Genomic DNA, 72,089 nt, shown 5'->3' on the forward strand with positions numbered 1-72,089 from the left:
TAATGAAATGTAATCTGCAAAAATACTGAATCACTATGCTATACACCTGAAACTAACACAATATTGTAAATCAACTATACTTCAATAAAAATTAAAAAAATAAGATACAAGAATGTGTTGTACAACACAGGGAATATAGCCAATGTTTTATAATAACTTTAAATGGAGTATAATCTATAAAAATATTGAATCGTCCACACAAAAAAGAATATATCTGCCCCTCGATAAAGCAAATGCCATTTCCCCCCTATGTTTTAAAAGCCATTTGAAGACATACCTTATGGCAGCTTCTCTTAACAAGGAATGTAGTCACACATACTTTAAAAATTTTAGATTATTGTGCAGAACAACATTTAGTCCCAAACAAATTTGTGCAACAGAAAATACATATAAATTTGACATGTTTACTTCTTCTGCTTCCCTAAAGTTGTCTGATTAAAAAAAAAAAAGAAACATGCAAATCAGGAGGCATTCAGGGCCCTGGGAATGTGGGGACCCATAAGACCACTGTCTTGGGACCTTGGCCCCTTTTACTTCTAGCCTCAATGGGCCTGTGAAGACAGAAACTGAGCAGTACATTTGGAGGGAAAAGGAAGAGGGACTCGCACTTTCTGAGAACGGATTTGCCGAGAGAGTCAGGAATCTGGTGGAGCTTTACCCCACTAGTAGTGGAGGGGGCAAGAGAGTGTGAACCACAGATGTGACTGTATTTGAAGGGCAGAATGATCTGGAGAGCAAGTGGAGAGAAGAAGGAAAATACACACACATTTCTATCTTGACTATGATAGAATCAATGCCATTTCTATGTAGTGGAATGATGGGGCTGGGGAAGGGAAGAAGGTGATTATTACCATTTCCACTCAGTTGAGTCATGTAACCCATGAATAAAGTTTGGGGTAGGGAATGAAGTCACCACTTGCCCCATTCCCTGTGTTTTCCTGTGCTACATAGGACCAAAAGCTATTTCTGTGTATTTTGTACAAGATCCTACAGTACCAGCCAGGAGATCTCCCTGGGTCCCAGGGGCAGACCTCACCTCAAAACTCTAGGATGATCTTGGGTAAGTCACCGCCCAAAGAGGAGGTGGTCTCACCTGTCAAAGAAGATCATACCAGCCTCTTCTCCCAGCCAGCTAGGTCTGGGCCAGAGAATAAAGTCATTTCCATTCAGAAAAACACTTTGAGTTTCTAGAAGGGAGATATTTTTCCATGTAAGTCCAAGAAATTATTTTAAGAGTCATGCTGCAGGCTCACCAGAATTCTACATTCAGTCACTATATCTAAGTTCAATTCAGTTCAAAATTCACTGAGTTCCAGACCCTGGGTGAGGCTCTAGAGATATTTGTTGATGCATGGTAGGGTACCTTCGTGGTTAGTATCAATGGGCTTTAATACCATATAGTCCTGGGAAGGGCCATTCCTCTGTCTCCTACTAACCATGTGACCTAGACCAGTTCCTTAACCTCTCCATGCCTTGAACTTCTGATCCATAAATGGTGATAAAACCTTAAAGGGCTGTTTGAAGATCAAATATGTTAGTATCATTAAAATACTTAACATTGGTCTGGCACAGAAATGCAGGCTACACTGGACCTTCACTCTTCACCACCATCTTAATGTTGCGTTGTGGCTCTGGCTTTACCTGGTGGTAATATAACCCATTTCAACATGTTCTACCATTTCAAATACATTTCTTTTACACAGGGAAACAAAAGCTAAGCAATAAATGTTGGGTTGAAAATGCAGATTTTGATAAAGTTTATAAGAATGATCCTACTTCAGTTTGTAGAACTGGTATAAGGATAGAAAAAGACTTGATGACTCTCAATTTTATAAGCCATTTGCATTTATTTAACAAATATTTATGGGGCATCTGTTACATGCCAGGCCCCATAAGCCTACAAATCATGTCTTCGTCTCAGAACGTTTTTCCAGGCTCCAGACCCATGTATCCAACTACCTGTCAGAAATGTATATCTAGAGCAGTAGTTCTCAAATGGTGGTGATTTTGCTCCCCAGCTCCAGGAGACATGTGGAAATGTCTGAAAACATTTTTGGTAGTCACAACTGGGGGTGCTACTGAAATCTTGTGGGTGGAGGCTAAATATCCCACAGTACATAGAACAGCCTTCACAACAAGGAGTTCTCTGACCCAAAGTATCAACAGTGCTAAGGTTGAGAAAACCTGCTCGAGAGCAAGGTAAACGTTACTACCCATCCTATGTGCACAGATTCAGAGTAGAACCCAACTTTGGAATCCAACAACCCTGGATTAGGATACACTCTTACCACGTGTGTCCTTGGAAAATGTATTTAACCTCTCTGAGCCTTGGTAGAGTGTGCCTTGGGGGAGGAATGAGTTGTAACAGGGAATACTGATACTTAACTTACAGAACAGTTGTAAGAAGTTATAAAAACAGTATGTAGAGTTCCTAACACACTGGCCAGTAGTGGGCCCTTGAAGTGTTAGTTTCTTTCCCACCCTACTTTCTAACTTAGAAAAGCACATGTGAAATATACCATTTATATGGAAAAAGGGGAAAAAATGAAAAGTAATCTAACACTCCAACAATAGGGTTTCACATTAGCAAATATTAATAATGTTGTAAAACTCATTATTGCATAAATCTGGATAAACAAGTGCTGTCATCTTGTAGTTCGTTGAGGTATACATTAGTAAAGAGACTTTAAATTTCACCTAGACAGTATTTAAAATGTTAAATATTCGTGTTCTTTGACAAAGCAGTCCCACGTGTGTGAATTCAATTTCCAGATACACCCTAGGGAGCCCCCTATCATCAATACTCATCTGTCTACACTGCTCAGGGCTGAGCTGACCTTTGCCCTAGCTGGCTCTGTGCCTTCACGCCCCAACCTCACATGACTCATCCCTTGATCCAAATAGGATAATCTGTCTCATGGCTGGATGTGCAGCTTTTATGAGCCATCCAAGGAGCAACCCCAAGTGTTGATATGGACCCGTGCTCAGGTCCCTCCTCCTCCAGGAAGGGCCTATAGAACTCTTACCTCACCCCTGTCTGGGCGAAATTTCCCTTCCAGGCCTCCTCTGTGTCCTCAGATGTCCTCCCCTCCCTACCAGGTACAGGCAGCACATTCCATGGTGTAAAGTCAAGCTTTCACAAAGGACAGAAGAAACATTGGCTTCAGACAGCTTCTACTTCCAGCCCCATCATAAACCTCCCATGTGGCAGGGGGAGTGAGTACCAACCTGGCTTCCTGCTGCAGGGAGGGTAAATACAGAGAGAACAGAGATTAACCACCTCAGCAGTACATGTCCTGATACCTTTGCTAAAGCACTACCACCAGCAACTAAAGGTACCCAGGCTGCCAGGTCCCACCCCTGGCTCTAGCAGTTGGCATGGGAGCAACCTCTTTGCCATTTGTCTCTGTGCTTAGAAGCACGTGCTTTGGAGTCACACACATCCATGAAGAGACGATAGCAATACCTCACCACCAGGGTAGTTATAAGGATTAAATCCAGCCACTAACTTGAAGAATGTAGTGCTGGGCCCCTCTAAATGATCTGCTTCATAAATAGTAGCTGTCTTTCCTCCCCAGATCAGGCTACTCCTATTGCATTTTGACGTGTCTCCTCAGCCAGGGAGTCTTAACCAGGTGGCACATTAGAATCACCATGGTGATCCCTTTCTAAACTTTCACCTGAAACTCCCTTATTGGTGGAAATATCAATAGTACCTCTGTATCAAAGGCCATTAAGCCATTATAAAATGCCCGAACACCATCTGCTGCAGAATCCTTCTGCTTGTTAGAGGTCAATCTTTTGTTCTATTCAGGCCTTCATCTGCTTTACTCAATGTCCCCCTATTTAAATGTTAATATCATCCAAACATCACAGAAACAGCCGGAATAATGTTTGACCAGATATCTGGGCACCTTGGCCCAGTCTTGTTGACACATGAAATTAACCATCATCACACTTACACTAAAAATCATTTCTTGGTTGTCTGGAATCCAGATTTAACTAAGTGTCCTCTGTTTTATCTGGCAGCCCTACATGTGGAGAGCTCTGTGGAGAAGACCCAAAGCGCTCCAGTCAACAGCCCCAGTGAGCTCCCAACATATGCCAACATTAACCCTCATGCATGTGAATGGGCTTTCTTGGATGTTCCAGATGAGAGGTGCCTCCAGATGACTGCAGCCTCAGGTAACAGACACCAAACGGAGCAGAAAAACACCCAGTCAACCCACAGAATCCTGAGAAATAATACATGGTTATTATTTTGTTTATTGCTAAGCAGAAATGGATATTCAAAACATTGTGATCTTGGTGAATGTTTTTTCCTGTAGTCTGTTATCATTGGATAATATAGAGATTCTCTTATCCTTGAAGGCTTGGTAGGACTTCGTTATCATTTTGACTACAATTTGTGTGTTGGTTTATGAGAGGGAGAACATTTCTGAGCATTCCATCAACTCCTTCTTGAGGGGATTTCCTAGGGAAATTTTCACGATATATGATACATTAGTCTTGGAAATTGGAAAATAATTCCATAATAATTATGGAATCACACTATAATCACAAAATTAATGTACTAAGAAAGTGTTGCCACAATGGCTCCATGGGAGGAGCCTCAGAAGGTGGCTTGGTGAGTATTCATTCAGAACAAGGGGTATTTCTTCACTTTGAGAAGTGTTTCTCAAAGAAGGTGTCCTGAAACAGTTTTTCTCGCTACAGAGACTGCCTATGGCAAGAAAGTCACTTTCTTTGAGTACACATAGACGAGACTCTTCTACCAGACAGCAGATAGATATACATTGCAGTCTTTGGCCTTATAGACTGTCCCAATGCAGCACTACTGAGTGGACAAGTCTGTCCAATTCTGGACATCATTAATAGGAAGCCCATTTGCCAGCAAATCTAAGCCACTTTCTCCAATTTCACCTTTATAAGGAATCAAGTTGATGTATTGTTCTCCTTATTCTTTTTTTCATTTCTTGGTTGGTCTACATAAATCAGACATAGAGCAGAGGTGTATTTGAGGGGGCAGTAATGACACAAGCATTTTAAAGCAATAACATAAGAACAGCTGGTGAGCTAGAGAGACACAAAAAAGGGAGAAGAATTGTAAGCTAATCGTAAGACACACCCCTAAGGGCAGGGCAGAACACATGCTACCTATGGGCAGCTTGCTATAAGAGTTTTGAAGAGAGAGGGTCTGGGCTGTGAAACCCCTGTTTCTCCTTCCAACCTCATGAATCAGGTAAGTCATTCCTGCTTAGCATGGCCTGTAATTTTATATGCTCACCCTCTCATCTCCAAGAACCCTAGGATACCTCCCTGGGTCTCTGTATACTGACAATATTCTCCTACTGCCTCTTTAAAGCAAAAAATTTCTGACTGTAGGAACGTGCTTTGTTCCAACAACATGTGTAGAGTTCTGCCAACTACCCGGTCCCAGTCTAGTGCCTTTAATTATTATGCTTTCTCAGGTGGTAGCCTGAAGAGCAAAGGTGATTTTATTTCAACGAAAGACCATTGGTGTAGCAGGGTGAGGAGACATTTCCGGTGTGGAGGCCAAGCCTACGCATTGTGGTTGCCATAGAAACCGGACGTCACTATGGCGACCGTGATGACTTTTCTACCGAGGCAGACGTGGCCTGACGAGAAGATCCGGTCATGCCTTCAGGTGTTTGGGACTCAGCTGAGGGTGTGGGTCCCCGGTGGGGGCTGGACCACGCTGGGGTGTGGGGAGACAAAGGGATCCACATCCAAGTCACCTCTTTCCCGCTTTGGGGCTCGGTGCCTCCGCTGTCTCATAGGTAAAGCCATTGTGGTCCCTCCTGGCCCCAGTGAGTGCGGTGTCCTGCTCCAAGGGTGTCCTGGAGCCACTTTCCTTCTAAAGGCAGGGTTGCGGGAGGTGAGACAAGTAACGACTCTCTCTGAGCCTCAGCTTTCCCCTCTGTAAAGTGGAGATAAGAATGCCCTCCCCACAGGGTCGCTGTGAACATTCAGTGATAACACATGAATAAGCCAGCGGCCCTGTGGTTGTTGCGGGATCATGAGTGCCTGTATGAATTCAGGCCACTTCTTATTCCTTTTTAACATTTTTTGTTTTTCGTTTTTAAGTAGTAGATAGAGGAATAACTGAGAAAAAAAAGAAAAGCCCTGATGAGAAGCCCATTGTAACATTGGGTTGTTACAATCACTACCCAATTGTTTCAGTGTCATTGTCACTAACCCAGTGCCTACCACGGTGCGGGGCACATAGTTACACCAGTAAAGCATGGTGATTGCTGGATTTGTCTCTCCCTGTGCAGCTCCTCATGCTGGTGGCCTTGCTCATATCAGGTGTCTGAAAGAGGCAGGTTCTGAGCATCTGTGTCCTGATGGCTGCTGGAGCTTCTACTCCAGGTTCAAGGGCAGCAGTCCTCAGGAAACCACAACACTTCACATCTTTAGTTGGATATGACACCTGACTCAAGTGAGTTCATAGATCTGAACAAAACCATGTTGTGGAATAGCTCCTGTGAGGTTCACAAACTAGCCTAAAAGTAGGGAAGCTACTTTGATCTCATCTTGGAAGAAGAGGTTTAGCAGGTGGCATTTAATTCCATCAGCAGCTACATGCTTTGCAGTAGCCCTGATGCCCATCTTAGAGATGCTTTCTTTGAAAGCAATGAATTGTCTAGCTTGAGGAAGGATCTTTATGTTTAACATGCATGTGCATAAATTTATATATATTTTTCTGACTGTATAAATAATAATCAGTGATTCCTATATATCTCTCAGATGGTTGTTGAAATATGCCATTGGTTCAAAGGTCTTCCTAGCAATTTAATATTGTAATATGGATTCTTCCATGGACACCATGTTTTTATCCATTGTATAATGAAATTTTTAAGATGCCAGGAATTTTTCAACTGTTAGTTAAAATGTCAGTTACAAGAATGTTTGTATTTTCAAAAATATTAATTACCCTATGGTTTGCCCTATTATAATGATACCAAACCATGTCCCCTAAAATAACCAGATAGGTTTAAATGTCATTAGTATTATTTTTTCCAGCACATAACATTTTTAGTTCTGTACTACATGGCCTCCCTAGCCCTCCCACTGCCCTGTCCCTAGGCAAAAACAGTTATCTGCCACTATGGATTAGTTTTCATGTCCCAGAAATGTATTTAAATAGAACCAAAGAGGTTTTATTATTCTTTTTTGGTCTGGGTTTGTTCATTCATTGTAATTATTTTTAGATTTGTTCATTTTGTTGCATATATCAATAGTTCATTCTTTTGTATTGCTTAGTAGTATTCCAGTATATGAATATACCACAATTTCTTTTATCCATTTACCTGTTAATGGATGTTTGGGTGGTTTCCAATTTAGGGGTCTTTTAAATAAAGCTGTTATAAGCATTTGCATATTAGTCTTTGTAGAGACATAGACTTTCTTCTTCTAGAATAAATACTTAGGCATGCAATGGCTGGATCATGTGATAGATGTGAGATTAACATTACAATAAAGTGACAAACTGTTTTCCAAAGTGGTCACACCATTTTTCATTTCCACTAGCAGTTGTATGAGAGTTCCATCCCCTATAGTCTTGCCAAGACTTGGTGTGTTCAGTCTTTTTAATTTTCGTCATTCTCACAGGGATGTAGTAGTATTTCATTGAAGTTTTCGTTTGCATTTCCCTAATGATTAATGATGTTGAGCATTGTTCCATGTAGTACTTATTTGATATTTGATTTTTGGTGTGTGAACAATGTCTATTCATAATTTTTGCCCATTTATTTGAGTGTCTTTTTCCTTCTTATTGGCTTTTGTGAGATTTTCTATATTCTGGATACAAGTCCTTTATCAGTTATATGATTTTCAAACACTTTCCCAGTCATTGGCTTGTCTTTTCATTCTCTCAACGGTGTCTTTGGAAGAGCAGAAATTTTTACCTTTCAGGAAGTACAATTTATCAATTTGTTCATTTACAGATTGTGGTATTGATTTATCATCTATGAAATTTTTACCTAATCTAGTGTCACAAGGACCTTCTCTTGTGTTTTCTGGTACAATTTTACAGTTTTTGCTATTATATTTAGGTTTATGATGTATTTTGAGTTGAGTTTTGTATATGGTACTATATATGGATCACAGTTTATGTTTGTGCATGTGGATATCCACTTCTCCAAGCACCATTTGTTGAAAAGACTATTTTTTGTCCACCAAATTACCTTTGTAGCTTTGTTGTAAATCAGTTGTTCACATATGTGTGGGTCTATTTTTTGACTCTTCATTTTGTTCCTTTGATATACATTTTCACCTTCACCACAAACCACACTGTTTTTATTCTTGCAGAATTAAAATGAGTCTTGAAATCAGGTAGTGTTTATCTTCCCACCCTGTTATTGTCAGAGTGATTTTTCATGGTCTAGGTCCTTTTTATTTCCATATGAAATTAGAAATCATCCTGTCAGTTTCTTTAAAAAAGTGTCTGCTGGGATTTTTATTGTGATTTCATTAAATCTGTAAATCAGTTTGAGAATAGACATCTTAACAATACTGTGTCTTCCAAACCACGAAGATGGCATGTCTCTCTATTTATTCAGGTTTTGTTTAATTTTTATGAGCAATGTTTTGTAGTGCTGAAAGTATAGGCATTGCACATCTGTGGACAAATTATTCCTAAGTATCTCGTACTTCTTGTTACTATTATAAATGGCAGTATTTTTAATTAAAATGTTAAAATTTTCATGTACTTTATTTTTGTTGAATTGTCAGCAGCCAAATATTCAACAGAAAGTGTTGGGGAAGCTTTTTGAGTGAAAACACAGGCTACTGTAGAATGGAAAGGGTATTTGATGCATAACTTGCGTTTCCTGTATTTCCACATCAGCGTTTACCCATTATTGGCAATCTACTGAAATTATGGAGAAAAATGTCCCAGAGACATTTCTACAAGTCATCTCCAGAAAAATCCATCACTAAAATAGTCCAGTAGCTTTGAAATTTATGTGTGATCAGAAATGAATCTGTTGAATTGTGGGGATTTTCTTCTTTATACACCAGTGAATCCACTCAGTGAATTCCTGGGATATTGGGTGGTGAGAGAGAATGGGGGGTGGGGGAGGAGAAGGAGGGAGAGGGAAAGAGAGAGCATGTGTGTATGTGGGTATGTATGTATGTATGTATGTATGTATGTATACACTTATGTGTATATTGCTAAAGCTTCCAGGAATCTTTATTGTGCAGAATACGTGAGGTTAATTACTGTGTGTTATGTCAGTTCTATTTAATTCCTATCACATATTGGAATGTAATCAGGGTGGATATTGTTTGTTTTTTCCCAGTTTTACTAGGCCAGCATAGTTACCATGGTGACTCTGTGACTGCAGTGAGATTTGACACAGTCTGAGCATCTATTTATGATTCTTACCTGAATCACTTGTTGCTATGGTTTCTGTTAAGTATTGCTTTTCCAATTTTGTCATTTCTTCTAGAATTATTACTTAGCATTTGAGTGTAGGGTCAAGCTTTCCCTTTTCCCCATCATTAATTAATTATTAAATAATTGTTTTCATTTGTATAAGTATGACCCCTAAAGTCCTATTTTTCTCAAAGGGTTTATTATCATTAAGTATTTTGATGCTCAGATTGTCCCAGAATTGGCCAGTGTTAGCCCTTCAAGTTGACCTCTGTGTCCATTTGACACCTCCCTCTAATTCTTTGCGCATGTACGTTCTCCTCTGTGCCTATCTCCCATCTGTAGAAAGTTAAGTAATGATGCCCACAGAACATTGCTTTGAGAATTTGAAGATAAAAATAACAACCTATAGCATGTGGCATCTAGTAGGTCCTCAACAACGTTAGTTCTCATTCCAAATTTGTAACCTTCATTCTGTTTAGTTTGATGCCTCTGACATTAACATAATAGCATGACTACCAGAAGGAGTACTTGGACATGTAACACAAGCAGGGATAAGTGCACATGTCCATGACGTGTGAGCCTCAGTGTCACTGCTGTGTGTGCAGAGGGGGCTGTGTGATGGAGCTAGGGAATAGGAAGAGCACGACTGCACAGCTTCCAGTGAACTGAGAGGGGGCAGGCAGAACATCCTCACCTCTTCCCCGGTGTTTCATGTGCCTTCCCATCATCTCACTTTCCTCTCTATTCCATGTGCTGTCTTATCTCCTTACAGTGGAACATCAGAGAAGGGTGTGGACTCTGAGCCCCAGGAGCATGAGCTGATAGAGAAGAACCAAGTGTGTTGTCGAGTCTGCTAGACAGGTTCCTGGAGCAAGAGTGAGGAGATCGGGCCCCATCGTTGGGACACTTTAGGTAAGTCACTACCCTTTCACATGCCTCGTCTGTACAGCAGGCTAACAGTACACAATGCTCCTGACCACCCAGGAGTATTGTGGAATTTAAGTGTGATGCCATGTGGGAAAAGAATCTGTGCTCGTAGGTCGAGGGAAGGATCAGTGCACTTTGCAGTAATTACATTAACAGAGACACCCAGATATGCTAGAACTGTGCAGAGTAGTCATTAAATATTTTGTTTGTTTTTTTATAAATTTATTTATTTTATTATTTTTATTTAATTTATTTATTTACTATGGATGCATTTGGTCTTCGTTGCAGTGCATGGGCTTCTCATTGTGGTGGCTTCTCTTGTTGTGGAGCATGGGCTCTAGGCACACGGGCTTCAGTAGTTGTGGCACATGGGCTCAGTAGTTGTGGCTCGCGGGCTCTAGAGAGCAGGCTCAGTAGTTGTGGTGCACGGATATAGTTGCTCTGTGGCATGTGGGATCTTCCCAGACCAGGGCTCGAACCCATGTCCCCCGCATTGACAGGCAGATTCTTAACCACTCTACCACCAAGGAAGCCCCTATTCCTAGGTATTTTATTCTTTTTGTTGCAATGGTGAATGGGATTGTTTCCTTAATTTCTCTTTCTGATCTTCTGTTGTTAGTGTATAGGAATGCAAGAGATTTCTGTGCATTAATTTTGTATCCTGCTACTTTACCAAATTCATTGATTAGCCCTAGAAGTTTTCTGGTGGCATCTTTAGGATTCTGTATGTATAGTATCATGGCATCTGCAAACAGTGACAGTTTTACTTCTTCTTTTCCAATTTGTATTCATTTATTTCTTTTTCTTCTCTGATTGCCATGGCTAGGACTTCCAAAACTATGTTGAATAATACTGGCAAGAGTGGACATCCTTGTCTTGTTCCTGATCTTAGTGGAAATGCTTTCAGTTTTTCACCATTGAGAATAATGTTTGTGTGGGTTTGTCATATATGGCCTTTATTATGTTGAGGTAGGTTCCCTCTATGCCCACGTTGTGGAGAGTTTTTATCATAAATCGGTGTTGAATTTTGTCAAAAGCTTTCTCTGTATCTATTGAGATGATCATATAGTTTTTATTTTTCAATTTGTTAATATGGTGTATCACATTGATTGATTTGCGTATATTGAAGAATCCTTGCATCCCTGGGATAAATCCCACTTGATCATGGTGTATGATCCTTTAAATATGTTTTTGGATTCTGTTTGCTAGTATTTTGTTGAGGATTTTTGCATCTATGTTCACCAGTGATATTGGCCTGTAGTTTTCTTTCTTTTTTTTTTAACATCTTTATTGGAGTATAATTCCTTTACAATGGTGTGTTAGTTTCTGCTTTATAATAAAGTGAATCAGTTATACATATACACATGTTCCCATATCTCTTCCCTCTTGCATCTCCCTCCCTCCCACCCTCCCTATCCCACCCCTCTAGGTGGTCACAAAGCACAGAGCTGATCTCCCTGTGCTATGCGGTTGCTTCCCACTAGCTATCTATTTTACGTTTGGTAGTGTATATATGTCCATGCCACTCTCCCACTTTGTCACAACTTACGCTTCCCCCTCCCCATATCCTCAAGTCCATTCTCTAGTAGGTCTGTGTCTTTATTCCCGTCTTGCCACTAGGTTCTTCATGACCTTTTTTTTTTCCCCTTAGATTCCATATATATGTGTTAGCATACTGTATTTGTTTTTCTCTTTCTGACTTACTTCACTCTGTATGACAGACTCTAGGTCCATCCACCTCACTACAAATAACTCAATTTCGTTTCTTTTTATGGCTGAGGAATATTCCATTGTATATATGTGCCACATCTTCTTTATCCATTCATCCGATGATGGACATTTAGGTTGCTTCCATGTCCTGACTATTGTAAATAGAGCTGCAATGAACATTTTGGTACATGACTCTTTTTGAATTATGGTTTTCTCAGGGTATATGCCCAGCAGTGGGATTGCTGGGTCGTATGGTAGTTCTATTTTTAGTTTTTTAAGGAACCTCCATACTGTTCTCCATAGTGGCTGTATCAATTTACGTTCCCACCAGCAGTGCAAGAATGTTGCCTTTTCTCCACACCCTCTCCAGCATTTATTGTTTGCAGATTTTCTGATGATGGCCATTCTGACCGTTGTGAGGTGATACCTGAATGTAGTTTTGATTTGCATTTCTCTAATGATTAGTGATTTTGAGCATTCTTTCATGTGTTTGTTGGCAATCTGTATATCTTCTTTGGAGAAATGTCTATTTAGGTCTTCTGCCCATTGTTGGATTGGGTTGTTTGTTTTTTGTTATTGACCTGCATGAGCTGCTTGTAAATCTTAGAGATTAATCCTTTGTCAGTTGCTTCATTTGCAAATATTTTCTCCCATTCTGAGGGTTGTCTTTTGGTCTTGTTTATGGTTTCCTTTGCTGTGCAAAAGCTTTGAAGTTTCATTAGGTCCCATTTGTTTATTTTTGTTTTTATTTCCATTTCTCTAGGAGCTGGGTCAAAAAGGATCTTGCTGTGATTTATGTCATAGAGAGTTCTGCCTATGTTTTCCTCTAAGAGTTTGATAGTGTCTGGCCTTACATTTATGTCTTTAATCCATTTTGAGTTTATTTTTCTGTATGGTGTCAGGGAGTGTTCTAATTTCATACTTTTACATGTACCTGTCCAGTTTTCCCAGCACCACTTATTGAAGAGGCTGTCTTTTTCTCCACTGTATATGCTTGCCTCCTTTATCAAAGATAAGGTGACCATATGTGCGTGGGTTTATCTCTGGGCTTTCTATCCTGTTCCATTGATCTATGTTTCTGTTTTTGTGCCAGTACCATACTGTCTTGATTACTGTAGCTTTGTAGTATAGTCTGAAGTCAGGGAGCCTGATTCCTCCAGCTCCATTTTTCGTTCTCAAGATTGCTTTGGCTATTCGGGGTCTTTTGTGTTTCCATACAGATTGTGAAATTTTTTGTTCTAGTTCTGTGAAAAATGCCAATGGTACTTTGATAGGAATTGCATTGAATCTGTAGATTGCTTTAGGTAGTAGACTCATTTTCACAATGTTGGTTCTTCCATTCCAAGAACATGGTGTACCTCTCCATCTATTTGTATCATCTTTAATTTCTTTCATCAGTGTCTTGTAATTTTCTGCATACAGGTCTTTTGTCTCCTTAGGCAGGTTTATTTCTAGATATTTTCTTCTTTTTGTGGCAATGGTAAATGGGAGTGTCTCCTCAATTTCTCTTTCAGATTTTTCGTCATTAGTGTATAGGAATGCAAGAGATTTCTGTGCATTCATTTTGTATCTTGCTACTTTACCAAATTCATTGATTAGCTCTAGTAGTTTTCTGGTAGCATCTTTAGGATACTCTATGTATAGTATCATGTCATCTGCAAACAGTGACAGCTTTACTTCTTCTTTTCCAATTTGGATTCCTTTTATTTCTTTTTCTTCTCTGATTGCTGTGGCTAAAACTTCCAAAACTCTGTTGAATCATAGTGGTGAGAGTGGGCAACCTTGTCTTCTTCCCGATCTTAGTGGAAATGGTTTCAGCTTTTCACCATTGAGGACGACGTTGGCTGTGGGTTTGTCATATATGGCCCTTATTATGTTGAGGAAAGTTCCCTCTCTGCCTACTTTCTGCAGGGCTTTTATCATAAATGGGTGTTGAATTTTGTCGAAAGCTTTCTCTGCATCTATTGAGATGATCATATGGTTTTTCTCCTTCAGTTTGTTAATATGGTGTATCACGTTGATTGATTTGTGTATATTGAAGAATCCTTGCATTCCTGGAATGAACTCCACTTGATCATGGTGTATGATCCTTTTAATGTGCTGTTGGATTCTGTTTGCTAGTATTTTGTTGAGGATTTTTGCATCTCTGTTCATCAGTGATATTGGCCTGTAGTTTTCTTTCTCTGTGACATATTTGTCTGGTTTTGCTATCAGGGTGATGGTGGCCTCATAGAATGAGTTGGGGAGTGTTCCTCCCTCTGCAATATTTTGGAAGAGTTTGAGAAGGATAGGTATTAGCTCTTCTCTAAATGTTTGATAGAATTCGCCTGTGAAGCCATCTGGTCCTGGGCTTTTGTTTGTTGGAAGATTTTTAATCACAGTTTCAATTTCAGTGCTTGTTATTGGTCTGTTCATATTTTCTATTTCTTCCTGGTTCAGTCTCGGCAGGTTGTGCATTTCTAAGAATTTGTCCACTTCTTCCAGGTTCTCCATTTTATTGGCATAGAGTTGCTTGTAGTAATCTCTCATGATCGTTTGTATTTCTGCAGTGTCAGTTGTTACTTCTCCTTTTTCATTTCTGATTCTATTGATTTGAGTCTTCTCCCTTTTTTTCTTGATGAGTCTGGCTAATGGTTTATCAATTTTGTTCATCTTCTCAAAGAACCAGCTTTTAGTTTTATTGATCTTTGCTATCGTTTCCTTCATTTCTTTTTCATTTATTTCTGATCTGATCTTTATGATTTCTTTCCTTCTGCTAACTTTGGTGTTTTTTTGTTCTTCTTTCTCTAATTGCTTTAGGTGCAAGGTTAGGTTGTTTATTCGACATGTTTCCTGTTTCTTGAGGTAGGCTTGTATTGCTATAAACTTCCCTCTTAGAACTGCTTTTGCTGCATCCCATAGGTTTTGGGTCGTCGTGTTTCCATTGTCATTTGTTTCTAGGTATATTTTGATTTCCCCTTTGATTTCTTCAGTGATCACTTCGTTATTAATAGTGTATTGTGTAGCCTCCATGTGTTTGTATTTTTTAAAGATCTTTTCCTGTAATTGATATCTAGTCTCATAGCGTTGTGGTCGGAAAAGATACTTGAAATGATTTCAGTTTTCTTAAATTTACCAAGGCTTGATTTGTGACCCAAGATATGATCTAATCTGGAGAATGTTCCATGAGCACTTGAGAAAAATGTGTATTCCATTGTTTTTGGGTGGAATGTCCTATAAATATCAGTTAAGTCCATCTTGTTTAATGTATCATTTAAAGCTTGTGTTTCCTTATTTATTTTCATTTTGGATGCTCTGTCCATTGGTGAAAGTGGGGTGTTAAAGTCCCCTACTCTGATTGTGTTACTGTTGATTTCCCCTTTTATGGCTGTTAGTATTTGCCTTATGTATTGAGGTGCTCCTATGTTGGGTGCATAAATATTTACAATTGTTATATCTTCTTCTTGGATTGATCCCTTGATCATTATGTAGTGTCCTTCTTTGTCTCTTGTAATAGTCTTTATTTTAAAGTCTATTTTGTCTGATATGAGAATTGTTACTGCAGCTTTCTTTTGATTTCCATTTGCATGGAATATCTTTTTCCATCCCCTCACTTTCAGTCTGTGTGTGTCCCTAGGTCTGAAGTGGGTCTCTTGTAGACAGCATATATACGGGTCTTCTTTTTGTATCCATTCAGCCAGTCTGTGTCTTTTGGTGGGAACATTTAATCCATTTACATTTAAGGTAATTATCAATATGTATGTTCCTTTTCCCATTTTCTTAAATGTTTTGGGTTTGTTATTGTAGGTGTTTTCCTTCTCTTGTGTTTCTTGCCTAGAGAAGTTCCTTTAGCATTTGTTGTAAAGCTGGTTTGGTGGTGCTGAACTCTCTCAGCTTTTGCTTGTCTGTGAAGGTTTTAATTTCTCCATCAAATCTGAATGAGATCCTTGCTGGGTAGAGTAATCTTGGTTGTAGATTTTTCTCCTTCATCACTTTAAATATGTCCTTCCACTCCTTTCTTGCTTGCAGAGTTTCTGCTGGAAGATTAGCTGTTAACCTTATGGGGATTCCCTTGTGTGTTACTTGTTGTTTTTCCCTTGCTGCTTTTAATATTTGTTCTTTGTATTTAATTTTTGATAGTTTCATTAATATGTGTCTTGGTGTGTTTCTCCTTGGATTTATCCTGTATGGGACTCTCTGTGCTTCCAGGACTTGATTAACTATTTCCTTTCCCATATTAGGGAAGTTTTCAACTATAATCTCTTCAAATATTTTCTCAGTCCCTTTCTTTTACTCTTCTTCTTCTGGGACCCCTATAATTCAAATGTTTTTGTGATTAATGTTGTCCCAGAGGTCTCTGAGACTGTCCTCAGTTCTTTTCATTCTTTTTTCTTTATTCTGCTCTGCAGTAGTTATTTCCACTATTTTGTCTTCCAGGTCACTTTTCCGTTCTTCTGCCTCAGTTTTTCTGCTATTGATCCCTTCTAGAGTATTTTTAATTTCATTTTTTGTGTTTTTCATCGTTGCTTGGTTCCTCTTTAGTTCTTCTAGGTCCTTGTTAAATGTTTCTTGCATTTTGTCTATTCTATTTCCAAGATTTTGGATCATCTTTACTATCATTATTCTAAATTCTTTTTCAGGTAGACTGCCTATTTCCTCTTCATTTGTTAGGTCTGGTGTGTTTTTACCTTGCTCCTTCATCTGCTGTGTGTTTTTCTGTCTTCTCATTTTGCTTATCTTACTGTGTATTGGGTCTCCTTTTTGCAGGCTGCAGGTTCATAGTTCCTGTTGTTTTTGGTATCTGTCCCCAGTGGCTAAGGTTGGTTCAGTGAGTTGTGTAGGCTTCCTGGTGGAGGGGACTAGTGCCTGTGTTCTGGTGGATGAGGCTGAATCTTGTCTTTCTGGTGGGCAGGTCCACGTCTGGTGGTGTGTTTTGGGGTGTCTGTGGCCTTATTATGATTTTAGGCAGCCTGTCTGGTAATGGATGGGGCTGTGTTCCTCTCTTGCTAGTTGTTTGGCATAGGGTGTCCAGCACTATATCTTGCTGGTCGTTGAATGAAGCTGGGCCTTGGTGTTGAGATGGAGATCTCTGGGAGATTTTCGTCGTTTGGTATTACGTGGAGCTGGGAGGTCTCTTGTGGACCAGTGTCCTGAAGTTGGCTCTCCCACCTCAGAGGCACAGCCCTGATGCCTGGCTGGAATACCAAGAGCCGTTCATCCACACGGCTCAGAATAAAAGGGAGAAAAAATAGAGAGAAAAAAAGAACGAGGATATAATAAAATAAAGTAAGATAAAATAAAGTTATTAAAATAAAAAATAAAAAATAATTATTAAGAAATAAAGAAAAAAAATTTTAAGTAAAAAGAAAAAAAAACTAAAACGGACGGACAGTACCCTAGGACAAATGGTGAAAGCAAAGCTATACAGACAAAATCTCACACAGAAGCATACACATGCACACTCACAAAAAGAGGAAAAGGGGAAAAAATAATATATCTTGCTCCCAAAGTCCACCTCCTCAATTTGGGATGATTTGTTGTCTATTCAGGTATTCCACAGATGCAGGTACATCAAGTTGTTTGTGGAGCTTTAATCCGCTGCTTCTGAGGCTGCTGGGAGAAATTTCCCTTTCTCTTCTTTGTTCGCACAGCTCCCAGGTTTCAGCTTTGGATTTGGCCCCGCCTCTGCGTCTAGGTCGCCTGAGGACGTCTGTTCTTCGCTCAGACAGGATGGGGTTAAAGGAGCAGCTGATTCGGGGGCTCTGGCTCGCTCAGGCGGGGGGGAGGGAGGGGTACGGATGCGGGACGAGCCTGCGGCGGCAGAGGCCAGCGTGAAGTTGTAGCAGCCTGAGGCGTGCCGTGTGTTCTCCCGGCGAAGTTGTCCCTGGATCACAGGACCCTGGCAGTGGCGGGCTGCACAGGCTCCTGGGAGGGGATGTGTGGATAGTGACCTGTGCTTGCACACAGGCTTCTTGGTGGCGGCAGCAGCAGCCTTAGCGTTTCATGCCCGTCTCTGGGGTCCGCGCTGATAGCCGTGGCTCGCACCCGTCTCTGGAGCTCATTTAGGCAGCGCTCTGAATCCCCTCTCCTCGCGCACCAGGAAACAAACAGGCAAGAAAAAGTCTCTTGCCTGTTCGGCAGCTCCAGACCTTTTCCCGGACTCCCTCCCGGCTAGCTGTGGTGCGCTAACCCCTTCAGGCTGTGTTCACGCCGCCAACCCCAGTCCTCTCCCTGCAATCCGACCGAAGCCCGAGCCTCAGCTCCCAGCCCCCGCCCGCCAAGGCGGGTGAGCAGACAAGCCTCTCCGGCTGGTGAGTGCTGGTCAGCACCACTCCTCTGTGCGGGAATCTCTCCGCTTTGCCCTCCAGACCCCTGTTGCTGCGCTCTCCTCCGTGGCTCCGAAGCTTCCCCCGCTGCCACTCGCAGTCTCCGCCCGCGAAGGGGCTTCCTAGTGTGTGGAAACCTTTCCTCCTTCACAGCTCCCTCCCACTGGCGCAGGTCCTGTCCCTATTCTTTTGTCTCTGTTGTTTATTTTTTTCTTTTGCCCTACCCAGGTACGTGGGGAGTTTCTTGCCTTTTGGGAGGTCTGACGTCTTCTGCCAGCGTTCAGTGGGTGTTCTATAGGAGCAGTTCCACGTGTAGATGTATTTCTGATGTATCTGTGGGGAGGAAGGTGATCTCCGCGTCTTACTCTTCCGCCATCTTCAATAACACTGTCAGTTTTCTTTTTTTGTGACATCTTTGCTGGTTTTAGTATCAGGGTAATGGTGGCCTCATAGACTGAGTTTGGGATTGTTCCTTCCTCTGCAATTTTTTGGAAGAGTTTGAGAAGGATGGATGTTAGCTCTTCTCTAAATGTTTGATAGAATTCACCTTTGAAGCCATCTGTTCCTGGACTTTTGCTCTTTGGAAGATTTTTAATCACAGTTTCAATTTCATTACTTGTGATTGGTCTGTTCATATTTTCTATTTCTTCCTGCTTCAGTCGTGGAAGGTCATACTTTCTAAGAATTTGTCCATTTTTTCCAGGTTGTCCATTTTATTGGCATAGATTTGCTTATAGTAGTCTCTTATTATGCTTTGTATTTCTGCAGTGTCCATTGTAACTTCTTTTTCATTTCTAATTTTATTGATTTGAGACCTCTCCCTCTTTTTCTTAATGAGTCTGGCTAATGGTTTATCAATTTTGTTTATCTTCTCAAAGAACCAGCTTTTAGTTTTATTGATCTTTGCTATTGTTTTCTTTGTTACTATTTCATTTTTTTCTGCTGTGATCTTTATGATTTCTTTCCTTCTGCTAACTTTGGGTTTTGTTTGTTCTTCTTCCTCTAGTTCCTTTAGGTGTAAGGTTAGATTGTTTATTTGAGATTTTTCTTGTTTCTTGAGGTAGGCTTGTATTGCTATAAACTTGCCTCTTAGAACAGCTTTTGGTGCATCCCATAGGTTTTGGATCATCGTGTTTTTGTTGTAATTTGTCTCTAGGTATTTTTTGATTTCCTCTTTGATTTCTTCAGTGATCTCTTGGTTATTTAGTAGCGTATTGTTTAGCCTCCATGTGTTTGTATTTTTTACGTTTTTTTCCCTGTAATTGATTTCTAATCTCATAGTGTTGTGATCAGAAAAAAATGCTTGATATGGTTTCAATTTTCTTAAATTTATCGAGGCTTGATTTGTGACCCAAGATGTGATCTATCCTGGAGAATGTTCTGTGTGCACTTGAGAAGAAAGTGTAATCAGCTGTTTTGGGGTGGAATGTCCTATAAATATCAATTAAATCTGTCTGATCTATTGTGTCATTTAAAGCTTGTGTTTCCTTATTAATTTTCTGTCTGGATGATCTGTCCATTGGTGTAATGAGGTGTTAAAGTCCCCCACTATTATTGTGTTACTGTCGATTTCCTCTTTTATAGCTGTTAGCATTTGCCTTATGGATTGAGGTGCTCCTATGTTGGGTGCATATATATTTATAATTGTTATATCTTCTTCTTGGATTGATCCCTTGATAATTATGCAGTGTCCTTCCTCGTCTCTGGAAACATTCTTTATTTTATAGTCTATCTTATCTGATATGAGTATTGCTACTCCAGCTCTCTTTTGATTTCCATTTGCATGGAATATCTTTTTCCATCCCCTCACTTTCAGTCTGTATGTGTCCCTAGGTCTGAAGTGGGTCTCTTGTAGACAGCATATATATGGGTCTTGCTTTTCTATCCATTCAGCGAGCCTGTGCCTTTTGGTTGGAGCATTTAATCCATTCACATTTAAGGTAATTATCAATATGTATGTTCCTATTACCATTTTCTTAATTGTTATGCATTTGTTTTTGTAGGTCCTTTTCTTCTCTTGTGTTTCCCACTTAGAGAAGTTCCTTTAGCATTTGTTGTAGAGCTGTTTTGGTGGTGCTGAATTCTCTTAGCTTTTGCCTGTCTGTAAAGCTTTTGATTTCTCTGTCAAATCTGAATGAGATCCTTGCCAGGTAGAGTAATCTTGGTTGCAGGTTCTTCCCTTTCATCACTTTAAATATATTGTGCTACTCCCTTCTGGCATGTAGAGTTTCCGCTGAGAAATCAGCTGTTAACCTTATTGGAGTTCCCTTGTTTGTTATTTGTCATTTTTCCCTTGTTGCTTTCAATAATTTTTCTTTGTCTTTAATTTTTGTCAATTTCATTACTATGTGTCTTGGCATGTTTCTCCTTGGTTTTATCTTGCCTGGGACTCTCTGCACTTCCTGGACTTGGGTGGCTATTTCCTTTCCCATGTTAGGGAAGTTTTCGACTATAATCTCTTCAAATATTTTCTCAGGTCCATTCTCTTTCTCTTCTCCTTCTGGTACTCCTACAGTGTGAATGTTGTTGTGTTTAATGTTGTCCCAGAGGTCTCTTAGGCTGTCTTCATTTCTTTTCATTCTTTTTTCTTTATTCTGTTCCGTGGCAGTGAATTCCACCATTCTGTCTTCCAGGTCACTTATCCATTCTTCTGCCTCAGTTATTCTGCTATTGATTCCTTCTAGTGTATTTTTCATTTCAGTTATTGTATTGTTCATCTCTGTTTGTTTGTTCTTTAATTCTTCTAGGTCTTTGTTAAGTATTTCTTGCGTCTTCTTGATCTTTGCCTCCATTCTTTTTCCGAGGTCCTGAATCATCTTCACTATCACTATTCTGAATTCTTTTTCTGGAAGGTTGCCTATCTCCACTTCATTTAGTTGTTTTTCTGGGGTTTTATCTTGTTCCTTCATCTGGTACAAAGTCCTCTGCCTTTTCATTTTGTCTATCTTTCTGTGAATGTAGTTTTCCTTCCACGGGCTGCAGAATTGTAGTTCTTCTTGCTTCTGCTGTCTGTCTTCTGGTGGAGGAGGCTATCTAAGAGGCTTGTGCAAGTTTCCTGATGGGAGGGACTGGTGGTGGGTGGAGCTGGGTGTTGCTCTGGTTGGCAGAGCTCAGTAAAACTTTAATCTGCTTGTCTGCTGATGGGGCGGGGGGTGTTGTGTTCCCTCCCTGTTGGTTGTTTGCCCTGAGGCGACCCAGCACTGGAGCCTACCTGGCTCTTTGGTGGAGCTAATGGTGGACTCTGGGAGGGCTCACACCAAGGAGTACTTCCCAGAACTTCTGCTGCCAGTGTCCTTGTCCCCATGGTGAGCCACAGCCACCTCCCACCTCTGCAGGAGACCCTCCAACACTAGCAGGTAGGTCTAGTTCAGTCTCCTATGGGGTCACTGCTCCTTCCCCTGGGTCCTGATGCGCACACTACTTTGTGTGTGCCCTCCAAGAGTGGAGTCTCTGTTTCCCCCAGTCCTGTCAAAGTCCTGCAATCAAATCCCACTAGCCTTCAAAGTCTGATTCTCTAGGAATTCCTCCTCACATTGCCAGACCACCAGGTTGGGAGGCCTGACATGGGGCTCAGAACCTTCACTCCAGTGGGTGGACTTCTGTGGTATAAGTGTTCTCCAGTTTGTGAGTCACCCACCCAGCCATTATGGGATTTGATTTTATTGTGATTGCACCCCTCCTACCGTCTCATTGCGGCTTCTCCTTTGTCTTTGGATGTGGAGTATCTTTTTTGGTGAGTTCCAGTGTCTTCCTGTGGATGATTGTTCAGCAGTTAGTTGTGATTCCGGTGCTCTTGCAAGAGGGAGTGAGTGCACATCCTTCTACTCCGCCATCTTGAACCAATCCCTGTACATATCTTTTGGATGGACATTTATTTTCATTTCTGTTGGACATGTACATAAGAGTGGCATTTCTGAGTCATAGGGAACGTATATGTTCAGCTCCATAGACACTGCCATGCAGTTTGTCAAAGTGGTTTTTCCAGTCTTTATTTCACCGACAGTGCATGAGGTGTCTACTTGCTCCACATCCTTGCCAATACTTGGTAATTTCCATCTTTTTCCAACTTTTTGTTCTGGTGGGTGAGTAGTGGTATCTAATTATGGTTTTAATTTTAATTTCTGTGAAGTGTTAAGTCTCTTGTAATCTAAAGATGGTTCATTCCTTCTTATTTTTAAACTTCTAGTTTATTTGCTTAAGAAAATAGATCTTTTGACTGATAAAGTTGAATTCTTGATTTTGCTCCTTGTAATCCTCTTTTGAGGTTTATTATGTTCCACTGGACCCTATATTTCTTTAAATCTTTAAATTAGATTTAGAGGCTTGTTCAGCTGCAAGTTTTTTGGCAAGAGTACCACATATGTGATGTTGTCTATTCATATAGCATTACACCAGGAGGCTCACTGTGTCTGGTTGTCTGTCCTGTGACTTTAAGATGGATTACTGAGTTCAGATGTTGTCAACCTGATCCTTCCATTATAAAAATTTCCCATTTCTCTTCACCTTAGGTCTTTTGCAACCTCTGAAGATCTTTGCCTAGACCCGCATTTCATTAAAGGGTGCAAAAGGGTAATATTTTAATTTTATAATTCCTTCTGCACCTATTATCTGGAATTCTTTTCTAAAAGAAACTTCTCCTCATCAACTCTTAGGTTCACTGAGATATGCTACATCAGGTAGGGAAGAATGAATGTTCAATTCTTGTGCAGTATTTCTACTTTAAAATGAGTTGTGTCCTTAGTATTTACCAAAGGTGAGTAGTGAGTTGGTTTTGTTTCTTTGTTTTTGTTTTGTTTTGTTTTGTTTTAGTGTGTCCCCTATGAGTGTCACCATGTGCTCATAGATGTTTCTATATTTGATGTGTTTTAATCCATTGCAATCATTAATGTTTTTGACATTCAATTGTTCTCTGTCCAGTGGGAGCCCCTTCATGTTGGCTTCTGAGTCTTTGTGACATGCTTTCTGGTATGAGAGTTCAGACTCATCTGGTATAATCCCTATCCAGACCTGGAGTTAGCATTTCTCCAAGGAAGCCTGGTTCCTTCTAGTGGGAAATGTTTTCAGAGGACTCAATCTGGGTAGTTGAGTTGAGCATTGCTACTGGGTTGGTCATTGTTTCTTACCATTTTCCGTGTATGGAGCCTGTAAATCTGTACTATATTCTAAGAGGCTAGAGATCATCAGCTTCCATCCTGGGCTGCTCCTCTGTCCCTTTATTGGTAAGACTTTTTTTCATCTTTTGTTTTAACCTTCCAATTCTAAAAAAAAGCAAATATAAAAGCAAATATAATATGTATGTTAGCTTTCGCCCCCATTCACAGTTAGCAGGTGCCATATTCTACACCATCACCGTCCAGTGGAAATTTGTGCCGAAAAGGAAATGTGCACTGACCAACATGGTAGCCACTAGCTACCTGTGTGTGTTGAGCACCTGAAACGTAGTGCATGCCACTGAGGAATTGAATCTTAGTAGGCACATGTGGCTAGTGGCTTCTGTTTTCAACAGCAACAGCTCTAAACATTTTATGCACTTTGCTTTTTCCACTGAACAATATACATTGGAGTTAACCCATAGCAGTACAGAGAGGGAGTCATCACTACTTTTATAGCTGCATAGTCTTCTAGGATGCAGATGTTCCATAGGTTATCATTTAGCCCCCTGTTAGGGGACATCTGTCTTGTTTCTTGTCTTCTTCTGTTATGAATTGGTCTGCTAGAAATGGCCTTGTACTTATACATTTTTTTTCTTTTTAAATTGTTTCTTTGGAATGGATTTTTAGAAGTGAGCTTGCTAGTTCCAAGAGTAAACCAATAACATTTTACTAATATTATCAAATCTCCTCTACAGAGTTGTATCATTTTACGTTACCTCCAGCAATGTATGAAAATGCCTGTTCTCTTACAGACTATCTAAGAGGAATTCTGGGGGAGGTGAACATAATGTGAGAAATCAATGAGAACCATTCTACTAAATTAGGAGGATTAGGTGTTTGAACTGGGGTCCTAGTCATGTGCTTGTCTTTGTGAACTTGATCTCTACTCCTCTCTGTCTACTCTGGATTTGGGTCCAGGCCCCCCATAGTGGGAGAGGAGGTCTTACATGAAGCAGAAACTCCATGTCACTTCAGATGGACCACTAAGATGACTAAATGGGAGGGACCACACTCCTAGGGATAAGACAGACACAAAACCAGTTCCAAAATCTAGCATTATGACCTTGCAAAGAGCTAAAGGAAGAGTAAAACCTCCAGTTCCTGCCCATGAGAACCCAGACTGAAACCATACAAAGGTTGCCCAGTCTTTCCCTCTTTGAGTGAGGTCCTGCTAGGAGGAGATAGTATATCATTACTGCTATGCAAGAGGACAGAGGTGGGTTATAAGGTCCATCAGATTCCCAAGGTAGCACCTCTCTCTGCTCATCCACATCATTTGCTCTTTAGATCCTGTGTTTCCAGGACTCAAGAGGAAGCTTGGATTAACCTTTTTAGAATGGAGTCCATTTGAAGTCATACATCATGGGTGGGCACTAACATGCATGTTGCTCCCTGTGAGCATTTCCACTTCATGCAGGTCTGGAGATCAAGATGATGAAGGTGTGGGATGCAGATATGGAATTGGTCTGACAGTGCCTGGCACACAGTAGACACCCAACACACATTAATAAATTAATGACATGTAGATGCAGGAGTAAGCAAAAAGGATCTATGTATATGTCCTCTCAGTCTTTTTATTATAAACATATGAATTTTTCAAAGAGAGTTGTGATCACTCAGTACTCATTGTTTCATAATTTGCTTTGAGTAAAAAAAAAATTGTTTCTGTTTATAAAGAGTGCATTTTCAACTGGGAGAAAATAGTCTGTAGAAAGCAGAGAAAGAGGCCACCTGGTGATCAGAGTCAGAATTGCAGATGTGAAAGTCTCAATTAGGGGGCTAGTTTTGGGATAGGTTTCATGGAAGTGAGGGAGGTGGATGAATTCACTGTATAGGCAAAAGCTTTCAGGAATTTTCCAGACACTGATAGAGATCTTTCCATATTGATGTCCGTCCTGGGGTCTTCAACTCCTACAGCTGGAAGTCAAGCCCCTGTGTGAACTGAATAGAATGCTGCATGAGTCAGTGTGAATAATTGGTGTGAAGAAGTTTGAGACATAGAAACACATGCATGCACACACACAGAAGTATTGTCAGGCAAATTGTCTTGGTCTGCTTCTTTTACCCACAAAACAGTGTACTATTAACATGTTTCCAAAGCGATGAATATATAAGCATCATATTTGTAATCAGATTCAAGTATTTTAAGGTTTCAACATTTTATTCAATAAAGTTTCCATATTTAAAATAGTATACAAATGCAGATTTAGAAAAGGAAAGTTTCCACTCTCTCACCAATGGCTACAGACTGAATTATTATCAGAGAAATATCTTTAATGTGATATGTTTATACAATAGTGTATGAACATGTTTCCAAGTAAATAAATGTATTTCTACTGTTTTTTTGTGACATAGTTTACACATCTTCTGTTTTACAAAACTTTATCTCAATGACTGTTTCAGATTACCAGTTAATTCTTTTCTTTTCCAACAACTATCAAACCATATAGAAATGTATGTTTAGAAGATGAAATTATTCTGTCTTTCCCTTCTGCTCCCACCTTCTGACCACCATAATACAAAGCCCATCTCTGTTAATTTACTGGTGTTTCTTCTCCAGATTTTCCTCTGTATGTAACACACTAACTTGTAATCACACACATACATCATATACATGTGTATTCATGTTGGTATATATACTTTTGCAGAAAAGCCATCATATCCCTCATTATATTTTATGACTTCTCTGTTTCACTAATATGGTTCATTTTCATTTTATTTGTTTGGTATGTTAATACTTGTACAAAATATCTAGGCCTAGGACAAAAAGGTTGCTCTTGACCTTGGTGGGAGCATGTTCATTGCAATCATGGGGAAAGAATCGATAGTGCAGTGGAATAAGGAGTTAGTGGGAAGTGAAGAATGTTGACAGGGAATGTAGAAAACTCTTTCTGAAACTTACATTTTGAAGGAGAAGACAGGGAGGGAGGGAGAGAGAGAGAGAGAGAGAGACTCGCAGCATGGGGATGAAGGTTCCAAGGAGGGAATTGTTTATCTTCAATGCCTTGAAAGTTGGAAAAATTTAAAAGTTAATGTGAAGGAGCCATTCCAGTTCATTTTAACCCCTGAATTTGCCCATACATTCACTTCCCTTCTTACCATCTTATTTCCGCCATAGAGTTAATGAGACACCTTGAATGGAATAACGAATGAAAGTTCGTTTTAAGTTGTTAACGAATGAAAGAATGGACAATTGTACGTCAATGAAATGCTAGTAATTTGGGAGGTTTTACTCCATAGGGAGATGGTAGATGGCTAAATCTGTTGTGAAGTGACTGGATGATGTATGATCTGAGGACCCCTGCACTGTCGAATAGGAGACAGGCCTAGAATTTTCCTATAAATGTATTAACATATGGAGCAGTCCAGGAGCAGCAGTTAGGCAAACACCACAGCTTGCTGCCCTGGTGCCATCTCTCACTGAGCTCACCAGATGAGTCAAAGGCAAGCCTATCTTCCCAGAGTGGGGGACTGGATTAGGGTCTGCTCAGAGGCATGATGTTGGGCAGTTCTTAGGAGATTATGAATCATCCAAGAAACTAGAGATCCTTCTGTCTTTAAAAATTGAACTCCAGGCATTTTAGCGAGATATTTGCTTCCTTCATAAAGATATCTATATTCTCATTGGGGAAAGAATGAGAAAAAACTTTTCACGATACCTGCCTTAGCCCCGAGGCTCAGGCAGCCCCTACTGCTGTACCCCAACATTGAAAGGGCAATGAAGTCCCACCACGTGCCATATACTCTGGGCAGGTTTCCTCATTCACCCCTCAGGACAGCTCTGTGACACAGGTATTGTGAGTCCCATTTCAAAGATGACCAAGCAAGTTGTAGAGCCTATACGTATCACCTGTCCAGATAACTGGCATTTTGGAAATGAGGTTCCATCCCTCACCCTCTGTAATGGACAACAGAGCAGCCTCCCTTTTAGTCAGTGAGCTTCCAGGTCTGGAGAAATGGTCATTTTGCTCTCCCCTGATATTCTGGGCCCATGGATACTCATTCAAAAAGCCCCTCTTGATGATGAAGATCATAGTGTGCATACATGTGCACATACATTCATTAACTTGGAAAAGCATCATTGTGTTCAGTTTTGTGAGGAGATGAAGTAGAATCAAAATGGAATTGACAGCATATCTCTGTGTGTGTGTGTTTCTCTTTCTAGGTCTTGTCTAGCCCAATCACCCCCCTCTCGCTAGTGTAACTTTGTCTTCAGTTCAGACTCTGGCTGGATTCCAATCTCAGGATTCAATTACCCAGAAAATGATAGATACAGAGGGATTGCTGCCAGGTGGTGAAAAATTCCAGAAAACTCTGGTTGAAGCCATTATACCAAGATCCCAACCTCCATCCCTCCTTTCCCCTTGCTGAGCACCCTGGTCTGAAAGTCTCAGAGTTGACATTCTGATCTGGCTACCTGGTTGCAGCCATCTCCATTGTTCATTTTTAAGGAAAAGGAGTACATTTTGCAAAGAATAACAGATGTCTTGGAATGGTTTGTTTACTATGAATCCAGTTCTGTTTGGAAAATTCATATGTATATCAAAGCAGTTCCATCTGCTGTCGACCCCAAATCTACATCACGTTCATTGACGTATCTCTTCCCTCATCAGTGTATGTTGACATGTCCACACTGTAGAGGGTCCCTCCCAGGGATTAGGGTGTTTACCCCCCATCACCCACCCCTGTACAGGCTGCCCAGTTCTTCCCCAACATCCTGTCTGTCATCCCATGACCGGGACACTGGATACAGCTGTCCAGACCCCAGTCTGTGCCCCCATTCCTCTCAGTTACCTTCCCAAGGCCATGTGTTTCCCTATGCCGCTGACTGTCAATGCACTGCTGTTACCTGGTGAGTCGTTGTATTCATGCCATGGAGTATGTTTTTACAGCTTCTTTAACACCTAGCAATTTTTTCAGAATTAGAATTAGGTTAATACACTGGCTTTTAAGGGAGAACATTTTAGTTATTTATTTTTTTGCTCTTTCAATAAAGTTCTTTGTAGAGAACTCTGATACTGGAGGTACATTGGTGCCACCTCATGACAGAAGCCAGAATGCAGCTTGAACAGGCAGAGCAAGCAGGTTAGAGGGAGGGCCTGTGTGTGGCCAAAATTCACCAGACAGAGCTTTCTGAAAATGTGTTTGTAAAGAGAGAAACCCAGTTACCCAGGTACACTGAGGTATCTGGACAGAAAACACAACCTCTCTCCATGTGTTAGCACTCTCTCTACCCTTTGATTTACTTTCTCTGCATCCTCCCAGAAATTTTTCACCGAGGGCCTTCTCCTCTTTGGTTGATGAACTCCTTTCATCAGCTCAGTGAATTGTATCAAAACACAACACTGTTTTGCCAAGTTAACCCCAAATTTAACATTCATGCTCACTACCTTTTGTAAATTTTTATTTGTGGTTAAAAAAAAAGCATAACATATAATTTTCTATCTTAGTCACAACCATTTTTAACTGTATAGCTCAGGAGTATTAAGTATATTCACATTGCTCTGCAATGCATCTCAAGAATGTTTTCATCTTGCAAAACTGAAACTCTGTGCCCACCAAACCACAGCTCCCTATTCCCATCTCCCCCCAGCCCCTGACAACCACCCCCATCTATCTGTCTCTATGAGTTTGATTGCTTTAGATACTTCATATAATTGGAATCATACATCATTTGTCATTTCGTGACTGGCTTATTTCACTTAACATTGTATCATCAAGGTTCATCCATGTTGTAGCATGTGACAAGATTTCCTTCTTTTTTTTGAAAATTAATTAATTAATTATTTTTATTTTTGGCTGCGTTGGGTCTTCTTGCTGTGCGTGGGCTTTCTCTAGTTGCAGCGAGCAGGGGCTACTCTTCATTGCGGTGCACGGCCTTCTCATTGAGGTGGCTTCTCTTTGTTGCTGAGCACGGGCTCAAAGCGCGTGGGCTTCAGTAGTTGTGGCATGCGGGCTTAGTTGCTCCGCGGCATGTGGGATCTTCCTGGAGCAGGGGTCAAACCTGTGTCCCCTGCATTGGCAGGTGGATTCTTAACCACTGCGCCACCAGGGAAGACCCAAGATTTCCTCCTTTTTAAACGTAGGTACCAGAGTGAATATATCTGTACTCTTTTTGTGTCACTACCAGCATATCTTTATATTTATATGTAGACATATATGTATACATATATCCTTTATATATACTTTGTATATATATATATTATATATTTATATGTAAAAATATATATATACAGAGTTGTTTCTCATTGTTTGTGGGGGGCTGGTTCCAGGTCCAAAATCTGTAGGTGCTCAAGTCCCTTTTATAAAATGGTGTAGTATTTGCATATAAGCTATTTTTTTTAAGGAATTCCTTTATTCTTATTATTTATTTATTTATTTATTTAATTTTGGCTGTGTCGGGTCTTCGTTTCTGTGCAAGGGCTTTCTCTAGTTGAGGCAAGCGGGGGCCACTCTTCATCGCGGTGCGCAGGCCTCTCACTATCGCAGCCTCTCTTGTTGTGGAGCACAAGCTCCAGACGCGCAGGCTCAGTAGTTGTGGCTCACGGGCCTAGTTGCTCCGCGGCATGTGGGATCTTCCCAGACCAGGGCTCGAACCCGTGTCCCCTGCATTGGCAGGCAGATTCTCAACCACTACGCCACCAGGGAAGCCCATATAAGCTATTTTAAATCATCTCTAGATTACTTATAATACCTAGTACAATGTAAATACTGTGAAAATAGATGCTGGCACACAGCAAATTCAAGTTTCTGTTTTGGAACTTTCTGGAATTTTAAAAAAAATATTTGAATCCGCAGATGCAGAACCTGTGGATATGGAGGACAGACTGTATATATATATATATATATATACACACACACACACATATATATATACATATGTATGTCATATATATATATTTCTGGATGTGGGATTTCTGAGTCAGAGAGCAAGGGCATATATAATTTTGCTAGGTTTTATCAAATTACTCTCCATAGTGGTAGTATTAATTTCCTTTGGCTACTGTAACAACTTGCCACAAATGTGGTATCTTATAAGACATTTGTGATTGCATTTAGGACCCACCTGGATAATCCAGGATAACCTCCCCATTTCAAGATCCTTAATTTAATCACATTTACAAAGACCCTTTTCCCATATATGGTAATATTCAGAGGTTCCAAGGATTGGGGCCTGATATCTTTGGAAGCCAATGTTAAGCCTACTACAGTGATCATACCATTTTGCATCCCTGTGAGCAGTGTGGGAAAGGACATCGTTTTCACATCCTCTCCAACTGAGTGTGTTGACAGACCTTTGGATCTGCCAATCTAACAGCTTAGAAATGGTATCCTAGTGTGGTTGTATTTGCATCTCTCTTACTCAAATGAAGTTTGAGATTCTTTTCATGTGTTTAAGGACATCATGCATACTTTTTGTAAATTGTTTATATTTGTTACACATCTTTGATAAGGTCACTGTGTTTGATGCCTCTTATTATTTTTACCTAGTCATGTCTATCAATCTTTTTATCCTTGATATGCTTGGATTTTGAGTCATAGTTAGGAAAGTTACCTCCACTTCTAGATTATAGAGGGGTTCACCCATAGTTTCTTCTAATACTTGTATGGATTATTTTTTTCTTTTACATTTAAATCTCAACCCCTTGTCATTTCTCCTGATGTAAAATGGAGAAATAGATCTCTTTTTACCTTTTAAAACATGTGGTTATCAAAATACTAGTTCTTAAATCACCCATCATATCTCTACTCTTTTAAAATGCTGCCTTAATCATATTTAAGATCTCTGAATATAACTGGACCTGTATCAATATTTTCTATTGTGTTTCATTAGTCTTTCTGTTGATTCATGGGACAATATCACACTCTTTTATTCTACATTCTTTATTATATGTTTTAGTATCTGTTGGGACTAGCTGCCACCCTCTCTCATCATGCTTCTTTTTCAGGTTTTTTAGACTATTCTTGCTGTTTTTTTCTGTCAAGTAAATTTGATAATCAACTAATTATCAAATAAATTTTATAATCAACTATATTATATTGTCTAATATAATTGTCTAAATTCATACAAAAATGCTAATGATATTTAATTAGATGGACATTAAATTAATAGTTAACTTGGGAAAATTGGCATCTTTATGCTATTGACTCCCTTTACCTGAATATCATATCTTTTTCTATGTGTTCAAATCTAGTTTTGTGTTCTATGCAGGTTTTGAACATTGCTTCTTAAGTTTAATGTCCAGACATTTTCTTTTCTTTCATCATATTGTCTAATTTTTAAAGCAGTTGTATATGAGAACATATTGATTTTGGATGTTAATAGTGTAACTTTTCTAAATTCTCTTTTAGTTTGTGGTAAGTTTTTCCATTTTTTCTTTGGGTTTTCTAATATATAATCACATCAGCAGCAAAACTAGATATTACCACCTCCTTTTGCTTTTAATTTCTTGCTTTGTTCACTTGCATTGTAAAATAACTCCTGCAAAATGGCAAACATTAGAGGAGATGAGTTGGCATCTTGTCTTGTACTTGTCTTTAGCAGGAGCTGAAGGGTCCTCACTTTCTCCACTCATAGATATTGCCAAATGTCTCTGCAAAGAGATTGTACCAATTAGTCCTCCTCCAGCTGTGTATGAAGAACTCATGTTCCCCCCCATAACAGTTTTTATATAAAAAGGATGTAGCATAAACAGAAACACACTAAATAGATTTTGTTTCAAACTCTAGAATGATTCCAGGGCATATTCTGAGGCATAAAATGGAACAATTAGCAAGCATTTAGAAATGCACATATGAAACATGTCATTTTTGGGAAATACAATATGGAAAAATGAAAGGTGTCCTAATAATCTAACAACAGGACATCACTTTACCAAATATTAAAAATGTTGTGAAACCATTATTTCACAGACATAGGAAAACAGATGCTCTCATCTTGTAGTTGTTTGGGCATACATTAATCATGAAATTTTAAAGTTCACCTAGATGGTATGTATTAAAAATGTTAAATGCTCATGCCCTTTGGCAAAGCGGTCCCACTTGTGGGCAATAGCCTCCTGATGCAGCAGGGGAGGCTCTGCCCCCATCATCACTCAACTGTTCCCACTGCTTAGGGCTGAGCTGATAATTGCCCTGGTGACAGTGTCTTGAAGCCCCCTGACCCTGTGCCTTCTATCCCTCCATCCAAAGTGGAAAATTGTCTTACAACTGGATGCCCAGACTTAATTGACCATCCATGGAGTCACCCTAAACATTGATATGGAGCACTGCCCTGGTCCCTACTCCCAGAAGGACCTATGGACCTCCCACCTCACCCCTATCTGGGAGAAATCTCCCTTCATTTCTGCATTCTGTTCCTCAGAGGCCTTCCTTACCCTACCAGGTACAAGCAGCCCCAGCCTTTCCATAAGTTTAAGCTTTCACAAAGGACAGAAGAAACACTGGCTTCAGACAACTTCTGCTTCCAGCCCCATCATAAACATCCCATGCAGCAGGGGGAAGGAGCACCAGGCCTGGATTCCTGCTGCAGAGAGGGTAAACACAGGGAGAACAGAGATTAACCACCTCAGTAGTACATGTCCTGATACCTTTTCTAAAGTTCTGCCACCAGCAACTAAAGGTGCCCAGGCTGCCAGGTCCCACCCCCGGCTCTGGCATTTGCCATCCATCTCTGTGCGCCAGAGCATGTGCTTTGGCATCACATAATCCACCTCTAGGCTTGCATGTTCATGTAGAAATACCCTTCAACACGTTAATCTAAGAACACCTACAGAAGTAGACTGCTTGCATTTCATGTGGTAAAATTTACTGGGCATCTCCTAAGCAATAATAGAAATAAAAGAAAATCTAGTATGTCACTCTAAGAAGAGGCCAAATTCACACAATCAATTCCAGAGATATGAAAATGACGTAAGATAAAATCCAACTCCCATTCCCAGTTTACAAAACAGAAAACATAGCTTAATAACTTCCATCTTTAATATGACTGTAGGAATATTCGTTTTGTTTGGTAAGTGTCTCTTAAAGAAAGAAGCACACACTGGTACAATGAGGACCTTGACCATCAACTCTGGCTGAGTGAGATGCTGGCCTGAGGACTCTCAAGCACTTTTACATGTTTCATTAACTTGAACTAGAATGCAGGTCTGCTAAATCCCAGCTCTGTGCTCTCCTCATGAGTTACTGCAAAGCTGCCTTTCCTCTCAAAAAAAAAAATAAAAAAAAAAGGGAGAGTGACACCACTCCCTTACTGAATGGTCCTGAAGATATGACACCATCCTGTGTGTGTGAAAAACAAGCCCCATGCAAATATAACCTTTTCCAGTTAATGAGACACTGGGGTGATTGGGAATAGAGGGATCAGCCCATGGTGCAGTTTGCCCAGAGAACAGAGGGCTTGGCACACAGGGCTAGAAATACAGGCTGGGTCCATAGGATGTGGGGCCTTGGCAGGAAGAGGAGGTGGGCTGCCTTTGAGGGTGATTTGGAGGTATGATTGTCTTTATCCACTTTCCTAGTAGCTCTGGCATTACCTGGGACTGCTGTTCTTTCCAGGAACTGTATTTGGCTCTGAGTCTCTGCTGCTTTGGAACAGTCTGCCTCTGAGATTTGGCAGCACTCAGGGAAAATGCTGTGGGCGATCAGCAGTCGTGTCTATAGTGTCCTGGAGAGGGGATGACAGACAGGGAGCATGAGAAGGTCTTTACAGAGGTGGGGCCCTGGGGTCTAGAACAGCCTGCTCTCTCGGAGGGGCCTCTCTGCAGTGTGGACATGTCAATGGATACTGCTGAAGGAAGACAGAGAGTAAAAGACATGGATCAATGAGCAATGGACAGATATGGGGTCAACACCAAAGGAAGCGTATGTTTAGTCTTTTAATATACATAGCACTTTTCCAAACAGAATTGGCAACATACTCTCCATACTGTTTCATGATTTATTCCAAAGAATAACATCTGTTTTCTCATTTCAAATATTGGGGGTTTAATATTAAAGAAAAGAAAACAAAAGCAAAATGGAGACACATGCCCCTTTGCTGATCACATCCAGAATTGCAGCTCTAAAGATCTCCGAAGGGGATTCAGCCAGAGGGGTGGGAGGGAGGAAGGGACCTGGGCTTGATGGGACCAGACAGAGCCTTGTGGAAGTTTCCACCCACTGGCAGAAGTCCCCTGTATCCATCACTTTTTGGCATCTGTAAGCCCCAAGAGAGGAAGCCCAGCCCCTGTCTGAGATGGAGAGAAAGCTTCACATTTGAGTGTTTGTGTTTGGGAGGGGAAGTGATAGAGTTTCAGACATAAAAACACTAACACACACACACGTAAACACAAGTACACACACGTCTACTATGTCTAGGCAATTATTTTAACTTGCTTTTTCCTCCAGGAGCACTATATTTTGTACATATTTCAAAAGTAGTAAGTATATGTGTATGTCTTTGTCAATCTGTTTATAAACATCTTCTCTCAAAATTATTTCCTTAATGTTTTTCCTAATATAACATTTCAAACAATAAGTGAATATGTATTTATAAAATAAAGTTTTCTGGGATCTTTCCCCTTCCAAACCTCATCAAAAGGTACAAAAGAGTGCCTGTCAATAGATTGGTAGATATTCTCCAGATGTATTTATCCATAGGTGGAGTATTGTACTTGCAGATAAACAAATACGTGTTCACACTCACACATTCTTCAAAATTATAATCATGTTATACATACTCGCCTTTAGCCTGCTTTCCCATTTAATGTTATTCATCTTATTACATGCATTTCATTGGTTACTCTGGTTTTGGCATTTAAAAGTATTTTTGTGCATGTACATTTTTAAGCGAATTCTTCGTTGCTGTCCTCTGTCCATCTCTCTGTTGGTTAATATGTGTGCTTCCTATTTCAAGCCAGTCACTTTCAGCTTTCCTAGGTATTTGCTAGGTGTCACTCTGTTGCTCTCCAGAGTGTCTCTACACTCACCATGGCACCTGTTAGTTCTCCTTTCCCAAATCATGCATCCAAAGGGGAGATTGTGTTCTTGGTTCCAAACATAATTCTTGGAGTCAGGCAAACAGGCCAGATGATAGTGGCTCTGTCTCTTAGTAGTCTTGTGAACCTCGAAACATTCTTAACCTCCTTGAGCTTCACCTTCCTGATGTGTAAAAGGAAGTCTTGACTCCTGCCTCAGGGGAGCATTGTGAGGAGTTCAAGGGGAACCGCCCTCAAGATCCCAGCACTGTATTTCATATAACCCACATCACCAATGTTTGCTGCCTTCCCATCCCATCTATTTCGATCTTTGACAGGGATGAGGTTACTTACCTCAATAATATTACCATATTTTAGTGAGTATTTGCAATGTAAGAAGAAGAAGAAGGGAACCACACACTCCTCTATATAATGTAGGAATTTCAGGGCCGTCTCTGTGATATGCAGGGTAATGGAGCTGGGCTGGGGGGACAGTCCTCACCCTTCCTATGGAGTAATTGTGCTTTTCCTGTCCTCTGTTGGTACCCTCTATGTTCACGTCACGACTGCACTGACCTGAGGGTCTCGGACCTACTTGAAACTCCAGGAATAGGTGACTGTGGGTCTGCAGGGAGGGACAAGGTAGCAAGAGTCAGAGCTCCTGGGTCGCAGTGCCTGAGCCACCCAAAGGTGTGTTCCTTCCCCTGCTGTGACCTGCACTGTCACACTGGTGTTCACTGAGCATCTGTCTCCCTTCACACCTCACAGGACCCAGGGGCTGCACAGGTCATGGTAATCGTTTCACATTCCAGGTCCTTGTGGTGTTATGGACTAAGGTGCAGGTAGATTGTCCACTCACCTGGGAAAATCTGCATTGCCTCCCCTGGGGGGCCAACCAATTCAGGACCATTCTGCTGCCAGGGTTCTCTAGCCAAAAGACTACCAGGAACACATCTGTAGCCAAAGTTGAGCATTTTACTCATTACACTTTGACAGAATGCACCCTGTGGATTCTTTAAGAGGACATTAGGGACAATGAAGGGCTTCCCTGGTGGCGCAGTGGTTAAGAACCCGCCTGCCAATGCAGGGGACATGGGTTTGAGCCCTGGTCCAGGAAGATCCCACATGCCGCGGAGCAACTAAGCCCGCGAGCCACAACTACTGAGCCCATGTGCCACAACTACTGAAGCCCGCGCACCTAGAGCCCATGCTCCGCAACAAGAGAAGCCACCACAGTGAGAAGCCTGAGCACCACAACAAAGAGTAGCCCACGCTCGCCTCAACTAGAGAAAGCCTGTGCGCAGAAACGAAGACCCGACACAGCCATAAATAAATAAATAAAGTATTATAAGATTTGGACTTGTGTTAGGTGATTTTGAAAAGGGTTCATGTTGCTCCATGTTGAGTGCTGTCAGGAAGTGGGAGTAATTCTATGAATGGGTATATTAATAAATTTTGTCTGAAATGAGAGAACAATAGACCAATACTAAAGCTATAATTGGTAAAGAAGTATCAGTCACTCACATTCACCATCAGAAGAGGGTGTTTGGTCATTTTTGTAGTTTGCTTGGTGATCTTTTCTCCCCCAGCATTATTGAGATACAATTGACATAACATTGTGTAAGTTTAAGGTTCACAGCATGAAGATTTGATATATGAACATATTGTGAAATGATTACCACAGTAAGGTTAGTTAACACGTACATCAGTCTCACAGTTACCATTCTTTGTGTGTGGCAAGAATATTTAAAATCTACTCTCTTAACAACTTCCAAGTATAGAGCACAGTATTGTTAACTATAGTCACCATGCTGCACATCAGATCTCCAGAACTTATTAATCTTATAAACGAAGTTTGTAACCTTTGATCACCATCACCCATTTCCCCCACCTCCAGCCCCTGGCAACCACCAGTCTACTCTCTGTTTCTATAAATTTGGTTTTTTTAGATTTTACATATAAGTGAGATCATACAATATTTGTCTTTCTCTGAGTTATTTCACTTAGCATAATGCCCTCAAGGTTCATCCATGTTGTTGCAAATAGCAGGAATTCCTTCTTTCTCTTGGCTGAATAATATTACACTATATATATGTATATATGGCATTTTCTTTATCCATTCATTTGTTGATGGACACTTAGCTTCTCTGAATTACACGCTCCAATTGCTGTCTGTGGAAAAACTCTGCATTTCCATTGCTGAACTGACCTGTGTCCCCAGTATCACCCTCAAAAGTGGAAGAGTGAATTTTATGTGAGTATTCGGATAAGATATTTGAAAACTTCAGCATCTTAAGTCCACTGTGTGATGCTACAGCCTATGAAACATTGTGAGCTCACAGTCTTTGGTCCCCTTTCACATGAAAAATGTGTCGGAGATGGTAAAGGTGGTGCAGTTACTAGATGCCTAGTGATAATCACACCAGTAGGGTATGTCTGAGACTTCTCACGTGAAATGAAGTTTAAGCTGAGATCTGAGCCTAAGGAGACTTTAGCCAGCAGAAGAGGAGAGGGTGGAGACTAGCCAGATGTAACAGGAAGGAAATACCCTGTAACCTGGTTCATCCCTTTGGAAAATCCAGAGTGGCAATCCCTTACCCAGAAGTTTGTCACGCTGGGAAAAACTTTGTGAAACTTAACAGGACAGTTGTAGAAAGTACCTGAACCCCTTCTGCCCTCCTTGCTCCCACCTCAGGCCTTTACTGACCGCCAGCCCTCTAAGAGGAGTCCTATATTATTACTATGATTTCTATCTGTGAAACCATAGAGAAGAAGAAAGTCATTAGGTAAAGCAATTTGAGCATGATTTTATTTTACATGTTCTTCCACCACTCGCAATGCAAGGTAACTTTTAATAAATTTTTCTTTCTTTCTTTCTTTCTTTTTTTTTAACTGATAGTAAGATCAAGGTTTCATTTCTTTTTTTTTTAACATCTTTATTGGAGTATAATTGCTTTACAATGGTGTGTTAGTTTCTGCTTTATAACAAAGTGAATCAGCTATACATATACATATATCCCCATATCTCTTCCCTCTTGCATCTCCCTCCCTCCCACCCTCCCTATCCCACCCTTCTAGGTGGTCACAAAGCACCTAGAGAGATTTTTCTTTCCCTTTCCCAAATAACATTTTTCACTGGAGAAAATTCAGAAATTGGAGGTCTGTGCCACCTGGTGAGCATATCTGGAATGGCAGCTTGGATGTCACATAGCAAGAAGCCTTGGAAGGAGGAAGGGAGCAAGGTGCCCATCGGACGGAAATATCTGGAAGATATTGTGGCAAATGAAGCATTAAGGGTGAGTCAGATCCCAGGTACATTAAATCTATTGGCAATAATTTTTCTTCAGCCCCTTCCTCCCAATCGTGACAGGAAATATATATATGTGTGTGATTGAGAGACAAGGGTAATGTGAAAAAAATATATAGATTTCGATATATACAGTTAAGCCACATATATACATATTATTTTTGCAATGAAATTCCCAACCGGGTATATATCATAATGTTATAAAATTGTACATCAGCTATTTTTCTGATTTCAAATTAATATTTTTATTTCAAAAGCTAATGAAGTGCAGGAATGTGTATTTACTAGAAAAAATATTTTTCTATATTTTTTCATCTTGTTACATAGCAAGATGTACATCCTTGCTAATTTAGATTATATTCCCCAGATATATTTCTCTGTGAATAGTACTATATAAGTATGTTTACATGAACATATATATACTTTGAAATTTTGCTCAATACACACACACACATATATATATACACTGTTCTTCATATGTTACATATGTTTATGTATTTATATATGTATATGTAAATATATGTACACACATACATACATGCATATATAGTTGTTTAATCTTTATATGTTTGTAATGCATATTTCTTATTTAAATTATTTCAATAGACTTTGAATGACACACTTTTACTAATCAGATTTATTAATATAATAGAATATTAAACATTTGCTTTTAAAATATTTTTCCTATAATTCACATGCCTTTATATGTGAGATTTTTATTAGGGATAGACAAAAAATTTTTTCTAACTTCACCTAAATTTCTCTAATAAGTTTGTAACAGAGTTAAAAGCTTTTTTGGGTCACATATGTAGTTTTTTTTTTTAACATCTTTATTGTAGTATAATTGCTTTACAATGGTGTGTTAGTTTCTGCTGTGTAAAAAAGTGAATCAGCTATACGTATACATATATCCCCATATCCGCACCCTCTTGCGTCTCCCTCCGATCCTCCCTATCCCACCCTTCTAGGTGGTCACAAAGCACAGAGCTGATCTCCCTGTGCTATGCGGCTGCTTCCCACTAGCTATCTATTTTACATTTGGTAGTGTATAAATGTCCCTGCCACTCTCTCACTTCATCCCAGCTTCCCCTTCCCCTTCCCGTGTCCTCATGTCCATTCTCTCTGTCTGCGTCTTTATTCCTGTCCTGCCCGTAGGTTCTTCAGAACCTTTTTTCTTTTTTTTAGATTCCACATATATGTGTTAGCATATGGTTTTTGTTGTTCTCTTTCTGACTTACTTCACTCTGTATGACAGACTCTAGGTCCATCCACCTCATTACAAATAACTCAATTTCGTTTCTTATTATGGCTGAGTAATATTCCACTGTATATATGTGCCACATCTTCTTTATCCATTCATCTGTCGATGGACACTTAGGTTGCTTCCATGTCCTGGCTATTGTAAATAGAGCTGCAATGAACATTGTGGTACGTGACTCTTTTTGAATTATGGTTTTCTCAGGGTATATGCCCAGTAGTGGGATTGCTGCGGCACATGGTAGTTCTATTTTTAGTTTTTTAAGGAACCTCCATACTGTTCTCCATAGTGGCTGTATCAATTTACATTCCCACCAACAGTGCAAGAGGGTTCCCTTTCATCCACACACTCTCCAGCATTTATTGTTTGTAGATTTTTGATGATGGCCATTCTGATTGGTGTGAGGTGATACCACATTGTAGTTTTGATTTGCATTTCTCTAATGATTAATGATGTTGAGCATCCTTTCATGTGTTTGTTGGCAATCTGTCTATCTTCTTTGGAAAAATGCCTATTTAGGTTTTCTGCCCGTTTTTGGATTGGGTTGTTTGTTTGTTTGATATTGAGCTACATGAGCTGCTTGTAAATTTTGGAGATTAATCCTTTGTCAGTTGCTTCATTTGCAAATAATTTCTCCCATTCAGAGGATTGTCTTTTCATCTTGTTTATGGTTTCCTTTGCTGTGCAAAAGCTTTTAAGTTTCATTAGGTCCCATTTGTTTATTTCCATTTCTCTAGGAGATGGGTCAAAAAGGACCTTGCTGTGATTTACATCATAGAGTGTTCTGCCTATGTTTTCCTCTGAGAGCTTTATAGTGTCTGGCCTTACATTTCGGTCTTTAATCCATTTTGAGTTTATTTTTCTGTATGGTATTAGGGAGTGTTCTAATTTCATACTTTTACATGTAGCTGTCCAGTTTTCCCAGCACCACTTATTAAAGAGGCTGTCTTTTCTCCACTGTATATTCTTGCCCCCTTTATCAAAAATAAGGTGACCATATGTGCGTGGGTTTATCTCTGGGCTTTATATCCTGTTCCATTGATCAATATTTCTGTTTTTGTGCCATTACCATACTGTCTTGATTACTGTAGCTTTGTAGTATAGTCAGAAGTCAGGGAGCCGGATTCCTCCAGCTCCGTTTTTCTTTCTCAAGATTGCTTTGGCTATTCGGGGCCTTTTGTGTTTCCATACAGATTTTGAAATTTTTTGTTCTAGTTCTGTGAAAAATGCCATGAGTGGTTTGATAGGGATTGCATTGAATCTGTAGATTGCTTTGGGTAGTATAGTCATTTTCACAATGTTGATTCTTCCATCCAAGAACGTGGTATATCTCTCCATCTGTTTGTATCATCTTTAATTTCTTTCATCAGTGTCTTATAGTTTTCTGCATACAGGTCTTTTGTCTCCTTAGGTAGGTTTATTCCTAGGTATTTTATTCTTTTTGTTGCAATGGTAAATGGGAGTGTTTTCTTAATTTCACTTTCAGATTTTTCATCATTAGTGTATAGGAATGCAAGAGATTTCTGTGCATTAATTTTGTATCCTGCTACTTTACCAAATTCATTGATTAGCTCTAGTAGTTTTCTGGTAGCATCTTTAGGATTCTCTATGTGTAGCATCATGTCATCTGCAAACAGTGACAGCTTTACTTTTTCTTTTCCGATTTGGATTCCTTTTATTTCTTTTTCTTCTCTCATTGTTGTGGCTTAAACTTCCAAAATTATGTTGAATAATAGCGATGAGAGTGAACAACCTTGTCTTCTTCCTGATCTTAGAGGAGATGGTTTCAGTTTTTCACCATTGAGAACAATGTTGGCTGTGGATTTGTCATATATGGCCTTTATTATGTTGAGGTAAGTTCCCTCTATGCCTACTCTCTGGAGGGTTTTTATCATAAATGGGTGTTGGATTTTGTCGAAAGCTTTTTATGCATCTATTGAGATGATCATATGGTTTTTCTCCTTCAATTTGTTAATATGGTTTATCACATTGGTTGATTTGCGTATACTGAAGAATCCTTGCATTCCTGGGTTGATCATGGTGTATGATCCATTTAATGTGCTGTTGGATTCTTTTTGCTAGTATTTTGTTGAGGATTTTTGCATCTGTGTTCATTAGTTATACTGGCCTGTGGCATCTTTGTCTGGTTTTGGTATCAGGGTGATGGTGGCCTCATAGAATGAGTTTGGGAATGTTCCTCCCTCTGCTATATTTTGGAAGACTTTGAGAAGTATAGGTGTTAGTTCTTCTCTGAATGTTTGATAGAATTCACCTGTGAAGCCATCTGGTCCTGGGCTTTTGTTTGTTGGAAGATTTTTAACCACTGTCTCAATTTCAGTGCTTGTGATTGGTCTGTTTATACATTCTATTTCTTCCTGGTTCAGTCTCAGAAGGTTGTGCTTTTCTAAGAATTTGTCCATTTCTTCCAGGTTGTCCATTTTATTGGCATATAGTTGCTTGTAGTAATCTCTCATGATCCTTTGTATTTCTGCAGTGTCAGTTGTTACTTCTCCTTTTTCATTTCTAATTCTATTGACTTGAGTCTTCTCCCTTTTTCTCTTGATGAATCTGGCTAATGGTTTATCAATTATGTTTATCTTCTCAAAGAACCAGCTTTTAGTTTTATTGATCTTTGCTATTGTTTCCTTCATTTCTTTTTCATTTATTTCTGATCTGATCTTTATGATTTCTTTCCTTCTACTAACTTTGGTGTTTTTTTGTTCTTCTTTCTCTAATTGCTTTAGGTGTAAGGTTAGGTTATTTATTTGAGATGCTTCTTGTTTCTTGAAGTAGGATTGTATTCCTATAAACTTCCCTCCTAGAACTGCTTTTGCTGCATCCCATAGGTTTTGGGTCGTCGTGTTTTCATTTTCATTTGTTTGTAGGTATTTTTTGATTTCCTCTTTGATTTCTTCAGTGATCTGTTGGTTATTTAGTAGTGTATTGTTTAGCCTCCATGTGTTTGTATTTTTTACAAATCTTTTCCTGTAATTGATATCTAATGTCATAACGTTGTGTTTGGAAGATACTTGATACGATCTCAGTTTTCTTAAATTTACCAAGGCTTGCTTTGTGACCCAAGATATGATCTATCCTGGAGAATGTTCCATGAGCACTTGAGAAGAAAGTGTATTCTGTTGTTTTTGGATGGAATGTCCTATAAATATCAATTAAGTCCATCTTGCTTAATGTATCATTTAAAGCTTGTGTTTCCTTATTTATTTTCATTTTGGATGATCTGTCCATTGGTGAAAGTGGGGTGGTAAAGGCCCCTACTTTGATTGTGTTACTGTCAATTTCCCCTTTAATGGCTCTTAGCATTTGCCTTATGTATTGAGGTGCTCCTATGTTGGGTGCATAAATATTTACAATTGTTATATCTTCTTCTTGGATTGATCCCTTGATCGTTATGTAGTGTCCTTCTTTGTCTCTTGTAATAGTTTTTATTTTAAAGACCATTTTGTCTGATATGAGTATTCCTCCTCCATCTTTCTTTTGATCTCTATTTGCATGGAATATTTCTTTCCATCCCCTCACTTTCAGTCTGTATGTGTCCCTAGGTCTGAAGTGGGTCTCTTGTAGACAGCATATATACGGGTCTTGTTTTTGTATCCATTCAGCCAGTCTATGTCTTTTGCTTGGAGCATTTAATCCATTTACATTTTAGGTAATTATTGATATGTATTTTCCCATTACCATTATCTTAATTGTTTTGGGTTTGTTATTGTAGGTCTTTTCCTTCTCTTGTGTTTCCTCCCTAGAGAAGTTCCTTTAGCATTCATTGTAAAGCTGGTTTGGTGGTGCTGAATTCTCTTAGTTTTTGCTCGTCTGTAAAGGTTTTACTTTCTCCGTCTAATCTGAATGAGATCCTTGATGCGTAGATTAATCTTGTTTGTAGGTTTTTCCCTTTCATCACTTTAAATATGTCCTTCCACTCCTTTCTGGCTTGCAGAGTTTCTGCTGAATGATCAGCTGTAAACCATAGGGGATTCCCTTGTATGTTATTTTTTGTTTTTCCCTTGCTGCTTTTAGTATTTTTTCTTTGTATTTAATGTTTGATAGTTTGATTAATATGTGTCTTGGCGTGTTTCTCTTTGGATTTATCCTGTATGGGACTGTGCACTTCCTGGATCTGACTGACTATTTTCTTTCCCATATTAGGGAATTTTTAAACTATAATCTCTTCAAATATTTTCTCAGTCCCTTTCTTTTTCTCCTCTTCTTCTGGGACCCCTATAATTTGAATGTTGGTGTGTTTAATGTTGTCCCAGAGGTCTCTGAGACTGTCCTCAATTCTTTTCATTCTTTTTTCTTTATTCTGCTCTGCGGTAGTTATTTCCACTATTTTATCTTCCAGGTCACTTATCCATTCTTCAGCTTCCGTTATTGTGCTATTGATTCCTTCTAGAAAATTTTTAATTTCATTTTTTGTGTTGTTCATCATTGTTTGTTTGCTCTTTAGTTCTTCTAGGTCCTTGTTAAACATTTCTTGTGTTTTCTCCATTCTGTTTCCAAGATTTTGGATCATCTTTCCTATCATTACTCTGAATTCTTTTTCATGTAGACTGTCTATTTCCTCTTCATTTGTTAGATCTGGTGGGTTTTTACTTTGCTCCTTCATCTGCTGTGTGTTTCTGTGTCTTCTCATTTTGCTTAACTTACTGTACTTGGGGTCTCCTTTTTGCAGTCTGCATGTTCATAGTTCCCGTTGTGTTTGGTGTCTACCCCCAGTGGCTAAGGTTGGTTCAGTGGGTTGTGTAGGCTTCCTGGTGGAGGGGACTGGTGCCTGTGTTCTGGTGGATGAGGCTGGATCTTGTCTTTCTGGTGGGCAGTTCCACGTCTGGTGGTGAGTTTTGAGGTGTCTGTGACCTTATTATGATTTTAGGCAGCCTCTCTGCTAATGGGTGTGGTTGTGTTCCTATCTTGCTAGTTGTTTGTCATAGAGTGTCCAGCACTGTAGCTTTCTGGTCATTTAGTGGAGCTGGGTCTTAGCATTGAGGTCTCTGAGAGAGCTTTCACCATTTGATATTACATGCAGCTGGGAGGTCTCTGGTGAACCAATGTCCTGAACTCGGCTCTCCCACCTCAGAAGCACAGGCCTGACACCTGGCCGGAGCACCAAGACCCTGTCAGCCACACAGCTCAGAAGAAAAGGGAGAAAAAAAGAAAGAAAGAAAAATAAAATAAAATAAAAGTTATTAAAATAAAAAATTATTAAAAATTTAAAAAATTATAAAGTAATAAAAAAAAGAAAGGAAAATAATAGGACAGACAGAACCCTGGGACAAATGGTAAAAGCAAAGCTATACAGACAAAATCACACAAAGAAGCATCCACATACACACTCACAAAAAGAAAAAAAGGAAATATATATATATATCTATATTTTAAAAAAGGAAGAGAGCAACGAAATCAATAAACAAATCTACCAATGATAATAAACTGTAAATACTAAACTAAGATAAGCTTAAAACTAGAAACAAATTAGATGCAGAAAGCAAACCCCAAGTCTACAGTTGCTCCCAATGTCTACCGCCTCAATTTTGGGATGATTTGATATCTATTCAGGTATTCCACAGATGCAGGGTACATCAAGTTGATTGTGGAGATTTAATCCGCTGCTCCTGAGACTGCCTGGAGAAATTTCCCTTTCTCTTCTTTTTTCGCACAGCTCCTGGGGTTCACCTTTGGATTTGGCCCGCCTCTGCATGTAGGTCGCCTGAGGCCGTCTGTTCTTCCCTCAGACAAGACGGGGTTAAAGTAGCAGCTATTAGGGGGCTCTGGCCCACTCAGGCAGGGGCACGTGAAGGAGGGGCTCTGAATGCAGGGCGAGCCTGTGGCAGCAGAGGCCAGCATGACATTGCAACAGCCTGAGGCACGCCATGTGTTCTCCTGGGGAAGTTGTCCCTGGATCAAGGGACCATGGCAGTGGCGGGCTGCACAGGCTCCTGGGAAGGGAGGTGTGGATAGCGACCTGTGCTTGCAAACAGGCTTCTTGTTTGCTGCAGCAGCAGCCTTGGCGTCTCATGCCCATCTCTGGAGTCCGCGCTGTTAGCCACGGCTCACGCCCATCTCTGGAGCTCGTTTAGGTGGTGCTCTGAATCCCCTCTCATGCACCCCGAATCAATGGTCTCTTGCCTCTCAGGCAGGTTCAGACATTTTCTCGGACTCCCTCCCAGCTAGCTGTGGCACACTAGCCCCCTTCAGGCTGTGTTCACGCAGCCAACCCCAGTCCTCTCCCTGGGATCTAACCTCCGAAGCCCGAGCCTCAGCTCCCAGCACCCACCCACCCACCCTGGCAGGTGAGCAGACAAGCCTCTTGGGCTAGTGAGTGCGGGTCAGCACCGATCCTCTGTGCAGGAATCTCTCCACTTTGCCCTCTGCACCCCTGTTGCTGTGCCCTCCTCCGTGGCTCCCAAGCTTCTCCCCCCACCCCCGTCCCCGTCTCCACCAGTGAAGGGGCTTCCTAGTGTGTGGAAACTTTTCCTCCTTCACAGTTCCCTCCCAGAGGTGCAGGTTCTGTCCCTATTCTTTTGTCTCTGTTTTCTCTTTTTACTTTTGCCCTACTGAGGTACGTGGGGAGTTTCTTGCCTTTTGGGAAGTCTGAGGTCTTCTGCCAGCGTTCAGTAGGTGTTCTGTAGGAGCTGTTCCCCATGTAGATGTATTTCTGATGTATTTGTGGGGAGGAAGGTTATCTCTATGTCTTACTTCTCCGCCATCTTGAAGGTCTCCTCCACATATGTAGTTTTGAATTCCCCTGGTGTCAATGCCATGCTGATAGGGTACTCAAACAACCTTCTTCCCCATGTCTTGGTCTTGAAGATAATGGAGATGAAATCCACTCCCTTAAGCCTGGAGGCCTGGGTATAGGGCCACGGGGATTGAACTGTCCTGGGGGATTTGTGCGGGACTCAGGTAGAAGCAGCGAGAAATTAACCTCCATGGAGGGAAGGATCTGATCATTTATGGAATTATTTTAGGTCAGAGGCACTTTACATGGTATCTAGTATAAGCCAACACATATTCAAATATTTTCCCCATTATTCACAAATGTAGAATTTGGTCTAAAGCTTTTTTCCATTTTGTCCTGCAGCCCTCAAGGCTTTGAGTCTAGAATTCCCAGTGGACCAGTATTTGATGCAATTTTCTGTATTACTCATTTTTTTCTATCATAGGTGTATTATTTTTAAATTTAAAAATCCATAAAAACTAATGCAATTTCTGTAGTGTCAAAAGAAAAAAAAATTAAAAGATTGAAAAGCTGGAAGTCAGTATTTCAAACAGTATTACAAATTTTGTGCTCATGTGCAAGAACGGAAAAGACTTTTATTAATCAGTAGAGAAAAGGACAAAAGATGACCACAAACAATTCGCCTAAAAAGCAAAATGCTTTTCCAAAAACATCTGGAAAGATGACCAAACACATTAACTGAGGAAATGAAAAACTGGAGCTGTCATGGTAAGTGAAAAACTCAGATTACAGAAAACCATATGTGATTACAAATTTTAGAAGTATGTATCGATAATGACATAACTACACAAATATTTTAAGTTAGGTATACACATTACCTAAAGAGAAGCACATCTGGAGAATATGCACCAATCCTTTTACATTGGATATATTTGATATCTGTGAGTCATGGTGAGGGGATCATATATATATGGAAGGTACAGAATAAGTTCATTTTTAAGTATAGATTTTTTAATGTTTAATATCTTGTGATTAGGAAAATTTGTTGAGAGAAACAACTGAAAATAATAACCAACTGACAAAAAAAGTTCACATATATTTGCCATGTTATCAAAATGTTCCCATGTTTTATAAAAAATAAAAAATTCCAGTTTTTGGCTTCACAGTTTATCTGTGTGGAGTGTGATTTTCTGTCTTACGCTTCATTTACCCCAAATGTTCACACTCTCATGTGCAGAGTTTTCTTCATCTCTCTCAGTGGCTGAACTTCCTCCCTCAGGAAGGATAGAGATCCAAGAAGGGATTGTGGACAAGGAGTGGAAAATTCCAGAAAGTACTGGAAAATTACAGAATTTTCGGGCTGATTCACTGGAGCCCAGGCTCCTCCCTCCTTCACTCGGCCTTGAAAGGCCTCTGGTCTGGAACGTTCAGAGCTACAATTCTGGCTTTGACCACTAGGGGCATCTATCTACATTAAGATAGATTTTTTTTTTTTTTAAAGGAAAAGACATTTGTTTTCTTCTACTATCATTCAAGTGACCCATCAAACTCTGTTTACTATTTCCTTTATATGTTCTAGGTCTGTTTCTAGCTTTTTGGATTGTGTTTTTTTTTCATTATCTCTCTAGGATGAACTGGTGTTAATTCCAGCCATTTGACTATTTTCAGAAAATTCAGTTACTTTGCACTAACTTAAGACAATCTCCCACATTACAGCAAGAATTTAGTAAATCTGTGCTTGGAGAAGTCATCTTCCATTCCGTGGAGCTCAATTCCAGTCTCTGTTTCCCCAGGTAGCATCTGAATGACCCTAGACAAGCTCCAGCACCTCAGTAAGCCTCAGCAACCTTGGAAAGTTGGTGATTCTGATATCAGAGTCCCCTTGTGAGGAATTCATGAAAGAATAGAGGCAATGTAGCAAGTACAGAGCCTGGCCTACAGCTGGCACACAGAGTTCTCTGGGTTTGCCGAATGAAGGAACACAATGTAGTGTAGCTGATCCAGAGTCTGGCATACAGAGCTCCCTGTGTTTGTAACCAGAAGTACCAAGGTCCCCTAAGCCTCCTGATTCCAGATGGCCTCCTCTGCAAGGGTGATACAGTTGGAAAGAGTTCCCTGGGTGTTAGGCTGGTAGCAAACTCAGGGGGCAGTAATTACAGGAAGTTAAGTCTCCTCTGGCCCCCAGGGCTCTCCTACTCTATGCCCTTGGGGAAGGGACTTCCTGTTAGGACTCCATCTTGTTTGTGTGGCTCTGACAAAGTGGTTTGGGGCTTGCACTCTCCTTCTTCGGCAGCCCTTCCTGATATTCTCCAAACCTCCAGCTCCAGACCCACAGATTCTCTTCACGAGCAGCCTGTGAGGAGGGCGGTGATAGACCACTGCCTTCAGGCCACCCCATGGGTGAGTTGGTCAGCATGAGACCTTGTCCTCAGATCCCCACAGGGCAGGAGGGGTTCTGGGTTCCCTCCCTAACCCCAACCCACAGGACCCCCAACAAGCTGACCCTCCTTTAGAGGAGGCATGCAGAGGGCTCAGGCTCACTATTTCCCACTCTCTTGAGGAAATGGGCCAAGTGGGCTCTGACACACCCATCCTGATTCCATGTGGAAAACCTCCCCTCTTATGGAAATGGCCATGGCTGAGGTGAATTATTTCCCCTGGCTAAGGAAAAGGCACAAGTCATGTGATCTTCTCAGGTCTAGGGTTTGGAGAGTAGGGAGGGTCACCTAGGTGGGGCGTGGGATTGTGTAAACTAATACTCCTTGGATTTATACGAGGTGGGGGAGGGGCAGAAAACCCACCATTACCACTGAATATTACATTAACTAGTCAGGGTAAATTGTATTAGTCCATAGAAGCTTACTGAGGCTTGCTTTGTTGCCCAGCATATGATCTATTCTGGAATGTTCGATGAGTAGTTGTTATGTGAATTGTTCTATGTCAATTAAATACATTTGTTAATATATTTAAGTCACATTTTAAAATCTCCTCCCTGTAGCTGAGTTTTTCTCTGCCACTTTATTGGTCACTCAGTGAGCTGTGTTAAAATTTCCCACTGTGACTGTGGGTTTCTCCATTTGCTGTTTATTTCTGTCGGTATTTGCTTTGCATATTTTGGCTTTGTCTTAAGACATGCAAACAAATTCAGAATTTTGTATTAATATCTCCTTATTGCATTGAACCTGTTATCACAAAGAAATCTCCTTCTTTCTCTAGTGATGCTTTTTTCTTTAAAGTGTACCTTTTCTTTTACTAATAGGGTTATACCAGCTTTCTGTAGGTTACTGTGGAAAAGGTATACATTTTGCCATTTTTTTTATTTTCAAATTTTCTAGATGATTAAAATTTGCATGTGTCTCTTTTCAGGAGCATTTGATGGAAGGTTTCTTGTCCAGTCTGATAATAGCTGTCTTTCTATTTGGAATATTTAGCCTGAATCTTTTTATGTAAAAATAGATGTAATTCGCTTTATGTATATCATGTTACTGTATATTTATTTTTGCCTCTTCTAAGTTCCTTTTCCTTTCCTTTCCTTTGAAAGGGTTAATATTTTGTAACTCTTAAATTGTCACTTCATGTGGCTATCTAGTTAAACATTCTTTTGCCATTCTGGTAGTGCTTACCCTTAATATTACAATGTACATTTTTGCCTTGTCACTGTCTCATATTAGTTAATTAGCTCTTTAGAACTCCTCAGACAATCATGGGACCTTGAGATACTTTGATTCCATATACTCCCTCCAAATTTATTGTCATGCATTTTCATTCTCTATATATTTAAATCCCCAGAAGAAATTATTATCATTGTGTTATATAATCAACACTTATTTAAATTTGCCTACATATTCACAAATTTCATTAGTCTTTCTTTCCTGTATCTATGTGCCTCCACGTGGGATGATATTTCTTCTGCCCAAGAAAGAGCCTATAATATTTCTTTTAGTTTGAGTCTTCTGGTCACAAATTTTCCGAGTTTTTGTTACAGGATGATGAAATGAATGCCTTTTCTTTAAGAATGTTTTTCTTTAAAGCATACTTTTTCTCCTGTTACAATAATACTGTTACACTGAGTTGATATCTTGTTACTTTTGGAAACTTCTCAACCAAGATCTCTTCAAATACCACTTCTCTCCTGCTCCCTCCCCTTCTTTCCGGGACTCACATTAACCATGTGTTAGCTATGTTCACTGCATCGCCTTTAATTACCTGCCCCTCGCTTTTGGTATTCTCCATGTTATGTCTCTCCAGGCTCCATTCTGGATCTTTTCATCAGACTTATCTTTCATATCTCTAATTCTTCCGTCAGGCAGGGAGGTCACCTTTGACCCTTGAACCATCACACCAGGGTAGATTTCAGGGTAGGTTTTATTGTGCTCCTAGAGCCGAGCAGAGAAGAGAGAGTTAGAGATGAAAAGCCACTTGTCCCAGGTCACATAACCTGAACCAAGCAGAGCAGGGACTAACATCACAGACTAAACCCTGGGTCCAGACCCTTTCCTCTGTGCTTGTTTTCTTCTTGGCTGTGAATGCTCCCCACCTCTCATTTCCTGAGAAGCAGAAACACAATGAAGTCTCTCAGCCTTTTTTTTTCTTCCTAACTATGATAATTTCCTATTTAGATTATGAAGTTGGTGATATTTCTTCATTAGCCGGATATTTACCCAGGAATTTTTCTGGTACTGAGACCATTGATGTGATATTCTCAATTTCAGGGTACAATAAGCAAGTTACCTCCTTACAAAGAAGAGCAAGACGCTGGCGTATTTACCAAAGAAGGTATAACAATTGGTCTGAACAAGTCAGGTCTGGTATTCATCCTTCATCCCAGCAACAACAAGATGGAGATCAAGCAACAAGTGATGTTCACAAGGATACTGGAGTAAGATAGTAAGTGACGAGGCAGCATGGCTGACAAGTATCAACCAGTGAAAAACAAAACCTTGTAGTTAAATATGTCATTCTTCTCTCTAACCTGGAAGAGTGAGGAATGATGGGATCAGGTTAATGGTTGAGCAATCTTTATTGTAGCTCTGCTATCATTGGGGAAAATGTAGAGAAGACTTCCCAAGACTATACGGACCACTTTCTTCTCTCCACTTCCCCACAGTGCTCCCTATGCCATTCCATCCTGTCATCGGAGAGGCAATTTTCAGAAACAAGACGAAACCCATGTTAACAAGGAGACAGAGCAAAAGCCTCCAGAGAGACGAATGGAGAGAAACAGGCAGGATGAGACCTTGGGGAGCTGGTTCAAGACCACAGTGAGTGTGCTGGCTAAATGGACCTAACATGTAGAAGAAGATGACAGAGGGAGTCATGTCGGGCGCGTGTAGAGATGCTGGGAACTTTTCTCTCGTGGCAGTGGAATTGGTAATCTGTCTTGTTATTACTAGGAGTTAACTTCCTAGATCATGTGAGGGCAGGTTCAGAGAAGCAACATAAAGGGAGCAGACTGACTGCAGGGAGCATGGGAGAGGCTGTCTAAAAGCACAGGAGGAAACTACTGCCAAGGAGATGGAGCGACTTCACACCAGAAGACGCAGTTTGGCTCAAGCTGAGTGGGGGAGGAGGTTGAGTCTCTGGGGTCCTTGTCAGAGGGGCAGGCCAGGTCTGCCTTAGGTAGGATCTCTTAGAACTTTATAAAAGTAAGTACATGTGAAAGATATGAAGTCGATTATTTCAGGAAAAGTATTTAAATGGAAAGAAAGGGTATTTAGGAAGTCCATGTCTGGTGTAAAAGTTAGCGATAACAGATATTGTCCTATCTTAAGAAATTACCTGAAGCCTGAAAAAAGGTCCTAAAGCAAGACACAGCTGGGTCTTATCTTAACCTTGGATTCCATTGTATCAGTTTTCTTTCCCCAATTATTTCTTTGGCTCCTAGATTCCCTTCGGTATTCAATATGATGAGAAGTGGCTGCTGAATTTGATTCAGAAGCAATGCAGTGTCCCCTTCACCCCAGTCGAAGTAAGAGAGGACATGGAGGCCCATGAGAGGAAACGGGGTAGATGGCAGGCCCAGGTGAGAAAAGGCTCTGGTCTCATATTATGCTTCTCTTGTCACTCTCCCTACAGTTTCACTATGAGAAAATGCAGGCCCAGTTCTTCGTTGAGAATGCCAACATTGCCTTCGCACTGAAGAATGTCAACGGCAAGATTTACAATGAGGCTAATGAAAGGGTGTGTGTCAAGGGCATGAGCAGGGCTAGCTGGGGGCAAGAGGGCAGGACAGGGGCATGGTCTTGCTTGATCCCAGGGCTCAGATTTCCTGGAGCTTACCCAGCCCCTCTTGTGTTCTCAACAGATATCTATCTTTGTTGATCCCTGTGATGCACCCCACTCTGTGCTGAAGGAGCTGAGGTCAGAAAAGGTGGAGCAGATAAAGGTAATGCAGACTCAACACAACCTGTGCACTCACAGCCAGACCCACCTATTGCCCCCGATCACCACCTCAGACTCAGAGCCCCTGAACCCCATCCCTAACTCTGCAGCTGCCCGTGAAGGAACAACATGATGCCTCCCAGCAATCTCTTGACATCCAGAGGCTCTGCTCTGACCCTGGTATGGCTACAGCAGTAATTGTAGAGCAGGTGAGGGCAGAGGGGTCTAGCTGGGAAGGATACTCAGGAATGGTAACTCGGGGAGGGGTTGGTGCTGGAGCTGTACCAGCCAGGAGCCTCTCAGCCTCTGTTTCCCTCCTCCTGGCTTCCTGGAGACTTGATGACCCGTGATACTGGAATGGCGCGAAACCCTAGAAATGGCATGGCCGCCTCCCTGCAGATCCATCCAGGGAATATGCCCAAGGTGAGGACCTTAGACCCAATGTTGGGGCTGGTGGTGATGGTGGGAGAGATTAGGTAGAAGAGGCAGATTGGTCTCAGGTATCCCCTGCTGGGGTCCTCACTCTAACTCTTTCCTCATCATAGCTTTTGCCCTTGGACCTGAGCAATAAGAAACCCTACCAGCTGCATGGCCTGTCCAACACTATGCCGAATGCTTCCAACACCAAGAACTTGAACCTCTCCAACACTGAGGTGAGGTGTGGTACCCAGATCCATCTTTGAAGGGAAGGTGGGAAGGCTCATGTGATGGTGACAGAGGAAGGGAAATGGATTTGTAGGAAAAGGAAGGGACTAGGGGTGCACGGCCATCTTGGCTCTGTTTCTCTGGCCCATGTGGTTCCTCCTCATAATCACAGGTGAAGTCTGCAGGGGAGATGGACAAGGGTGAGCGGCTGGAGCCAGAAGGGATGTGTGCAGACAGAAACCCCCTGTGCACCACCTTCCCTGACAAGTCAACCAACATAAGGTCAGATGTACCCTCTGTAACCCACTGGGAGCCTGAGCTACTCCCGAAAGTGCCTGTTTGCAAGGGGCAGCTGACATGGACCTCAGGGAGGACTACAGGCCCTATGCTCTCCTCTCTGCATCACAAAGTTGACAAAGTTTCAACCAACATCCAATGGGCCCCCAGCCCAATATCTGCATATTTTACATTCTTACCTGCTGTGTCTGAGCCATTCTGGGGCAGGTGAAGAGCTGCAAAAGGGGCACCGTTTCCCCTTTCTTCTCTCTTCTTCCCTTACCCCCACCACGGGAGAGCTTCTTTCCCTTCCCTTTGTTTTCTCACTCTCCCTTGCCTCTAGGCCCGAATGTCTCTGTCATCTCTCCCCTCGTACCTTCACTCCCTTTCTGTCTTCATCCCCCTTCATCTCCCTCCCTGCCTCCTGAGCCCCACCTCACTCACCTCCCTGCCCCAGCATCCTGGGCCATCCATGGGGGGAGTCCAGGTCTTGGTCCAGGTCTTGGCAGAGTGCTGGACCCCCAGTGAGGTAGCAGAGCCTCGGGCACACACCCCATTCCCTCTTCTCTCCACAGCCTTCAGTGGGGCCCTGGAGGAAGGAGGGGAGGGGAAGGAAGCCCTGCAGCATGGGTTTGAAATGCTGGTCCTTGTGGCACTGGAGAAGAGAGTCCGGGCAGTCTGTGGGGGAGCTACCCAGGGGAAGGAGAGGAAGGGAGGGAGGGAGGCGGGGAGGGAGGTAGGGCATGCTCTCCCTCTGTGTCAGTCGATGGGGGACGTGTTCAGGGCCCTGGAAGCCTGGGACACTGGGGTGTGGGTGTACTTGCTCCCATGAGGAGGAGGGTCACCACCATAGTTTCACTGACTTTTCTGTTTTGTCTTGATTTTGGCAGCTCCATCCTGGAATTGTTCCCCAAGTTACTAACCTTGGTAAGTGTATACCTTGTTCACTGACTCCTCTAACTGGCACTGACAGCACCCACAAACTACTCTGAACCCCGTTGGGTCTTGCTCCAGTTACAGTTTTGAAACTGACCCTTAAAAGTCCTGGGCGGAGGGGGATGGTACAGCCCCTGTGGGAACCTGACAAAGGCTCTGGATCTTCTTCAACCACGTTCTTCACAGGCTTTGGGGAACCCACGGTGATGATCCAAACTGTAGTCCTGCCCATGGAATTTCCAGGGCCCTTTCACCCCTGACCTCTGACCCTCACCCTCTCTTGGGCCCATCCTTTTCCCTGATCATCCGGTACCACTTCCTGGTCTGCACTGCTGACTTCCTCTTCTCTTCCCCAGGGTGGCCAGGAGACATCCCCACTGGCTAAGTGTGGTATTGAAGCCTGCAAGCGCTTACCAACCTGCAAGGTGAGGATGGACGATCAAGCCGGGTTGTAAGTGGTGCATGAGAAGGGGGTGTCAGCCCTGGTCCTGAGGACTGTTTTGATTCCAGGGCAGCTACTTTGGATCTGATGAGCTGAAGAGCCTAGTCCTGCAATTCCTGCAGCAGTAAGTACCTCTGGGAAGCTGAGCAAGGGGGGGAGGGCGAGGACAGGTGAGGCCACCTAAGCACAGGTCTGCTCAGGGGAGTTTCCAAGTCTCATTTGAGGTCCAGACCACAGAGATAGACTGTCCTCATTGCTCCCCCTCAGGTACTACTTGATCCATGACTATGGAGACCGACAGGGTCTCGTGGGCGCTTATCACGAGGAGGCCTGCTTCTCCCTGACCATTCCCTTCCACCCCGAGGACCCAGCCCCGTGAGTATCACAGCACAGGCTCTGCTCCTGGGCCGTGTGGCTCCCCAGCAGACACAGGCCAGCTCCTGCAAACACCCGCCACCCACTGTTGCTCTTTGTCTCCTAGAAGCAGCTTGTGCGAGTACTTCAAGGACAGCAGGAATATGAAAAAGCTCAAGGACCCCCGTGAGTGTGTGATGGGAAGACTGGGTGGGAAAGGGCGGTGAAGGGGTCAATCATAGGGCCCAGGGCGTGGCAGCCCCTGACCTTCGCTCGCTTCCCCTCCCCTCACAGACCTGCGGGTCCAGCTGGTGAAGCACACAAAACGTGACATTGTGCACACCCTCTGTGTGTTGCCCAAGACTCAGCATGACTTCAGCTCCTTCATGGTGGACATGTGGTTCCAGACGGTGAGCGCCTGCTTCCTCCCTCGGGTGGGCCCAGGAAGCCACAGGTGGGTAGGAGGTGCAGGTGGTGACTGAGCGCCTGGGCTCTTCCCTTTCAGGAAACGATGCTCTGCTTCTCTGTCAGCGGGGTGTTCAAGGAAAGTGAGTGTGTGTACACCCCCTCCGCAGATGTCCCACTGCTGCCTCCCCCTGGCCAGGCTCACTCCCAGAACCACCTAGCTTCCCTGACCCCTTCCCTTCCTTTCCGTTCCCTTCCCTTTCCTTCCCCTTCTCTTCCCTTCCCTTCCCTTTCTTTCCCCTTCTTTTCCCTTCCCTTCCCTTCCCTTTCTTTCCCCTTCCCTTCCTTCCCTCCCCTCCCCTCCTCCCCTCCCCTCCTCCCTTCCCCTCCCCTCCCTCCCCTCCCCTCCCCTCCACCTCCCCTCCCCTCCCCTCCCCTCCCCTTCCCCACTGTGTTCTCCAGCCCTCAGTCTTCCCACAGACACCCCAGGTCTGAGCTGTGTCCACGCCTGTCTGCCCTGCACACCCTGGGCGTTGGGGACACAGGCTGTGGAGTTTGGTGGCTCTCATCCCAGATCCTTACTCTGAGAACTTGGGCCGTTACTTAACCTCTCAGTTTCCTCATTTGCAAAATGGGGTAGTAGTATCCACCTCTTGGGCGGCTGTGAAAAACGCATCCCGTGAACTTGTGTAGTGGTCAGGGCCCTGTCACTGGGCGCAGACTGCTCCTATAGTTGCCCTCCCCATTGCCGACACCCTGGCCCCCGTGAACAACTGCCCTCTCAGCATGAGTGTCCAGTCACAGCCTGACTGGGGACCGCCGTGTGAGCGTGTACAGCACGTGCGGCTCTAAGGGGTACTGTTGTTTGTTTGCTGTTGAGGTGGAAGGAAGTTCTCAGGGCTGTGTGCGTGCCTTCACCCGGACCTTCATCGCTACCCCTGCCAGCTACTCCAGGTGAGAGCCCTGTTGTGGGCGGGAATGCCCATCCCCGCCTGGGCTCAGGGGCGTGGGAATGTGGTGGTGCAGACCTTAGGTTTACTCGGTATTGTGGAAAGCCAGCAGGGAGATCCCAGGAGCAGTCTAGCCTAGTGGTTAAGAAGAGCATGGGCTCTGGAATCGGCCTATGCGTTCTCTCCTTGACCCAACACTCACTCGCTGTGTGACCTTGGTCCAGTCACATGACCTCTGTGTGACTCAGTGTCTTCTTCCGAGAATGGGGATCAGAGCATCCACCCCTTGGGCTGTGGTAAAGGGTAAATGCGAAATTGCCCGTGGGTTGGGGATAAACTTATGAATCGAGTGAAGGTGGTAGACAGTCTCTCCAAAGGTGGGCTCTGTGGGGAGGGGCAGAGGTACCAGTCAAGGAACCTGGGGGACACACACAGGATGGGCGTGGGAGGAATCTGGTTGCTGAGTGCCAGTGGGAGCAGAGTCAATATTGGGGGTGTGGATGTCCATCCAGGCGTTGTCTGAGGGCCCACTTTTCCTTCAATCTGTGCATCGTGAATGACGAGCTGTTTGTGAGGGACGCCAGCCCCAGTGAGACCCAGAGTGTGTTCTCCATCCCAGTGCCTACACCCACCTCCAGCTCCATGCACACCCTCTCCCAGGAGCAGCAGGACATCATGCAGGCATCCTCCACCCGACCTGAGGTGAACCTCTAGTGGTCTCAGAAGTGAGTGCTGGGTTTGCGTGGGCATAGGAGGGAGCTGGGAGGAGTAGAGGAGTGATTAATGGGAACTTGAAGGTAATTATTTTAAATCTGTTTTTTTCTTACAAACGTTTAGTTGTGAGAAATTCCCTAATTTCATACTAATACATTTCCATGTATTATAAAATACAGGTTTCCCATCTTATATACTGTTTTGAAACTTCTTTTGTTTATTATTAGTACCAGCATTGTTTCCTCTCAGTATATGTGAAGCTACATTATTCTTTCTAAGATCAATATATTAAACAATTGAATTCCAGGAAGCCATAAGCTATTATTGATAGGCATTTATCTTCTCACTACATCTTCAGCATTACATGCAGTGGCGTTTGCTCATTCTGGTACATACATGTTGGGAAACTTGAAGGCTTGCTCTTGTAGCATAGATTTAGCTGTGACGTTGTGTGGTCAAGTGTCTCCAGTTTGGTCCTAAGGGAGGTCATCTATCCTCCCCCACTACAGGTGCTTTCAGTACAATGACTAGACTATACCAGAACTAAAAAATTCTTTACTCATCAAAAAGTCAATTCTGAGAATTCAGAGATAAGAAGAAATAGACCTCTAGGGTTTCAGGAAGGTGAAGGCGGACAGAAGTCAGGTGCCCTAGGGTTGAAACTCACGGCTGCTGGCTCTGCTGACATCCCAATTCTTTCTCTTTACTTTCTTTAGCCCGAGGGCAAGATTCCAGATGAATTTTGAGATGAGACCCTCATCCACTGACCTGGGATCTTGAGAACAAAACTCTGCAAATGAGCCTTTAGATGTCATTTTCATCCTCCTCATATTTGTTACCTCTCTTCTCTTAACTGAAGCCATATCCATGACTAAGCTTGCAGTCCAGCTAATCAGGAAACCAAAGTTTACCGTGTAGGCCTGCCATTTGTTCTATATTTTTCCCACGCATGATCCTTGTTTATCTTTATATTAAAGAGTAACATTGCACATTGTATGTTGAGTGTCTTGGATTGCTCTTCCCCTGACCCAACCATGAGTTAGTGGGGCCAGGACCAAAAGGTCCCATCTCCGACATCATCCCTGGCAGTCTCTAGCATTTATATCCAACCTACACAGTGCTTGAAAATTATAGAGTAAGGACTCCATTCCTGGACCACCCTAAAATCCAAGCTTTGCCTCCTGATAACCTTCTCTCCACCACTTCAGTACTCACAAGTTGTGAGCGTTCTGATGTTCACTTCTATAAACAAATATAACGTATTTAGCAAGTAAAGTACCATATTTACTCTAATAATTATGGTTTTCTTAATCATTTAACAGATCTAAAACAGTGCTAACATTTTTATTAGGTTCTTAGGTTGTGTAACTAACACTATTTTCCCCACAACCCCTGTGTTGTTTTTTTAACTTATTTACTTTGAAATAATTATTGATTTACCAAAAGTTGCAAAAAACTGTGTAGACAGGTCATGTATACCCGTCACTCACCTTCTCCTAATGATAACACCTTGTATTACTTTAGTACAGTATCGAAACTAAGAAATGGACATTGGTACAGTCCACTGAGCTTACTACAATTTCGCCATTTCACATGCACTCATTTGTGTGTTAGAACACCTGTGTATAATACTTATATATATAATTCCATGCACTTTTACCAGCTATGTAGGTGTTCTAACTATCACCGCAAACAAGATCAAAAACTGTTTCATCACCACACGTTTCCCTCATGTTAGCCTTTATAGCCACACCCACCTTCTTCCTGATCCCACATCCCTAAACTCTGTCAAACACTATTATAATTTCCTAAATGTCATAGAAATGGAATCATATAGTATATTACCTTTAGGAACGGATTTCTTTCACTCAGCGTAACTCTCCTGAGATCCATCCAAGTTGTAAAGTGGGTCTATAGTCTGTTCCTTTTTATTGCTGAATAGGATTCCATGGTGTGAATGTACCACCGTTTGTTCAGCCATTCCCCCGTTGAAAGACATCTGGGCTATTTCCACTTTTTAACTATTGTGAGTAAAACTGTGATGAACTTCATGTAAAGGTTTCTGTGTAAACATAAATTTTCATTTCTCTGGGTAAATTGCCCAGAGTGCAACTGCTGTATCATATGGTAATTGCATGTTTCGTTTTGAAAAACCTGCCAAATTGTTTTCCAGACGGCCTGTACCATTTTGCATTCCCATTGGCAATGTATGAGTGACTCAGTTTATCCAGTGTTGCCTGCATTTGGTTTTCTCACTGTTTTTTTCAGCCATTCTGATAGGTGGGTTTAATATTTCATTGTGCTTTTAATTTGCATTTCCATGATGGCTAAAGATGTTGAATAGCTTTTCCTAAGCCTATTTGCCCTCTGTTCATGTCTTTCATCCATTTCATAATTGGATTAAGAGGCAAGAAGTTATCTCTAGAGAGCTGCCCTGGCTCTGGCTAACAGGCAGAGTAAGAGAATATGAGGCCCCTCGAGACTCACTTTTCTTGACAGGGAGGGCAGAAGTGGGGCTGAAGCTATTAAATGTTCCTCAAATTAGGACGGAACTTGGATATGGAACAGGATTAAGAGGTGGGGGCATCTCTGGGTCCATCTGTGGAGATCTGGATAGGGCAGAAAAAGAAGGGGGATGTGGGGTAGAGGAAAAACAGTGGAAGGAGGGAGATACGGGGGGATGCCTTCTAAATGATGCTAGATTCATCACTCTCAGCCTGCTCAATGGAGTGCAAAAAACTATTCTAGACATGTGGTTTTCAACTCTGGATATCCATTAGGATCCCCTCTAATGCTCAGATTCAACCAACTGAATCAGAGCCTCTAGGGATAAGCCCAGTCATCAGTATCTTTAAGGTTCACCTCAGTTGATTCTAATGAGCTGTCAAAATTGAAAACCTTATCTGATGGTGTATTAGTTTGCTATGGCCGCCATAACAAGATACCACAGGCTGAGTAGCTTAAACAACAGAAATTTATTTCTCACAGTTTCAAAGGTTGGAAGTCCAAGATCCAGGTGTCCACAGGTTTGGTTTCTTCTGAGGCCTCTCTCCTTGGCTTGCAAATGGCCTCCTTCTTACTCCTTCTTCACATGGCTGTCCCTCTGTGCATACACACCCTGGTATCTCTTTATGTGTCCTAAGCTCCTCTTATAAGGAAACCAATCATATTGGATTAGTGTCTACCCTAACGGCCTCATTTTAATTTAATCACCTCTTTAAAGGCCCTATCTTCAAACACAGTCACATTCTGAGGTACTGGGGGTTAAAGCGTCAACATATGAATTTGGGTAGGACACAGTTCAGTCCACAACAGATGGTATGAGAAATACCTTGGTCTGAGAAATTCATCTCCCTTTTAGCTACCTTCCTGGAACTACTATACAACACTTCAGCCATCACCTCATTAGGTAGAAGTTGGTCATGTGACCATTGTTGGCTGCAAAGCAGGCTATAAATGTGGTCTTTTACTGGAAACATTACTGTACCAAATAAATTTGGGATTCTTTTATTAAGAAAGAAGGAGAATTGGTATAGAACATATGCTACACTTTCATACCCAAGGCAGCTAGAAGCACTACCTCAATTATCATGTCCTTTCTACCCAGTTTTCCAACCATAGTTTTCATGGGTTCAAACAAAACTGCTGCTTCAGAGACACCTGAGCTCACTCTCCCATCCTCCCAAATCCCATGTCCCAGACTATGCCTGAGTCCTCACAACTTAGCATGTTTAATCTACGTCATTCACTCACTCATTCATTCATTCAACAAATATTTATTGGTTACCAGTGATATGTGAGGCACTGTGATAGGCACTGGAGATAAATCAGAGAACCTGACAGACAGGGTCATGGTTCTCATGGAGCTCACATTCTACAGGGGTTGATACACTCAAGATTTAAGAGCCATTAAGAAAATAATATGGGAAAATGTGACAGAGAATGACTAGGGTGGGGAAGGCAAGGAAGGATGTTCTGAAGACGTAACTTAGATTTAATATTCAAATAACAACAAGTACACAGTCAGCAGTGGGAAGATATAGGAGCTGAGCCCTCGAGACAGAGGGAAGAGCAAGACGAAAGGCCCTAAGATATGGGCAAGCTTGGCAGTTTTAGGGAACAGCTTGTATGCCAGTGTGTATTGGGAGGACAGTGTTAGAAAATGAGGTGAGAATGGTAGGAGGGGCCCAATAACAGAAGGTCCTGTGGGCCATGGTAAGGACTCTGGGTTTTGTTCTTATTATGATGGAGCCATTGGGTGCTTTCTGAAAGGAAGGGAAGTTATTATTATCATCTACTTTATTAAAGCTCATTCTAAATGTTCTTTGGAGGACAGACTGAAATAGAGCAACTGTAAGATCAAGAGACAAGATTAGGAGGCTACTACACACATGACAGTGAGAGGTGACAGTCTCGTAGACCACAGTCATAGCAATGGAAGGGGTGAGATGGGGTTTGAAATGAGATGTATCTCGGAAGTACTGAACTTGTTGATGAAGTCCACGTTTGTGGTAAGGGATAGAGAGGGATTAAGTGTGTCTCTTGGAATGTGGATTTTTGCAGCTGGGTTAGGGCGGTTTTCTTCGATGGGGAAATGAATGGAGGACCAGCTTCGGTGCAATGCCAGGAAACTGACAGTTCTGTTTTGACCATGTCGTTTGTGGAGCCTATGAAAAATCTGGGTGGGGAGCATGTGGTTGGATGTATAAGTCAGGAGATCCTGAGAATATTCTTGGCTGTGGCAAAAAAAAAACCCAAAACAAAACAAAAAAACAAGCATGCAAGCAAAGAAATGAAAAACCCAACTGTACAGTTCAATCTGAAAATACAGGTTGATTCCACATATGAGCATGACACAGCTCTAGATTCTGGAAGGGATACAAAGACATACTAAAAACCAACTTCACTGAACTATAATTTATGTTCAACATAATGCATCCATCTTTTTTTTTTTTTTTTTTGGTTGTGCTGCGCAGCTTGCAGGATCTTAGTTCCCCAACCGGGAATCGAACCTGGGCCCCTTGCAGTGAGAGCGCCGAGTCCTAACCACTGGACTTAGCTATAGGGCTAAGGCTCTGGGCTGCCAGGGGCTACTAACTGTCAGAGAAGAAAGATATATGTCTGGAATGTAACTATCATTCATCCACTTATTTATTCATTCATGCAACTAGTGCATGTCAAGATTAGTGCTAAGAAGGGAACATAGGACCATGAAAAAATTCAGACAATGTCTCTGTCTTCCTGAAGATTAGGAGTCGAAATAGAGAACTGCAAGTGGCTCTGGTTGCTAAATAGTAAGGGAGGTATTTGGTGAGATAATTGGGCCCCCAAAAGGTCTAACCCCAGTGCACAGACGCAACTCTTCCCCTTCTGCATGTCTCATAGACAATGCTGTGGCATGACCTAGAATATAGAGCTGTTAGAATAGAATGAACCTGAACATTCTGTGCATAAATGGCTGAGGAAACAGCTTTCCAAACCTTCCACCCAGCAAACAGCCCTGATTATGTGCCGAAGTATATCTCAATTTCATTTAATTCTCACAGTTGGAGTTGTATGACTAATTATTTTGTCTCTGTATCTAATTAAGAAGCTGAGGTTAAGAAGGGTCAAGTATCTTGGAAGAAAACAGCAGATCTATTGATGATAGGAAAGTGTTAGATTTTAAGCTGTGAGCTATTAACTAGTGTGGAATACTAGTTCCCATGCTTTAGGTCCAGGCTGAGGTAGTAGCAATGAAAATTTCTCAGTCAAATGCCTGGGATTCATTGGCCATTAGAGAATTTTAGGAACTGGAGAAGCTATAGGAAAATGAAAGCCTAACCTACCATCCTCCTGCCTGCTCCGCATCATTGTTCCTGCCTCTGCTCTCTTGTTTCCTATGATAACATCATCTTAACATTAGGTTTTGTTATTGACTGAACTGTGTTCTCCCAAAATTCATATACTGAAGCCCTAATTACCAGTGCCTCAGAATGTGACTGGATTTGGAGATAGGGCCTTTAAAAGGTGATTAAGTTAATTTAAGGCTGTTAGGGGATACGTTAATCCCATCTGACTGGTGTGCTTATAGGAAGAGGAGTTTAGGACACACAGAGAGACAGCAGAAGTGTGTACACACAGAGGGACATCCATGTGAAAAAGCAGCAAGAAGATGGCCATCTTCAAGCCAAGGAGAGAGGCCTTAGAAGAAATCACCCCTGCTCACACCTTGATCTTGTACTTCCAGCCTCCAGAACTGTGAGAAACAAATTTCTGTTGTTAAGCCACTTAGTCTGTGGTATTTTTGTTCTGGCAGTCTGAACAGTCTAATACAGGCATTATGAATGTGTTTCAGTAGGTCATGAAGCAGGTAGAGTAGACTGTCAGAAAGGATGAAAATAAAGTGATGGTAAAAAATACCAAAGATCAGTAAAACTGAAAGAAACATGGTTAATTTGTATTACTATCAGGCAAAATAGACATCAAGCAATTGCAACAAAGAAGGCTACTATCAAATCATAAAAGAAAATGTATTAAGAAGATTAAAAATTTTGAACTTACATTCACCTGATAACATATCTTCAAAAACATATATAGCAGTAAGTAACGAAGTTACAAGTAACAGAAAGTAAAATCCACTTTTGTGTATACGATATGGAAATATATTTGCTTATATAACTGAGAGCCCAGAGGTAGAGGAGACTTTAGGTTAGTTGATCCAGTGACTCAAAGATATAAAGACTCAGGCCCAATCTTGAACCAATGACTGTGGCTAGGGACATAGGATTATTGCGTGAGATCTAGAGTAACTCTGGTCTCACCCTTGGAACCAGCAGTCAAATTCCCCCCAAACGTGACTGTATGAGGGAGGAAATGCACTCATGAAAATTTGAGACCAGTTAGGAAGAAGAGGAATGTATATTGCGTAGGTAAACAAAAATGTCACCTTCAGGCACCATTTGAAAGCACAATTATCAATACGAGCATAATACCCACAATACTCAAGCTCAAATGGTTTTCAACTACTATGTCTTTCCAGGTAACAGATACTTCTATTCAGGAAATACCTACATTGAATTAGTGAATGGGTAGTTACAAAGCACTAGAGCTCTCACCCCTGCAGTAAGTTTAGGAAGACCCACAAAGGCATCCATGGTAGCATACTTAAATCTCATTTTCTTTCTCAAATTTTTGGCAAAGCTTTTTCTTTACTATCGTACTTTGACATTTTTGTGTCAGGATAGTTTCACTAGAACGGAATGGATTCTTTATAGTTACAATTTTATCAAGTATTACCATTCTGTAAACATACAACACAGAGTTCATAAAGATATGAAAGATGAGCAGCAAGAAAATTGTCAACATTTATGATCAGCAACAATTTTCTTTAAAGAGCACCATTAAATTTCAATATGGAATATCTCTAAAAGCTTCAAGCTTTTAGAAGAAATTCTTTCTCATAAAAATATAATAAAATTAAAGAACATCTGTTAATGTACATATTTGTAAATATGTAAAAAGGAATATTCCTCTTGGAACACTAGCCCAAGAACCACCGCAGCCCTGCCGCCTGGCATACCAGGACCCAGCCCATACACCAACAGGCTGGCACCAGCTCTGGGACACATTGGGCCCCTCAAGCAGCTGCTCCTGGATCTGGCCCCACTCACCAGTGGGATGACGCCAGCTTTGGGACACCCCAGACCGCATACCCAGCCATGTCAGGAACTGGCCCCACACACCAGCAAACCGACAGTAGCTTCAGGACTCCAAGGCCCTGCAGCCAGAGACCCAGGAACCTGGCTCTGCCCACCAGCGAGCCAGCACTAGATCCAGGACTCCCTGGGCCACAGCCCCACCCACCAGCAGGCCAACACCAGTTCCAAGTCAAAATAGAGAACTGCAAGTGGACCCCTCAGCCATCTGCCCTGGGATCCAGCCTCACTCAACAGTGGGCCAACACCAGCTTTTGGACACCCCCAATCCCGGCAGCCAGCCATGTGGAACTGGCCGTGCCCACCAGCAGGCTGACACTAGATACAGGACCTCTAGCTCCACCACCACCCACTGCAGAGCCTAGCACCACCCACCAGTGGGCCAGCGCTAATCCCGGGACTTCCTGGGGCACTGCAGCCAGCAGCCTCATGACCCAGCCTCACTCGCCAGTGGCCACCAGCCTCTGCACAAAGCAGGGCCTGGCAACCCACTGGACCAGGGGACAGCCACACCTACCCCACCACCCACAGTAGTGCGCTGGTCACAACAGAAGGACACACGCAGCCCTAACAGGGGGCACCCTTAGAACATATAGCTCTGGTGACTAGAGGGGAGAGTTCGGCTGGGACACACAAGACATCTCCTACAAAAAGCCACTTCTCTACGGTTGGGAAATGGAGCCAACCTACCAGATACAGAGACATAAAATAGCAAATTGGACAAAATGAGGCAACAAAGGAATCTAATCCAAACCAAGGAACACGATAAAACCCCAGAAGAAGAACAAAGTGAAGTGGAGATAGGCGATCTACCTGATAAAGAGTTCAGGGTAATGGTCATAAAGATGTTCAAAGAACTCAGGAGAAGATTGGATGAACAGAGTGAGAAGTTTTTAACAAAGATTTAGAAAATATGAAGACGAACCACACAGAGAAGAATACAGTAACTGAAATGAAAAATACACTACAAGGAATCAACAGTAAATGAAATGATGCAGAGGAATGGACGAGCAAGCTGGAAGACTGAGTAGTAGAAATAACTGAAGCAGAATAGAAAAAAGAAAAAAGAGAAGAAGAAATAGGACAGTTTAAGAGACCTCTGGGACAACAGCAAGTGTACTAACATTTGCATTATAGGGGTCTGAGAAGGAGAAGAGAAGGAGAAAGAGAAAGGGGCAGAGAACATATTTGAAGACATGATAGATGAAAACATCCCTAACCTGGGAAAGGAAAGAGATAACTAGGTTTAGTAAGCACAGAGAGTCTCAAACAGGGTCAAGCCAAAGGAGAGCACACCAAGACACACTGTAGTTAAAATGGCAAAAATTAAAGATAAAGAGAGAATATTAAAAGCAGCAAGGGAAAAGCAGCAAATAACATACAAGGGAACTCCCATAAGGCTATCAGAGCAACTGGAATGAATCCAACTGGATCACGGTGTATGATCCTTTTTAATGTATCGTTGGATTCAGTTTGCTAATATGTGGTTGAGGATTTTTGCATCTATATTCTTCACAGATATTGGCCTGTATTTATCTTTCTTGGTAGTGTCTTTGTCTGGTGTTGGTATCAGGGTGATGGTGGCTTCATAGAATGAATTTGGGACTGTTCCCTCCTCTTCAATCTTTTGGAAGAGTTTGAGAAGTATAGGTATAAGTTCTATGTATGTTTGGTAGAATTCACTGGTGAAGCTGTCTGGTACTGGACTTTTGTTTGCAGGGAGGTTTTTTTGTTTTGTTTTAATTACAGATTCTATTTCACTTCTAGTGATTGGTCTGTTCAAATTATCTGTTTCTTCTTGACTCAAATTTGGCAGGCTGTATATTTCTAGAAACTGGTCCATTCCTTCGTGGTTGTCTAATTTGTTTGCATATAACTGTTCATAGTATTCTCTTATGTTTTTTGGTTTTTATGGGGTTTTTTTTGTATTTTTGCGGTATTAGTTGTTGCTTCTGTTTCATTTCTTATTTTGTTTATTTGAGCCCTTTCTCTTTTTTTCTTCGTGAGCCTGGCTAGAAGTGTGTCGATTTTGTTTGTCTTTTCAAAAATCTAGCCCTTGGTTTTATTGATCTTTTCTATTTTTATCTCTATTTTATTTGTTTCCCTCTGATCTTTCCCAAAGAACTGACTTTGGAATTTTTTTGGTTCTTCTTTTTCTAATTCTTTTCCTCTTTTTGTTTACTTGAGATTGTTCTTGTTTGTTGAGGAAGGCCTGAATTGCTATGTACTTCCCTCTGAGAACTGCTTTTGCTGCATCCCATAGATTTTGGAAGGTTGTGTTTTCATTGTCATTTGTCTTGAGGTATTTCCTGATTTCTTCTTTGATTTCATCATTGACCCACTGGTTTTTTGGGAGCATGCTGTTCAGTCTCCATGTATTCGTTCTTTTCCCATTTTTCTTTCTGTGGTTGATATCTAGTTTCATAACATTGTGGTAATAAAAGATGCTTGAAGTCATTTCTATCCTCTTAAATGTGTTGAGGTTTGTTTTTTGACCTAGTATGTGGCCTTTCCTAGAGAACATTCCTTGCACGCTTAAAAAGAATGTGTATTCTGTGTATTTGGGGGATGTAGTGTCCTGTAGATAGAAATTAAGTCCAAGTGGTCTATTGTGTCATTTAGGGCCTCTGTTGCCGTATTGATTTCCTGTCTGGAAGATGTGTCCATTGATGGCAGTGAGGTGTTAAAGTCTCCTAGTATTATAGTATTCCTGTTAATTTCTCCCTTTATGTCTGTAACTATTTGTTTTATATATTTAGGTGCTCCTATATTGGGTGTATATATGCTAACAAGTGTAATATCCTCTTCTTTAGTGATCCCTTTACCATTATGTAATGTCCTTCTTGGTCTTTATGGACTTTAAGTCTATTTTGTCTGATATGTGTATTGCTAACCCCGCTTTCTTGTTGTTTCCATTTGCATGAAATAGCTTTCCATCTCCTCACTTTCAATCTGTCTGTGTCTTGTGCCCTGAAGTGAGTCTCTTATAGGTAGCATATTGTAGGTTCTTGTTTTTTTTTTTGTTTGTTTGTTTTTATCCATTCAGCCACTCTGTCTTTTGATGGGAGCATTTAGTCCACTGATATTTAAAGTAATTATTGATAAGTATGTACTTACTGCCATTTTAAACCTTGTTTTCCAGTTGACTTTGTAGTTCTCTATATCTTTCACTTTTGCCATTTTAACTATGCTACGTCTTGGTGTCACTCTAATTGGGTTCTTCTTGTGTGGGACCCTGTGTGCTTCCTGTACTTGGATATCGGTTTTCTTCTTTAGGTTTGGGAAGTTTTCAGCCATGATCTCTTCAAATACATTTTCTATCCCCTTTTCTCTCTCTTCTTCTTCTGGTACCTCTATTATGCATATGACTGTGCACATTATGCATATGATTATGCATATTACGCATGCTTTATATTATCCTATAGATCTCATATGTTTTCTTCATTTTTAAAAATTTGTCTTTCTGTCTGCTGTTCTGATTTGGTGATTTCCATTATTCTATCTTCCAGATCACTTATTTATTCTTCTGCTTTGTTTACTCTGCTATTTATTGCTTTTAGTTTTTTTTTTTATCTCGGCAATTGAGTTGTCTAGTTTTGATTGATTTCTCTTTATAGTTTCTAGTTCCTTGTTGCAGTGATCTGCATTTCTATCAATAATCTTTCTTAATTTCTTTAGCCTTTTTCTTACCGCCTTTCTGAATCTGGGGTCTAGTAGACTGGTGAGGTCTCTTTCATTATTTGTTCCTTCAGGGGATTTCTCTTGTTCTTTTCATTGGGGATAGTTCCTCTGTTTTTCATTCTACTTAACTTTCTTTGTCTCTGAATTTAGGAGAAGCATGAATCTACTGTGTTCTTGAAGGTGTGTTTTTAGGTTGGAGGATCCCTGTGTAGATGGTATGAGTCCAATATTTTTGGTGCAAGGGCTGGTTTGGGCGTGGGTGCTTGCCACGTATTTCCTTAAAGTGTGCTGGCCCTTGTTCTCTTGATAGGGCGTGTGTTTGAAGTTGTGTTGACCAGAGCATGCACTGGTGGTTGGCTGGGGCCTCCTCTTTGCTCTATGGCTGTCACAGCCCTGTTGGGGCTGGGGTCTGCTTCCCAGCTGTTGGAGTAGAAGCCCTGAGGGTCAGGTTCAGTCAGCTTCCATTGCCCCTGAGCACATGCCCTGATGCAAACGAGGTGACCACTGAAGCAAATGAGGTCTGTGTGGTCACCGCAAACCTACGTGCCTCCCGTGCAGGCATCCACGGTTCTGCCCAGAAGCAGCCCAAGGTTGCATCCCTTTCTCTGTTGTGTTCATCCCAGACCTAGTGCTGGGCTGTGGTGTGGAGTAGGCTGGTGCTGGGGGCCGGGGCCCTGTGGCTGCAGGAATTGAGGTGGTTGTGCCGCTGCCTGCAACCTGGGCTGCCTCTGTGGCAGACCTCTCCCAGGACCTGTCAGCTCCAGATCTGGCTCCAAGCTATGGTGTAGAGTGAGCGGGGCCAGTGTGCTCCCACCATGAAATGAACGGCTGCATACTCCTGCCCAGAGCCCGTCCAACCGAGATGCAGTGCCCAGCTGCTGTGCCTTTCTGTGGTGCCATCTGGTGCATGTGCTGGCAAAGTCCACCATGGCCAGACCTGCCCCCACTGTGTGCACACTGACAATGGGCACTGTGGCAGGACCTGCCCCCACTATGTGCGGGCTGACAATGGGCTCCTTGGTTTGGCCCAGACCATACCCCAGGCCCTCCGGGCTGTCTCCACACATCTAGATCGAGTCCTCTCCCTGGACCTGTCTACCTAAAATTCAATGCTCAGCTGCTGTGTGCATCTGTGGCCCCACCACACTGTGTGTGCTTTGGATTGGGAAGTGCAGCAAGGCAGCAGCCACCAGTGCCAGTCTCTCTCTGCCCTGATTGTTCACAAGCCAGCATGCACGCACTCCTTGTGAGTAGAGTGTAGGCTTTTCCAGCCCCTCCATCTATCCCAGCGGCTTTTCCAGCAGGCAAGGGGGCTCCCCGGGGCAAGGGTCTGCCTATGTGTACCTTTCCTCCTTTACAGATCTCTCCCAGGGGTGCCAGGACCGTCCTCATGCCTTTAAAATTTTTTTCTGTCCTTCCTGGATATGTAGAGATATTCCTTGCAGCTTTGGTTGTGTAGGAGATCTTCTGCCAGTTTCCAGTTGGTTTTCTGCGAGAATTGCCTCACATGCAGGGGTATTTTTAATGTGTTTGTGGGGAGAGGTGAGCTCCACATACTCCTACTCCACCATCTTGATCTCCCTCCCTATTTGAGAGACTTTGAATTGCATCAAAGTGTCCCATATAAAAACAGATACACTAGAGTAAATTAGAATTTCAGAATCCAGTGATAGTCAACTATTGCAAGTGCCTGCCAGTTTTGAGAGAGCACAGGATATGCCATGTTTTACCAGATATTGTGGGGAAAAAAAAGGTAGAGCATCATGTACATTTTAGATTATCATTGGACCCAAACAGGCTACATGAAGTAGATAATTCAAAAATCATCTGGTGATGTTACGGAAATGCAAAGTTCATTGATAGAACTTAGTCCTCAAAGCCTGCTTTTATTCTAAAGAAAACTGGCAAAGGTCACTCATTTACATCATATGGGAACATATCCACCAGCAGTAGATGGCAGTGTGATATCGTAACAAAAAAACAATGTGGCTGTTTACGTAAAAACCCGTCTCACAATACTTTCAAAGACTATAGTTAGAATTTTTTGGGGGGGGGTGGCAAAAAAATAGTTACAATGAGTGGATAACAAGAGACAAGCTAGGACCACTTCAATTCTCCCTGTCTAATAATTTTTAAAGCCTTGAAGCACACTTATTTAAATTTTAAATGGTCTTCACGCAGATGGGATTTTCAAACTGTACCAGAGATTCATACCATCACAAATGACATAGTTTATGAGCAAAATCCCTGTAAGGAATCCCTGCCTTTTCGCCCCTTTCCATCCTTTGGCCTCAAAAGAAGTCTTCACTGTGGATGTAATTTTCTGTTTCCAGGCTGTGGTAGTCCCCAAGAATGAGCTCATCCCCTAGAGCTGTTAAAATTTACACTGTGCTGGGGAAAGGGAGCACACTGAGTACTCTGACAGGGAGCACCATCTACAATTGTTTCTCTTCTTTCCCACTGCTTGACACTGACAGTAAAGTCACTTCTAGTTAATTAGCGAGTTTCTTAAAGGAACAAAGAAAAACGTTTCGATTACCATTTCTATAAAGGTACAGCAATATCTGATAAGTTCTCTTGGATAATGTTTCCAGATTAAGTCAATTTTACTTTCTGAAAGTAAATTCACATAGGATCTCTACTTGAGTTGTACATATTTGTGTTTGAACCAAAAGCATTTGAGTATTTGTGTTTAATTTAGCAGCATCACAAATGTCTGTTATTCTCCTTTCCCATTTCTCTGTGTTGAACAAAGCCACTAGCACTGACCTCCAAAACAGAAATATAAAAGAAGTAAAAGTTGTTCCCAGTAAACCTTGCCAAACAACATTCAAGAATAGCTTATCAGCCTGCCTCACCTAAATAGACACAGCACCTGATACATGCAGTGCCTAAAC

General features: G+C 41.6%; 1 protein-coding gene across 1 annotated transcript; it reads left to right on the top strand.

Annotated features, from left to right (window-relative positions):
• The first annotated feature begins 5,599 nt into the window (after positions 1 to 5,599).
• Positions 5,600 to 57,829, top strand: LOC133081856 (nuclear RNA export factor 3-like). Its single transcript, XM_061178185.1, is given in 19 exon segments — positions 5,600 to 5,801; positions 51,424 to 51,598; positions 51,819 to 51,972; positions 52,596 to 52,679; positions 52,787 to 52,891; positions 53,016 to 53,096; positions 53,203 to 53,272; positions 53,427 to 53,515; positions 53,638 to 53,745; positions 53,910 to 54,019; positions 54,904 to 54,940; positions 55,306 to 55,374; positions 55,460 to 55,515; positions 55,659 to 55,766; positions 55,873 to 55,931; positions 56,040 to 56,155; positions 56,251 to 56,301; positions 57,031 to 57,104; positions 57,625 to 57,829. Coding segments are annotated over 19 exon segments (1,953 nt in total).
• The last annotated feature ends 14,260 nt before the right edge of the window (positions 57,830 to 72,089 follow it).

The sequence above is a fragment of the Eubalaena glacialis genome, chromosome X (genome assembly GCF_028564815.1).
Source record: "Eubalaena glacialis isolate mEubGla1 chromosome X, mEubGla1.1.hap2.+ XY, whole genome shotgun sequence".
Lineage (NCBI taxonomy): Eukaryota > Metazoa > Chordata > Mammalia > Artiodactyla > Balaenidae > Eubalaena > Eubalaena glacialis.